Source organism: Rutidosis leptorrhynchoides, chromosome 4 (genome assembly GCF_046630445.1).
Source record: "Rutidosis leptorrhynchoides isolate AG116_Rl617_1_P2 chromosome 4, CSIRO_AGI_Rlap_v1, whole genome shotgun sequence".
Classification (NCBI taxonomy): Eukaryota; Viridiplantae; Streptophyta; class Magnoliopsida; order Asterales; family Asteraceae; genus Rutidosis; species Rutidosis leptorrhynchoides.
The window spans coordinates 475,308,164-475,380,252 of NC_092336.1; the positions used below are offsets into that span (position 1 = coordinate 475,308,164).

The following is a 72,089-nucleotide window of genomic DNA, read 5'->3' on the forward strand; positions in this document are numbered from 1 at the left end:
TGAACAGCTTGACCACCTTAAACAATTTTCGATGTTATTTAATTTGTACAATCCAAACCCGCTTCCTATATTCACCTAGCCTTCCACAATAGTCTCACAAGACTTAATGCTAACAAAACCCTTGTTTAAACTTATATATATATATGCACACATTATCAAGTATACATAGATATATATATATATATATATATATATATATATATACACACACATATATATTCGTACATTTACGCATAAGCAAACGAGTTATAGACGTACAATTGATTAAGTAGGTACCTTTCGATACGTACGGGAAAATGGGGTGTTACAATATATGTATGTGGATATTTGTGTATAACAACCCATCTTATGCTAATGTACCCAAAATTGATAAGTCGTATTTTGTTGTTATTATGCATTCACATCTATTATTTAATTTAAACAAACAATTATCATTCCTAGTAACATATGATCATTTAGATCAATTGTTAGGGGTCAAACAGTAATTACAGAAATTCTAATAATTCAGTTGTAAAATTTTGTATCATTTAGGGTTTGAAACGTAAATAAAGAGTTCTGCCTATTTAGTTTAGTACATATGTTGAAAATCTAGGGACTAAAAATGAAATATATATGAATATCACTTCATCTTCTTTTAACTCGAATTCATAAGTCAGAAACATAGTATGTATATATATATATATATATATATATATATATATATATATATATATATATATATATATATATATATATATATATATATATATATATATTAATCTTTCTTTTATTCGATTTTCTTCCACTGATTAATACATCATAATTTCTACAAGTTTAATATATCCTGGAATCCATTTAGTATATACTCAATTTATTTTGAGATGCAAACTTCTTGATATTGTAACCAAAAATGATAGACTCGCTAATTGGTTTTGGTGTTTTACGATTATATATATGAACACGTTATGATTCATACAGTGTAATAAAACATTAAAATACAAGTTTTGATGATATATACCTTCAAAACAGAACCGATTTTGCACCACATAAGTTGATCAAAATATATTTTCATTTGTGGTGGTAATAATCGTGCACATATGTATTATCACATCTTTTTCTAACTTTAATCTTTTAGATATGTGATTTTGGGTTGTGAAAGAATGATTGTGATATAGACTATACATAAATGATATCGATTATGGAGTTAATATGTACCAAAAGTAACTGGATATTATCACTTATATTTGACCATATCTTTTGATAAAATAATAATAATATTGTTTCCTTGATTATTGCCTTCAATTACACGAGTATATGTACAACCAAAATGATGGCTATGTCAGACAAACATCCCACAAATTAAGGGGAATATCTACCCTTATTAATGAATTGATATCTATGCTATACATACATATCTTGACTAACTATTGTAAATTTACATTTGTCTATCATTGATGAGACATTATAAATACATCTGTTCAATCAATGGAATTGATATACAACTAATAGATAGAATAATATATAATATAATAATTATAATTATAATATAAACAATAATGAAACGTGTGGTAACATACAAGCAGCCTCTTAAATTATTTATTTCTACCGACAGTTTTCACGGAGTGCTATATCGTGCTCCGTGATTGATTAGTGGCGGATAAAAGTCTTTCAGAAAAATTCTAAATTTTTTAAATTAACTATATTTAATTATTTTGGTCATTATGGTATAAAATTCGAACATTAACTATTTAAAATTATTAAACAAAAATTAACTCACTGTCCACACTCTATCCCAGGTAAAATATATAAAAAAAATGTTAAAATTTAATAACTAAATCCTAAATACATTTTTAGTTAGCCTAAAATTAGAACTCATTTCGGATCACCGTTTATTTTAAAATCATATAAGTTTGAATTTAACTTGCTTAATATCAATGGGAACATCGAACGAGTATTACAATCATTTAATATTTATTTTTAATATACTTTATATATATATAGATTCATTTTAACTAACAACAACATATAATTCTTCAAATTATATTTCAAATTATTATTTATATATATACACACATATCTATTTACAATTAATTGTTCGTAAATCGTCGGAAGCGGTCGAAGGGTAATTGCATATATGAAATTAGTTCAAAAATTTTGAGACTCAACATTTTCGAATTTGCTTATCGTGTCGAAATCAAATAAAGATTAAGTTTAAATTTGGTCAGAAATTTTCTGGTCGTCACAGTATCTACCCGTTAAAGAAATTTCATCCCGAAATTTGATTGGGATGGTCATGGCTGACAATAAGTATGTTTTCGTGATTCATATGAGCTGATAAATAGAGTTTTATTACCATTGAGTAATAAGGATAAAATAATTCGATTATTCGAAGAGTACGAATGAAACTATCACAAAAGAGTGAAATGAGTAATTGAAGGTTCGTCATAACCGGTGACGTAGTCACGGTTGATTTCCAAAATTCAAGGGATTTACAGAAAATCTTCGTATTAAGATTTGATTCTTCGGTAATTAAGAAAATTAGAATCCTCGTTGGTTAAATGTGATAATCTGTTTCGATTGCTATGTCGAATATTTCACTATAAATCCACTACCTTCATTTCCTTTATATTATGGTGTTCCATCCTTTTGTTTTCTCTTCCTGACTTAAAGTAAACCGATCAAGACGTCTTGGTTTTGTAGGTATAAGTTCGGATGAATATGATTAAGATTTTAAGCAGTAATGAAAGGTAATAGCATGACTGGATTTGTAGATTATCGAAAATCACGGAAGATAGAACTATCAAGAAAATATGTTCTTGATGTGTTTATATATTAAATAGAATGTAAGAGTCGTGTAACATGGCACATGATGATGTTATGATCTGTGAATCATCACATTCCATTAGAAACTCAGCATGACTTACTGTAATATAATCACGTTGATCAAGTGTCATTATATTATACTAACTCATGCTTCAGTTCCCAATATTACTTCAAAATTCATTCATAGTTTATACTTAGATTTTACAGAAATTTTCAATATAATGTATTACAGATAGCACGAAGAGGTATATAATTTCGGACGAGAATATTTATGAAAATATCTTTAGAAGTATCGAAGATATTTATGATGATATTTTGGAATTTCTAAGTTCGAAAGTTGATAAGGAAAAATTTTTCCGCAGGATTTTAACATGACTTCGGAGCAGGATATTCTCTAAAGATTTTATCGGATCCAGAATTACCTGGATTCTTTGAATATAGGGTTTGGTCCTTGTATTTATTCTTGGTCTCCTTCATGGTTAGTTCAATCTATTTTTCAGCACCAAATTTTCTATCGCGCATTCCCAACATTCCATTCTTTATTATCAAACTTTTAGCATTTTAGACCATCTACGATTTTGATGTTTCCTCTGCATTTAATGCTACCATATCTAATTCATCGATTATCAATCCGATGTGATTTCAAGAGAATTGTGTTTTTAGATAATTAAACGCTGATGGTAATATGGTGGAATATAAAAGGTTTTCCGGTAACAATAATAATGGCAAACGTATATTTCAAAGTTATAATAAGGTTGATTCGAACGAAAAGTCGAAGTTGACTTGCTGAAGCTATGACAAAACTGACTATTGTGAAAAAGAATTGCAATGTTATTTTCTGTAATAACAATGTCAAAGGAGCTAGCACAGATACGTGTTAAACGTTTACTCAGGTTCCGAGAATTTTTCAAGTGCATAACTATATGCGCCAATCTTTTCTTTCGTAGATAAAGTACGGTTCGTTCATCCTCTCGATTGAGGTGTTTTCAAGAATCATGAAAAGTTTGAACGCAGATTGTAATCGTCAAGATACAAATGAAGTTTAAGACGAAATCAAGTGGCAAATTTGAAGAAATATTTAGTTTCATATGTTATAATCAATATTTTAATTCATTTTAATTGTCCAATGTTATTAGTCCACAATTAGTAGTTCAACAATTCATATATAGTTTAATATATAATATTCGAATTAAATAATTACGTATTCGTGACCCATTGTATACTTGTCTCGGACTCGATCACAACTCAAAGTATATATATTATTATAGAATCAACCTCAACCCTGTATAACTAACTCGATCATTACCGCATATAGAGTGTCTATGGTTATTCCAAATAATATATATAGATGACGTCGATATGATATGTCAAAACATTGTATATGTGTCCCGATGATATTTAAAGTGCGTAAAATAAATAACAGAAATTAAATGACAATAAATAAAATTGCGAGAATTAAAATTGCGATAAATAAATTGCGATAATAAAATTGCGATAATTAAATTGCGATAATTAAATTGCGATAATTAAAATTGCGTTAATTAAACTATAATAAGGAATTAGCAGTTAGCTAGGAACAGTTAGCTAGAATTTTGTTAGCGTGATTTCTTAACAGAATTTCTCATAGTTCATTTGTTTGTTTCTAACAAATTTTTTTTTTGTCCAATGTTTTCTTCATTATGCCACTAGTTGGATTCTGATAGACCAAAATCCAAATATGAAATTGAAAGAAAATGGTTATTCTGCGGTGAACGGATACGTATATCTGTGGATGTAAGTAGGATAGTAAATGACTGTTGAATCAAATTGGAAAAATGTACAGTGTAACTTATTAATGTGAAATCTAAATATTCCTCGGGTATTACCTACCCGTTAAAATATTTTCATCATTAACAGTTTGTACAAAAGAATTTTTAGTTACAATCTTTATGAAAACATATATACATATATATTTTCTTCAGATGTAATCATGGATTTAATGAGTCAATATGATATTAATCTCATTTGATTTATCGTTAGATCTAGAATACATAATCTCTAAGACATTAGAGATTACATAATCGCCATGAAGAACGAAGGTAGTTGATGTAGAACGATACGTAGAACGATGATTATACTCGAGGTACTGAATGAGATGTTAAGGTATGTGATGTTGAAACTTGGGTTGTTGGTGGTACTGTTGGTGCCGGTGATGTTGCTGAAGCTGGTAAGTTTTGCACCATATTCTCCAAATTAATTACTCGAGCGCGAAGTTCGTTGACTTATTCTATTACCCCGGAATGATTGACGGTTAGAACAAGCGGATGAATAAGGTTCAGAATTTGGGATATCATATAATCGTTGTGGGATATCCTGGCAATGAGGGTGAATATGGTGTTTCAGACAGGATTGCCGGTAAGTGCTTCAGATTCTTCACCAAGAGGTGAATTCTGTAGTGACCCGAACTTTTCCATGTTTATATATATATTAAATGAAATTGTAATTTACATGATTAAGTGTTTCCAACATGTTAAGCAATCAAACTTGTTAAGACTTGATTAATTGAAATAGGTTTCATATAGACAATTGACCACCCAAGTTGACCGGTGATTCACGAACGTTAAAACTTGTAAAAACTATACGATGACATATATATGGTTATATATATAGTTAACATGATTTTATTATAAGTATGCATCTCATTAGGTATTTTAACAATGAGTTATATACATAAAAATGAGACTATTAATTTAAGAAACTCGAAAACGATATATATAACGATTATCGTTATAACAACGTCTTACTAGGTACATATGAATCATATTAAGATATTGATACACTTGGTTAATTATGTTACATGATAAGTAAATATATTATTAAGTGTATTAATAATGAAATACATATGTAAAAATAAGACTACTAACTTAATGATTTCGAAACGAGACATATATGTAACGATTATCGTCGTAACGGCATTTAACTGTATATATATATCATACTAAGATATATTATATATCATAATATCATGATAATATAACAATTTAACATCTCATTTATTATAATAAACAATGGGTTAACAACATTCAACAAGATCGTTAACCTAAAGGTTTCAAAACAACATTTACATGTAACGACTAACGATGACTTAACGACTCAGTTAAAATGTATATACATGTAGTGTTTTAATATGTATTCATACACTTTTGAAAGACTTCAAGACACTTATCAAAATACTTCTACTTAACAAAAATGCTTACAATTACATCCTCGTTCAGTTTCATCAACAATTCTACTCTTATGCACCCGTATTCATACTCGTACAATATACAGCTTTTAGATGTATGTACTATTGGTATATACACTCCAATGATCAGCTTTTAGCAGCCCATGTGAGTCACCTAACACATGTGGGAACCATCATTTGGCAACTAGCATGAAATATCTCATAAAATTACAAAAATATGAGTAATCATTCATGACTTATTTACATGAAAACAAAATTACATATCCTTTATATCTAATCCATACACCAACGACCAAAAACACCTACAAACACTTTCATTCTTCAATTTTCTTCATCTAATTGATCTCTCTCAAGTTCTATCTTCAAGTTCTAAGTGTTCTTCATAAATTCCAAAAGTTCTAGTTTCATAAAATCAAGAATACTTCCAAGATTGCAAGTTTACTTCCAAGTTTTCTAAATCCATTCCAAGTAATCATCCAAGATCAAGAAACCTTTGTTAATTACAGTAGGTTATCTTTCTAATACAAGGTAATAATCATAGTCAAACTTTAATTCAATTTCTATAACTATAACAATCTTATTTCGAGTGAAAATCTTACTTGAAATTGTTTTCGTGTCATGATTCTGCTTCAAGAACTTTCAAGCCATCCAAGGATCCTTTGAAGCTAGATCTATTTTTCTCATTTCCAGTAGGTTTATTCAAGGAACTTGAGGTAGTAATGATGTTCATAACATCATTCAATTCATACATATAAAGCTATCTTATTCGAAGGTTTAAACTTGTAATCACTAGAACATAGTTTAGTTAATTCTAAACTTGTTCGCAAATAAAAGTTAATCCTTCTAACTTGACTTTTAAAATCAACTAAACACATGTTATATATCTATATGTTATACTAACTTAATGATTTAAAACCTGGAAACAAGAAAAACACCGTAAAACCGAATTTACGCCGTCGTAGTAACACCGCGGGCTGTTTTGGGTTAGTTAATTAAAAACTATGATAAACTTTGATTTAAAAGTTGTTATTCTGGGAAAATGATTTTTATTATGAACATGGAACTATATCCAAAAATTATGGTTAAACTCAAAGTGAAAGTATATTTTCTAAAATGGTCATCTAGACGTCGTTCTTTCGACTGAAATGACTACCTTTACCAAAACGACTTGTAACTTATTTTTCTGACTATAAACCTATACATTTTCTATTTAGATTCATAAAATAGAGTTCAATATGAAACCATAGCAATTTGATTCACTCAAAACGGATTTAAAATGAAGAAGTTATGGGTAAAACAAGATTGGATAATTTTTCTCATTTTAGCTACGTGAAAATTGGTAACAAATCTATTCCAACCATAACTTAATCAACTTGTATTGTATATTATGTAATCTTGAGATACCATAGACACGTATACAATATTTCGACCTATCATGTCGACACATCTATATATATTTCGGAACAACCATAGACACTCTATATGTGAATGTTGGAGTTAGCTATACAGGGTTGAGGTTGATTCCAATATATATATAGTTTGAGTTGTGATCAATACTGAGATACGTATACACTGGGTCGTGGATTGATTCAAGATAATATTTATCGATTTATTTCTGTACATCTAACTGTGGACAACTAGTTGTAGGTTACTAACGAGGACAACTGACTTAATAAACTTAAAACATCAAAATATATTAAAAGTGTTGTAAATATATTTTGAACATACTTTGATATATATGTATATATTGTTATAGGTTCGTGAATCAACCAGTGGCCAAGTCTTACTTCCCGACGAAGTAAAAATCTGTGAAAGTGAGTTATAGTCCCACTTTTAAAATCTAATATTTTTGGGATGAGAATACATGCAGGTTTTATAAATGATTTACAAAATAGACACAAGTACGTGAAACTACATTCTATGGTTGAATTATCAAAATCGAATATGCCCCTTGTTATTAAGTCTGGTAATCTAAGAATTAGGGAACAGACACCCTAATTGACGCGAATCCTAAAGATAGATCTATTGGGCCTAACAAACCCCATCCAAAGTACCGGATGCTTTAGTACTTCGAAATTTATATCATATCCGAAGGGTGTCCCGGAATGATGGGGATATTCTTATATATATGCATCTTGTTAATGTCGATTACCAGGTGTTCACCATATGAATGATTTTTATCTCTATGTATGGGATGTGTGTTGAAATATGAAATCTTGTGGTCTATTGTTACGATTTGATATATATAGGTTAAACCTATAACTCACCAACATTTTTGTTGACGTTTAAAGCATGTTTATTCTCAGGTGAATACTAAGAGCTTCCGCTGTTGCATACTAAAATAAGGACAAGATTTGGAGTCCATGTTTGTATGATATTGTGTAGAAACTGCATTCAAGAAACTGATTTCGATGTAACATATTTGTATTGTAAACCATTATGTAATGGTCGTGTGTAAACATGATATTTTAGATTATCATTATTTGATAATCTACGTTAAGCTTTTTAAACCTTTATTTATGAAATAAAGGTTATGGTTTGTTTTAGAAATGAATGCAGTCTTTGAAAAACGTCTCATATAGAGGTCAAAACCTCGCAACGAAATCAATTAATATGGAACGTTTTTAATCAATAAGAACGGGACATTTCAGTTGGTATCCGAGCGTTGGTCTTAGAGAACCAGAATTTTGCATTAGTGTGTCTTATCGAGTTTGTTAGGATGCATTAGTGAGTCTGGACTTCGACCGTGTTTACTTGAAAAATGATTGCTTAACAAATTTTGTTGGAAACTATATATTTTTAACATGTGAATATTATGTGATATATTAATATCTTAACGCGTTTGATATTATGTGATAGATGTCTACCTCTATAACAAGTCCCATTGACTCACCTAATAATAATGAAGAGTCAAATGTAAATTGGAATGATTCGTGGACTGATTCACAAGTTCCCGAAGAGGAACCGGAAGAAGAGTCGGAACCGGAAGAAGAATCAGAACCGGAAGAGGAGGAACCGGAGGAGGAAATAGAACCGGTGGGGGAAATAATAAAATGGTTAAGTAAAAGAAAATCCTCAACCAACCGACCAAGGTTAATTATGGTCAATGGTGTTTCCGCCAAGGAAGCAAAATATTGGGAGGATTACCAATTCTTCGATGAATCGGATTCCGACGAGAATTCCGATGATGTTATAGAAATTACCCCAACTGAATTTAAAAAGGCAAAACAAAATAATAAGGGAAAGGGCATAAAAATAGAGAAATCTAATTCCAACCCCGATGAACTTTATATGTATCGTCAACCCCCGAAGCCCTTAAGTTGTAACAATGACCCGAGAACCTCTAAACTACCAGGTTTTTCTAAACCAATGTGGAAAACGACGGCTCATATTAGGGGAACATCATATATCCCTAGAAACTTGGCAAAACGAACCAAAACCAAAGAAAAAGAAATGAGCGAGTCGGAATAAGATAGTTGTATTCGTGTGGTGTAATATATGTAATATAGTGTGCTTATGCTTTATGATATATGTAAAAATTGCTTGTATTAATAAGTAATTTTTTTTTATGAATCTAACTCTTGTCTATTTTACAGTTTAAAAACACAAAATGGATAGACAACCCAATATTTTAAGAGACCTACCCGGAGACATGATTGATGAAATCTTGTCTAGAGTCGGTCAGAATTCCTCGGCACAACTATTTAAGGCGAAATCAGTTTGTAAGACATTCGAAGAACGTTCCAAGAATGTCTTGATTTATAAGAGACTTTCGTTTGAAAGATGGGGGATATCACATTGGGAAACCCATAAGTGACGATGTGTTTACTTTGACGCATATATTGCGGGGAACCCAAATGCTATTTTACGCAACGGGTTAAGAAATTATTTTGACTCAATGTATCCGAATATAGGACTTCATGATTTAGAAAAAGCGACTAACATGCAACATAAAGAAGCATGCTATGCTTACGGGTTAGTAATGTTCGCTTCTCACCAAAGTGAGAACAAGAACATCGGGCTACAACTATTAAACAAAACGTTCCCACAAGTAACGGAGTCGGTAATTGGGGTAAGAAATGAGGTTTTTAGATTGTTACGGGACTGTTGGACATTACGTAACCCTCGTCCCTTTGACGACGTTACAACACGCTGTCTTATCAACGGCCATAACGGTTATGTTCCACAAGACCAAGGATGGGAAGTAGTCCTAGTAAAACCAGAATGCATGACTTGTTTCTGGACGTATGAATTACGTGTCTTTATTGCCTTTGCTGAACGACTTGTGTACTAGCTAGAATTATCTTCACAACTATCTTGTATCAAAGTTATTATGTGCTATATTTCATGCTTTATGTAAAATAAGCGGTATTGTAAGTTTGTAAAATATTGTATAAAAGTTTGAACGCGAAATATTATTATAATCAGTTTTTCATATAGAATTGTAATAGTTGAATTGTATATTAGCTACTAAGTATGAACTTAACGGGTAGGTACTACCCGAATTTAAACTTATAAAATGCTAATATGAAGAAAAAGCTTTTATAAATGAGTTCATATTATGCTACGAAATACTATTAACTACTCTTAATATTCTGTATGATTAACTTGTTCCATTTGAATATTTTGAAGGAAATGGCACTGACTACTCGACACACCGTGAATATGAATGAAGAGGAATTCCGTACTTTTCTAGCTTCAAACATAGCCGCAGTACAGGCTGCGCTACATACCAACAATAACCTTGGATCTAGCAGTACAGGAAATCGTGTAGGATGCACCTACAAAGAATTCACTGCCTGCAAACCTTTGGAATTTGATGGAACCGAAGGACTGATCGGATTGAAACGGTGGACCGAGAAGGTCGAATCGGTGTTTGCCATAAGTAAGTGTACTGAAGAGGACAAAGTGAAGTACGCTACGCATACCTTCACAGGTTCTGCGTTAACATGGTGGAATACCTATCTAGAGCAAGTGGGACAAGATGATGCGTACGCACTACCGTGGTCAGCATTCAAGCACTTGATGAATGAGAAGTACCGCCTCAGAACCGAGTTCAATAAGCTCAAGACAGAACTTAGAGGGTTACGAACCCAAGGATTTGATATTACCACGTACGAAAGACGATTTACAGAATTGTGCCTATTGTGTCCTGGAGCGTTCGAAGATGAGGAAGAGAAGATCGACGCGTTTGTGAAAGGATTACCGGAAAGAATCCAAGAAGATATAAGTTCACACGAGCCCGCCTCCATACAACAGGCATGTAGAATGGCTCACAAACTAGTGAACCAGATTGAGGAAAGAATTAAAGAACAGACGGCTGAAGAGGCCAATGTGAAGCAAGTCAAAAAAAAGTGGGAGGAAAACGGTGATAAGAATCACCAATACAACAACAGCAATTACAATAATAATCGCAACAATTATCCCAACAATCGCAACATCAATCGCAACTACAACAAACGGCTCAACAACAACAACAACAACAACAACAACAACAACAACAACAATAACAACAACAACAACAACAACAACAACAACAACAGCAACTACAACAATCATCCCAACAACAATAACAACCGCAACAACAACAACAATCAGAAGCAGCTATGCCAAAGGTGTGAAAAGTATCACTCGGGGTTCTACACCAAATTTTGCAACAAGTGTAAAAGAAATGGTCATAGCGCGGTGAAGTGTGAGGTCTACGGACCAGGGGTTAACAGAACGAAAGGAACAAATGGTGTCGGAACGAGTAATGGCGGAGCAAGTAGTGTCGGAGCAAGTTATGCCAATGTAGTTTGTTATAAATGTGGAAAACTGGGCCACATTATTAGAAATTGCCCGAACCAGGAGAACACGAATGGACAAGGCCGCGGAAGAGTTTTCAATATTAATGCGGCAGAGGCACAGGAAGACCCGGAGCTTGTTACGGGTACGTTTCTTATTGACAATAAATCTGCTTACGTTTTATTTGATTCGGGTGCGGATAGAAGCTATATGAGTAGAGATTTTTGTGCTAAATTAAGTTGTCCATTGACGCCACTGGATAGTAAATTTTTACTCGAATTAGCAAACGGTAAATTAATTTCAGCAGATAATATATGCCGGAATCGAGAAATTAAACTGGGTAGCGAAATATTTAAGATTGATTTGATACCAGTAGAGTTAGGGAGTTTTGATGTAATAGTTGGCATGGACTGGCTGAAGAAGGTGAAAGCAGAGATCGTATGTTATAAAAATGCAATTCGCATTGTACGAGAAGAAGGAGAACCCTTAATGGTGTACGGAGAAAAGGGCAACATGAAGCTACATCTTATTAGTAATTTGAAGGCACAAAAACTAATAAGAAAAGGTTGCTATGCTGTTCTAGCACACGTCGAGATAGTACAAACTGAAGAAAAGAGCATCAATGATGTAACACCCCAGCTTAACATGACCACAATATTGTCCGCTTTGCCCGCAGGCGCACGGCTTTTTCTTGGCGATCACACACGAGAAGCACTTTCCCAGGAGGTCACCCATCCTGGTAGTGCTCTCGCCCGAGCACGCTTAACTACAACGTACTCGCACTTCTACTCAGCTTGTGATCCCAAAATGCGTTGTGTCATTTAAGCGTGAGTATTACCTTATAATCCCATGATCACTCATGTCCGTGGGCGATGTGGGATTTGCCTAGGGTGTTACATTCACCCCCCCTTAGGGACTCATCGTCCTCGATGAGGTTTGCCCCACCACCCCCAACGACACATGAGTGACCACCCCCAACGACACATGAGTGGCTCTGATACCATTCTGTAACACCCCAGCTTAACATGACCACAATATTGTCCGCTTTGCCCGCAGGCGCACGGCTTTTTCTTGGCGATCACACACGAGAAGCACTTTCCCAGGAGGTCACCCATCCTAGTAGTGCTCTCGCCCGAGCACGCTTAACCACAACGTACTCGCACTTCTACTCAGCTTGTGATCCCAAAACGCGTTGTGTCATTTAAGCGTGAGTATTACCTTATAATCCCATGATCACTCATGTCCGTGGGCGATGTGGGATTTGCCTAGGGTGTTACAAATGATGTTCCCGTCGCAAAAGAATTTCCCGATGTATTTCCGAAAGAATTACCGGGACTACCTCCACATCGATCTGTTGAATTTCAAATAGATCTTGTACCAGGAGCTGCACCAATAGCTCGTGCTCCTTATAGACTCGCACCCAGCGAGATGAAAGAACTGCAAAGCCAACTGCAAGAACTATTAGAACGTGGTTTCATTCGACCAAGCACATCATCATGGGGAGCTCCTGTTTTGTTTGTCAAGAAGAAGGATGGTACATTTAGGTTATGTATTGACTACAGAGAGTTGAACAAACTTACCATCAAAAACCGTTATCCACTGTCGAGAATTGACGACTTATTTGATCAACTACAAGGCTCGTCAGTTTATTCAAAGATCGATTTATGTTCTGGATATCATCAAATGCGAGTAAAGGAGGATGATATTCCAAAAACTGCTTTTAGGACGCGTTATGGTCATTACGAGTTTATGGTTATGCCGTTTGGATTGACTAACGCACCAGCTGTGTTCATGGACCTTATGAACCGAGTGTGTGGGCCATATCTTGACAAGTTTGTCATTGTTTTCATCGATGACATACTTATTTACTCAAAGAATGATCAAGAGCACGAAGAACATTTGAGAAAAGTGCTAGAAGTATTAAGGAAAGAAAAACTGTACGCTAAGTTTTCAAAGTGTGCATTTTGGTTGGAAGAAGTTCAATTCCTCGATCACATAGTGAACAAAGAAGGTATCCAGGTGGACCCGGCAAAGATCAAAACCATTGAAAAGTGGGAAATCCCAAAAACTCCGAAGCATATACGTCAATTTTTAGGATTGGCTGGTTACTACAGAAGATTCATCCAAGATTTCTCCAAAATTGCAAAACCCTTGACTGCATTAACGCATAAAGGGAAGAAATTTGAATGGAAGGATGAACAAGAGAAGGCGTTTCAATTATTGAAGAAAAAGCTAACTACGGCACCTATATTGTCATTTCCTGAAGGGAATGATGATTTTGTGATTTATTGTGACGTATCAATGCAAGGTCTCGGTTGTGTATTAATGCAACGGACGAAGGTGATTGCTTATGCGTCTAGACAATTGAAGATTCACGAGCAAAATTATACGACGCATGATTTGGAATTAGGCGCGGTTGTTTTTGCATTAAAGACTTGGAGGCACTACTTATATGGGGTCAAAAGTATTATATATACCGACCACAAAAGTCTTCAACACATATTTAATCAAAAACAACTGAATATGAGGCAGCGTAGGTGGATTGAATTGTTGAATGATTACGACTTTGAGATTCGTTACCACCCGGGGAAGGCAAATGTGGTAGCCGACGCCTTGAGCAGAAAGGACAGAGAACCCATTCGAGTAAAATCTATGAATATAATGATTCACACTAACCTTACTACTCAAATAAAGGAGGCGCAACAAGGAGTTTTAAAAGAGGGAAATTTAAAGGATGAAATACCCAAAGGATCGGAGAAGCATCTTAATATTCAGGAAGACAGAACCCGGTATAGGGCTGAAAAAATTTGGGTACCAAAATTTGGAGATATGAGAGAAATGGTACTTAGAGAAGCTCATAAAACCAGATACTCAATACATCCTGGAACGGGGAAGATGTACAAGGATCTTAAGAAACATTTTTGGTGGCCAGGTATGAAAGCCGATATTGCTAAATATGTAGGAGAATGTTTGACGTGTTCTAAGGTCAAAGCTGAACATCAGAAACCGTCAGGTCTACTACAACAACCTGAAATCCCGGAATAGAAATGAGAAAACATTACCATGGATTTCATTACTAAATTGCCAAGGACTGCAAGTGGTTATGATACTATTTGGGTAATAGTTGATCGTCTCACCAAGTCAGCACACTTCCTGCTAATAAGAGAAGATGACAAGATGAAGAAGTTAGCACGACTGTATTTGAAGGAAGTCGTCTCCAGACATGGAATACCAATCTCTATTATCTCTGATAGGGATGGCAGATTTATTTCAAGATTCTGACAGACATTACAGCAAGCATTAGGAACTTGTCTAGACATGAGTACTGCCTATCATCCACAAACTGATGGACAGAGCGAAAGGATGATACAAACGCTTGAAGACATGCTACGAGCATGTGTTATTGATTTCGGAAACAGTTGGGATCGACATCTACCGTTAGCAGAATTTTCCTACAACAACAGCTACCATTCAAGCATTGAGATGATGCCGTTTGAAGCACTTTATGGTAGAAAGTGCAGGTATCCGATTTTTTGGAGTGAAGTGGGGGATAGACAGATTACGGGTCCGGAGATAATACAAGAAACTACCGAGAAAATCATCCAAATTCAATAAAGATTGAAAACCACCCAGAGTCGACAAAAGAGCTACGCGGACAGTAAAAGAAAAGATATAGAGTTTGAAATTGGAGAAATGGTCATGCTTAAGGTTTCACCTTGGAAAGGCGTTGTTCGATTTGGTAAACGGGGGAAACTAAATCCAAGGTACATTGGACTATTCAAGATTATAGATCGTGTCGGACCAGTAGCTTACCAACTGGAGCTACCTCAACAACTCGTGGCTGTACATAACACTTTCCACGTCTCAAATTTGAAGAAATGTTTTGCTAAAGAATATCTCACTATTCCGTTGGACGAAATCCAAATCAATGAAAAACTTCAATTCATTGAAGAACCCGTCGAAATAATGGATCGTGAGATTAAGAGACTTAAACAAAACAAGATACCGATTGTTAAGGTTCTATGGAATGCTCGTAGAGGACTCGAGCTCACCTGGGAGCGTGAAGATCAGATGAAGAAGAAATACCCGCATTTATTTCCAGAAGATACGTCAACACCTCCAACTGCTTAAAATTTCGGGACGAAATTTATTTAACGGGTAGGTACTGTAGTGACCCGAACTTTTTCATGTTTATATATATATTAAATGAAATTGTTATTTACATGATTAAGTGTTTCCAACATGTTAAGCAATCAAACTTGTTAAGACTTGATTAATTGAAATAGGTTTCATATAGACAATTGACCACCCAAGTTGACCGGTGATTCACGAACGTTAAAACTTGTAAAAACTATACGATGACATATATATGGTTATATATATAGTTAACATGATTTTATTATAAGTATGCATCTCATTAGGTATTTTAACAATGAGTTATATACATAAAAATGAGACTATTAATTTAAGAAACTCGAAAACGATATATATAACGATTATCGTTATAACAACGTCTTACTAGGTACATATGAATCATATTAAGATATTGATACACTTGGTTAATTATGTTACATGATAAGTAAATATATTATTAAGTGTATTAATAATGAAATACATATGTAAAAATAAGACTACTAACTTAATGATTTCGAAACGAGACATATATGTAACGATTATCGTCGTAACGGCATTTAACTGTATATATGTATCATACTAAGATATATTATATATCATAATATCATGATAATATAACAATTTAACATCTCATTTATTATAATAAACAATGGGTTAACAACATTCAACAAGATCGTTAACCTAAAGGTTTCAAAACAACATTTACATGTAACGACTAACGATGACTTAACGACTCAGTTAAAATGTATATACATGTAGTGTTTTAATATGTATTCATACACTTTTGAAAGACTTCAAGACACTTATCAAAATACTTCTACTTAACAAAAATGCTTACAATTACATCCTCGTTCAGTTTCATCAACAATTCTACTCTTATGCACCCGTATTCATACTCGTACAATATACAGCTTTTAGATGTATGTACTATTGGTATATACACTCCAATGATCAGCTTTTAGTAGCCCATGTGAGTCACCTAACACATGTGGGAACCATCATTTGGCAACTAGCATGAAATATCTCATAAAATTACAAAAATATGAGTAATCATTCATGACTTATTTACATGAAAACAAAATTACATATCCTTTATATCTAATCCATACACCAACGACCAAAAACACCTACAAACACTTTCATTCTTCAATTTTCTTCATCTAATTGATCTCTCTCAAGTTCTATCTTCAAGTTCTAAGTGTTCTTCATAAATTCCAAAAGTTCTAGTTTCATAAAATCAAGAATACTTCCAAGATTGCAAGTTTACTTCCAAGTTTTCTAAATCCATTCCAATTAATCATCCAAGATCAAAAAACCTTTGTTACTTACAGTAGGTTATCTTTATAATACAAGGTAATAATCATATTCAAACTTTAATTCAATTTCTATAACTATAACAATCTTATTTCGAGTGGAAATCTTACTTGAAATTGTTTTCGTGTCATGATTCTGCTTCAAGAACTTTCAAGCCATCCAAGGATCCTTTGAAGCTAGATATATTTTTCTCATTTCTAGTAGGTTTATCCAAGGAACTTGAGGTAGTAATGATGTTCATAAAATCATTCGATTCATACATATAAAGCTATCTTATTCGAAGGTTTAAACTTGTAATCACTAGAACATAGTTTAGTTAATTCTAAACTTGTTCGCAAATAAAAGTTAATCCTTCTAACTTGAATTTTAAAATCAACTAAACACATGTTCTATATCTATATGATATGCTAACTTAATGATTTAAAACCTGGAAACACGAAAAACACCGTAAAACCGGATTTACGCCGTCGTAGTAACACTGCGGGCTGTTTTGGGTTAGTTAATTAAAAACTATGATAAACTTTGATTTAAAAGTTGTTATTCTGGGAAAATGATTTTTATTATGAACATGAAACTATATCCAAAAATTATGGTTAAACTCAAAGTGGAAGTATGTTTTCTAAAATGGTCATCTAGACGTCGTTCTTTCGACTGAAATGACTACCTTTACAAAAATGACTTGTAACTTATTTTTCCGACTATAAACCTATACTTTTTCTGTTTAGATTCATAAAATAGAGTTCAATATGAAACCATAGCAATTTGATTCACTCAAAACGGATTTAAAATGAAGAAGTTATGGGTAAAACAAGATTGGATAATTTTTCTCATTTTAGCTACGTGAAAATTGGTAACAAATCTATTCCAACCATAACTTAATCAACTTGTATTGTATATTATGTAATCTTGAGATACCATAGACACGTATACAATGTTTCGACCTATCATGTCGACACATCTATATATATTTTGGAACAACCATAGACACTCTATATGTGAATGTTGGAGTTAGCTATACAGGGTTGAGGTTGATTCCAAAATATATATAGTTTGAGTTGTGATCAATACTGAGATACGTATACACTGGGTCGTGGATTGATTCAAGATAATATTTATCGATTTATTTCTGTACATCTAACTGTGGACAACTAGTTGTAGGTTACTAACGAGGACAACTGACTTAATAAACTTAAAACATCAAAATATATTAAAAGTGTTGTAAATATATTTTGAACATACTTTGATATATATGTATATATTGTTATAGGTTCGTGAATCAACCAGTGGCCAAGTCTTACTTCCCGACGAAGTAAAAATCTGTGAAAGTGAGTTATAGTCCCACTTTTAAAATCTAATATTTTTGGGATGAGAATACATGCAGGTTTTATAAATGATTTACAAAATAGACACAAGTACGTGAAACTACATTCTATGGTTGAATTATCGAAATCGAATATGCCCCTTGTTATTAAGTCTGGTAATCTAAGAATTAGGGAACAGACACCCTAATTGACGCGAATCCTAAAGATAGATCTATTGGGCCTAACAAACCCCATCCAAAGTACCGGATGCTTTAGTACTTCGAAATTTATATCATATCCGAAGGGTGTCCCGGAATGATGGGGATATTCTTATATATATGCATCTTGTTAATGTCGATTACCAGGTGTTCACCATATGAATGATTTTTATCTCTATGTATGGGATGTGTATTGAAATATGAAATCTTGTGGTCTATTGTTACGATTTGATATATATAGGTTAAACCTATAACTCACCAACATTTTTGTTGATGTTTAAAGCATGTTTATTCTCAGGTGAATACTAAGAGCTTCCGCTGTTGCATACTAAAATAAGGACAAGATTTGGAGTCCATGTTTGTATGATATTGTGTAGAAACTGCATTCAAGAAACTGATTTCGATGTAACATATTTGTATTGTAAACCATTATGTAATGGTCGTGTGTAAACATGATATTTTAGATTATCATTATTTGATAATCTACGTTAAGCTTTTTAAACCTTTATTTATGAAATAAAGGTTATGGTTTGTTTTAAAAATGAATGCAGTCTTTGAAAAACGTCTCATATAGAGGTCAAAACCTCGCAACGAAATCAATTAATATGGAACGTTTTTAATCAATAAGAACGGGACATTTCAAATTCGGTTGGTGGAAGGGATTGTCTTCTTCACGTCTCCATTGATTAAGTGGACTACGAACCCATCCTCAATTAATCCAGAATTGGTGATGACTGATTTGTTGATCCATTCCGATTATACTGCTTTCGGAGCTCAGGTGTGTTTCCATATCGGAATAGCTGTCAGAATCCGAGGGATTCGAACTGATTGCAGAATTCATCTTGCACGGTTAAATAAAGGATTTTCGATATGAAATGATTTTCAGATATCGGATGATATTCTAATTACATAGAATACCTAATAACTATATATAGTACAGAAGATTCTGTAGATTACAGAGGAATTTACGGAATATGTCAGGCAAAGTTTACAGTAATAGATACGCTAAGATATGAATTTTGTCTAGACACTATTCATGCAATCAATGCAATAAGATGTGTCTAGACTAAGAATGATAAGCAGGTAATTTTCGTCAAAAATGATAAGCAAAACTTTTGACATGCAGACACGATCGAAGTCCAGACTCACTAATGCATCATAACGACTATCAGTTAGACACACTAATGCATACCTGGTTCGCTAAGACCACTGCTCTGATACCAACTGAAATGCCCAGTTCATATACATTATAAATGATTCACAATAGTTGATTACTTCGCGAGGTATTTGACCTCTATATGATACATTTTACAAACATTGCATTCGTTTTTAGAAGACAAACTTTCATTTCATTGAAAGTTGACAGCATGCATACCATTTCATAATATATCCAACTAAAATTGACTTAATAATAATCTTGATGAACTCGATGACTCGAATGCAACGTCTTTTGAAATATGTCATGAATGACTCCAAGTAATATCTCTAAAATGAGCAAATGCACAGCGGAAGATTTCTTTCATACATGAGAATAAACATGTTTTAAAGTGTCAACTAAAAGGTTGGTGAGTTCATTAGTTTATCATAATCATTCATTTTCATCATTTTAATAGACCATAAGATTTCATATATTGACACGCGTAACTCGCGAAATTAAAATTCATTCATATGGATTGAACACCTGGTAACCGACCTTAACAGGATGCATATAGAATATCCCTATCATTCCGGGACTCACATCGGACATGATAAATCGAAGTCCTAAAGCAGTTCAAATTCTCTGACTGGGGATTATTAATGCCCATAGATCTATCTTTAGGATTCGCGTCAATTGGTGGCAATTATAATAAACACCAATTCTTAGGCTACCAAGCTAAAAAGGGGCATATTCGATTTAATAATCCAACCATAGAATGTAGTTTCGATTACTTGTGTCTATTTCGTAAAGCATTTATAAAAGCAGCGCATGTATTCTCAGTCCCAAAATTATATATTGCAAAAGCATTTAAAAAGGGAGCAAATGAAACTCACAATACGATATTTTGTAGTAAAAATATTCATACGGCGAAACTGAACAATGCAGGGTTGGCCTCAGATTCACGAACCTATATCATTTATATATATTAAAATATATATCATAATCGAACAAGTCATATATTAATATTAGTAATATATATATATTATTTCAAATGTTATGTATTAATGTATACTTTTATATATGTATGTGGATATTTGTGTATAACATCTCATCTTATGCTAATGTACCCAAAATTGATAAGTCGTATTTTGTTGTTATTATGCATTCACATATATTATTTAATTTAACCAAACAATTATCGTTCCTAGTAACATATGATCATTTAGATCAATTGTTAGGGGTCAAACAGTAATTACAGAAATTCTAATAATTCAGTTGTAAAATTTTGTATCATTTAGGGTTTGAAACGTAAATAAAGAGTTCTGCCTATTTAGTGTAGTACATATGTTGAAAATCTAGGGACTAAAAATGAAATATATATGAATATCACTTCATCTTCTTTTAACTCGAATTCATAAGTCAGAAACATAGTATGTATTATATATATATATATATATATATATATATATATATATATATATATATATATATATATATATATATATATATATATATATATATATTATATATATATATATATATATATATATATATATATATATTTAATCTTTCTTTTATTCGATTTTCTTCCACTGATTAATACATCATAATTTCTACAAGTTTAATATATCCCGGAATCCATTTAGTATATACTCGATTTATTTTGAGATGCAAACTTCTTGATATTGTAACCGAAAATGATAGACTCGCTAATTGGTTTTGGTGTTTTACGATTATATATATGAACACGATATGATTCATACAGTGTAATAAAACATTAAAATACAAGTTTTGATAATATATATACCTTCAAAATAGAACCGATTTTGCACCACATAAGTTGATCAAAATATATTTTCGTTTGTGGTCGTAATCCTCGTGCACATATATATTATCACATCTTTTTCTAACTTTAATCTTTTAGATATGTGATTTTGGGTTGTGAAAGAATGATTGTAATATAGATTATACATTAATGATATCTATTATGGAGTTAATATGTACCAAAAGTAACTGGATATTATCACTTATATTTGACCATATCTTTTGATAAAAAAAAATTAATATTGTTTCCTTGATTATTGCCTTCAATTACACGAGTATATGTACAACCAAAATGATGGCTATGTCAGACAAACATCCCACAAATTAAGGAGAATATCTACCCTTATTAATGAATTGATATCTATGCTATAGATACATATCTTGACTAAAGATTCTAAATTTACATTTGTCTATCATTGATGAGACATTATAAATACATCTGTTCAATCAATGGAATTGATATACAACTAATAGATAGAATAATATATAATATAATAATTATAATTATAATATAAACAATAATGAAACGTGTGGTAACATACAAGCAGCCTCTTAAATTCTTTATTTCTACCGACAGTTTTCACGGAGTGCTATATCGTGCTCCGTGATTGATTAGTGGCAGATAAAAGTCTTTCAGAAAAATTCTAAATTTTTTAAATTAACTATATTAATTATTTTGGTCATTATGGTATAAAATTCGAATATTAACTATTTTAAATTATTAAACAAAAATTAACTCACTGTCCACGCTCGATCCCAGGTAAAATATATAAAAAAAATGTTAAAATTTAATAACTAAATCCTAAATACATTTTTAGTAAGCCTAAAATTAGAACTCATTTTCGGATCACCGTTTATTTTAAAATCATATAAGTTTGAATTTAACTTGCTTAATATCAATGGGAACATCGAACGAGTATTACAATCATTTAATATTTATTTTCAATATACTTTATATATATATATATATATATATATATATATATATATATATATATATATATATATATATATATATATATATATATATATATAGATTCATTTTAACTAACAACAACATATAATTCTTCAAATTATATTTCAAATTATTATTTATATATATACACACTTATCTATTTACAATTAATTGTTCGTGAATCGTCGGAAGCGGTCGAAGGGTAATTGCATATATGAAATTAGTTCAAAAATTTTGAGACTCAACATTACAGACTTTGCTTATCGTGTCGAAATCAAATAAAGATTAAGTTTAAATTTGGTCGGAAATTTCCGGATCGTCACAACGGTGGTTGCATAGCATGGTCGAAGACAGGACATTGTGCCAGACCGAAAAATTATAGGGTGATCTTTACTATTTCTCCTACAAAGGATAGTAATTGCATCCGATACGTTGTGGACCATGACTATCTGCATGTCATTAGACAATGCCTTAACAGTTGCTTGTTCATCACTTTCCTTTACAATCAGACGGTAGTTTACCGAAGGTAATATACAGGACAAGTATACTGAACGTGTGGTTTCCTAATACAAGGTTAGCAAGTGGGTGACACAAAACCATAAGTTTTGGGCTAAAATTTTAAAATCTGAAACCCACTAAACCCACAAAAACATTTTGCAAACACCGGTGAAGGGTTATTCCGGAAAACTTATCTAGGGTAAAAGCTAGAATGAATTTTTAAAAGATCAAATATTTTCATAGAGATCCAATTTTCTAAAGGATCTAAATTTTTATAGTCATGTGGGACTCTAAACTACATCGTTACTATCATTGTTTATACCGCCGTATCAAAATCACTGATGTATAAAGTATGAGAATAAAAAAGTTATTCGAGTGAAGTGTGATTTAATTTCAAGTTCTGTATTGCTTGAGGACAAGCAACGTTCAAGTGTAGGGATATTTGATATTGCTCCAAACGAACATATATTTAGTAGCAATATCATTCCAATATGTAATATTTTTAGTTGTAATTGTTCTATTTTTAAGTTGTAATCGTTTAAATAAATAAGTGCGAAGACAAAAGGCGAAAACGAAGATTTGAAGACACAAATGTCCAAAATGCTCAAACGTACAAGTTAAACTCCAAGTGGTTCAATTTATTGATGATTATCGTCTAAATATTGATAAGAGTACAAGTTGTGGAACGCAAAGTACATGATATCTACGCGTACGAAAGGACGTTCGAAAATCCGGAACCGAGACATGAACCGAGCATCAACGCGCGAGACAACGGACCTAAAATTACAAGTCAACATTGCACAAGAATATAATATAATATATATATAATTATATAAAATTATATATATTATATTATATATTAAATAAATCGAGCAGCCGCCCACGTTTTGGAAGCAATTGGAGCTGGACAGGCTGGCCATGCGATCGCATGGCCAGGAAGCACTAAAACCATGCGATCGCATGGCTTAATGTAGCAGGCCAGGTTCTATAAAAGGCAACGTTTTCTGGCCGAATTACACACACCATATCAATCTCTCTCTCTGATATAATATATATATATATATATATATATATATATATATATATATATATAATATAAATTAGTTTAGTTTTATATTAGATTAGTTTAGTTTAGTTAATGTAACGGTTAATTACGAGTTTTATAGTCGGAGTTCTGTCCGTGAAACACTGCGCGATTAATAATCACTGTAAGCTATGTTCTTCCTTTTTAAATTAATGTCTCGTATTTAAGTTATTGTTATGCTTATTTGAGCCGAAGTAATCGTGATGTTGGACTAATTATTAAGACGGGGTTATTGAACTTTGGACCATAATTAGGATTTGGACAAAAGACCGACACTTGTGGAAATTGGACTATGGGTTATTAATGGGCTTTATATTAACTAAATGATATTTCGTTAATTTAATATAGAGATTTATAATTTGACGTATTTATATATAACCACATACGCTTGATCGGGTACGGTGAGCGAGATATTTATAAATACTAATAATTGTCCATTTGACCGGACACGGGAATGGATTAATAGTCAATGGACTCATTAAAATAGGGGTGGATTACATACAAGGGTAATTGGTGTAATTGTTAACAAAGTATTAAAACCTTGGATTACACGCAGTCGATAACCTGGTGTAATTATTAACAAAGTATTAAAACCTTGTTACAGTTCGAATCCCTAATTAGTTGGAATATTTGACTTCGAGAATAAGGTTAATTTGAGGAGCATTTTATAATTATGACCGATGGACTATTATGGGCAAAAACCAGATAGGTTTCAAATAATTCAGGACAAAGGACAATTAACCCAGGGTAATAAATTAAAATCAAAACTTCAAACATCATGATTACGGAAGTTTAAATAAGCATAATACTTTTATTTCATTTCTTATCGCAATTTTATATATCGTCATTTAAATATCATTATTTATTTTACGCACTTAATTATCATCATTTATCTTTACGCTTAAAATATAAAATCGACAAACTGGTCATTAAACGGTAAATCCCCCTTTTATTTATTATTACTATAAATAATTATATATATTTAGTGCAAATATAGTTGTTTAAAATATAGTGTAAAATAAGTTGTCTCCCTGTGGAACGAACCGGACTTACTAAAAACTATACTACTCTACGATTAGGTACACTGCCTATAGTGTTGTAGCAAGGTTTAGGTATATCCCATCTGTAAATAAACAAATAAAACTTGTGTAAATTTGTATCGTATTTAATAGTATTTCGTATACACCGCTGCACACATCACATGCACTTAATACATTTATTCAATTTCGTTCATTTTTAAAAACCCAATTTAAACAAGACATTAAATTTTTTCAATGTGACAACGGTGACGAATTTGATAATAAAGCATTTCATCACCTTCTCCAATCTAACAGAATGCAATTTCGTTTCTCGTGCCCTCACACCTCACAACAAAACGGAAAATCTGAAAGAATTCTTCACATTATTAACAACTTCATTCGAACCCTCCTATTCCAAGCACACCTACCACCTATCTACATGGCTGAAGCCCTACACATGGTTGCCCATCTTTTCAACATTCTTCCCTCATCTTCCATCAACAATGAAATACCTCATACTCGACTATACAAACGTAAACCATACTACTCCAACTTACGTGTTTTTGGCTACCTCTACTACCCGCACCTATAAACACTCCACAAACTTGCACCCCATTCCACTCCCTATATATTCCTTGGTTACCCATCCAACCATCGGGGCTACCGTTGTCTTGATCTCACCACCAACACTACCATCCTCTCCCATCATGTTACTTTCGATGAAACCTCCTTCTCATTTGGTTCTATGACACCCACACAACCTCCTTCCTACGATTTCCTGGACCCCATTCCTAATCTCTACTCTCGTACACTCTACATCTCTAAACCAACTATTCCTCACCCAGAGACACAACCTCCTCCTAATGAGGCTACTACTAACACTTTGGAGACACAGCCTCCTCCTTTTGAGGCTAACGCTAACCCTACTACCACAATTTCAGAGACACGACCTCCTCCTCATGAGGCTACCACCACTTCCACTCCTCAGTCTACCCATCCTATGATCACCCACACTCGGGATGGCACCACCAAACCTGTTCAACGCCTTAATCTTTATACATCCACCATATCCCCTATTCCTCGTACTTACCCTGAAGCCTTCCGCGACCCTAACTGGAAACAAGCTATGACTGACAAATTTAATTCTTTAATTAACAACGGTGCTTGGAAACTTGTGTCTCGCCCATCGAACACGAACATAGTTTGCTCCATGCGGCTATTTAGACGCAAGTTTAATGCTGATGGTAATTTGAGTAGGTATAAGGCTCGAATGGTTGCGAACGGCCGTAGGCAACATGTTGGCATTGATTGTGATGAGACTTTTAGTTCGGTTGTCAAACGGGCCATGATATGAACTGTTCTTAGCTTGGCTATTGTAGCAACCCTACTTTTTCCATTACAATCGTTACTTGTCCGTTAAATATTTAACGGTGATTACATAGAACCTTATGTGTTTAATTGAATTAAATGAATACATGATACTAGTGGATTACTTGAATTAATATGTTTATATTAATTGATGAACTTGTTTCGGATAATGAAATACTTAGAAAACGACACAATTACGATAATCGCCTAGAAAGCCTTTCAGTTTACAGAACTCAGAAAAACGATAAAATAATTATTTTTAATAATTATTGACTTTATGAAAAACCTAGTTAAATTTTTTATATATGATAAGTTAATCCCGGTGGATTGCGTTTCAACGACCGATTAACGTTCCAGAGACCCGGTATGGTTAACGGCACTCGAAACAGACCACGCGCGTACAAGCTTTTAGTCAAAATGAGCCCGAAAGCACACCACTTGGGCCATTTGGCCGAACCCATGCCCCACCCATTTATGTTTTGTTTTGGGCTTATGTTTGGTCACTAGTGGTCATTTAGAGTAATTAGGCCCTAATATAAAAGAGACTAGTATGCTAATTTTTGGCCATAATCCCTAAACCTAAATTTCTTGGCCGATTGCTCTCTTCCCTCCTCTCCTTGTCGTTGACTACAACCCACGCCACCACCATCCTCAAAACTCAAAACTAGACAAAAGCTTGAAGACTAAAGTTGTTCTACGCATCGTTCTCTACGCGCTAGTATAAATTAATTGGTGTTTAAAGGTATAATCACTAACCCTATTTTTTCTAGATCAGCTTTTTAGTTCAATTACATAGTGTATTGGTGTCTAGTGCTCAATTGATTGCAAATATAGTTGTTGTTAGTCGTTAATTTGCGCGATTGTTGTATGTTGTGTGAATCACGAATTTAATTGTTATGAATCTAATCAAATGAGTTTATGTAATGATATTGTAATGTATCTATATGGATAAATCTCGAAAAATTAATAAATTTGGACTTTGGATTTGCGTATTTTTGTTACCGTATGCGTAAGTTATGATCAATCGAAGTTTTCGTTAGAGTTTTGCATGCTATACGAATTTTATGGAATATATGCTTTATGAATTGGTCATTGAAATGATAACCATTGAATTCCTTGTTAAAAATCACCCAAGTTGGACCTTAGAATCATGTTAAAAGGTTTTGTATTGCTCTCGGTGTGATTAAATGAAAATTGATGATTCGTATTGAGCTGAAACTGTGATCGTATGAACGCTAAATGACCTCACATGAACTAGAAATTTTTTGAGGCTTTGATCTTCTGGTATGATGTTATCTAGATGTTCCTAAGAATATTACATTTGTACGATAACTTCTAAAAATGTTGTTTGCTATGTGTTAAATGCATCACCAAATGACATATCTGAATGTCTTCCAAAACAGAAGATCTGACTTTGATGAATAAACTTTACAAATTGGTTAAATAGAATGATTTTCTAATTTTATCACTGAAAATTTTGAGTGTCTAGAGTCATATTCAATTGGCCGTTCTTTAAAATCTATTTTCTAAATTAAATGAGAATTTTTCTAAAACTGTTGCGCCTGCAGAAACTGATTTGGTAAACCGTAACTAGACCCTTTCTGAAACCTGACTTGTAGACATTTTATGAGACCCTGGCTAGGGTTTTTGGAAATGTTTATGACTCTAATTGTGATCTGGAGTTTTTCATATTACCATGATTTATGTGCTATGAATTATGTGCGTTGTTTCAACTTGTGCATGAATTTGATGCTAAACGATAAACTGTAAACGCGTACTTGAAAAACTGTGAACTAAAACATGTTAGTTGACTTAGGATTGACACGTTGACTAGGATTGCATGACCTACTGGTATGTTTGACTTTAGTTGACCCTTTGACCAAGTTTTGACTTTTGGTTTGACTTTGGTTGACTTTTGTTGACTTGCTTGAACTTGTTGAATTTTGCTTACTTGTTGAGTCAGTCTGAGCACTAGGACTATGCGTACACTATGGGTTGACATAGTGTGACCTATATACTTACTTAAGGTATATTTTCTTAGGTTGCATTTTACGGTCGTGACTGTCCGACTACCGTACCATTTTACTAACGCTGCATTCTTGAGATTTTTTTTAAAGGGAAAGGAAAGGGGATCAAGGGATAGTGTTCTAAACAACCATTCTTGGGTTTTTTTTTTAGAAAAGAAAAGAAAGGATAGGAGAGGGTTTGAGGTGATAGTCCATATGCTTTTTATTCACATTACTATCCGCCCAATTTTGGGAGGGTTTGAGCTGATAACAATTCTTTTGTGTATATACGTACTAATTTATCCCATGTAACCTTATTATTTTTTGTATTTTATTCATGTTTTATGAAATCAATCTCCAAAACGTTTCCGGCATAGTTGCAGTAGGTGCTTTACAGCAGTTGCAGTAGGTGATTACATGTACTTAATCTTTTAAAAGTCAACAACATAAAGGCATGCATGAAATTTGTATTCAAAAACAATATATTTTGTACTCTTTGAAAGTACACAATCATGGAGTATATGCTCTACGGAGTAATATGATTTTTTACAAGTATATAATTTATCTTTATCTTGCACGCATCTCACTAATATACAGATACCGTAATTACTATCCCTTCTTTTCATTTACTTTCCTTTGTACTCGAGAATTCCTATAAAATATTTTATATCACAATCCTTTCCATCCTTATTCTCCCTTCTCTTTTCCATCCCATTCTTTTCTACTTAAAAAAAACTCGAGAACACATCGTAAGAGATTTACCGTGCTTTTGCAAAGGTGAGTCTACAGTCCCTACTACATTTTACATGGGATGAGATAACATGCTTTTTCAAATGTTTTACATATTAGGCACGAGTAACTAAACGATATACATATGAGTTCAGATCAAAAATTCCTTAGCTTGATTATATTAATTACTTTAAGTAAGCTCGACTTATAGGGACGATACCGTTAGGTTTGACAAACCTCACCTCAATGTACGGGGTGCTTATTCTGTTGTAACTTGTACACTTGATCGGTGTATGCTTAGAAAGGATAAAAGGAAGATGCGTAGCGGTTTAGCTATCTGCAGGGTTAAAGTCTTATAATCAAGTGCTCATGATAATGTATAATTTTTACGATGTTTTTCAGAAATCTCGTAGCCTAACTTACGATAAATGCTTTACTAAACCTGTAGATTCACTCAACGTTTTCGTTGACTTTTTGCATGTTTTTATCTCATGTCCTTAGAGGTAATGCTTCCGTTTACTGAAGTTGTTATGCTTGCTTGATGCTAGTACTGGAGTGAAGTCCAGCATGTTTTATCATTTCTATTTTCAAGAACTAACATTCGCGTTGAAAACTAATTACTTATCATAATGTTTTGGGATTATTTATGTTGGTCATTGATGTCAAACTATTTTCGGAATTATTTTACATTTAAGGACTTTGTCAGTTGAATTTAATGCGAATGCTTTTCGGAAAACGTCTCATATAGAGGGAGTGACCGTTAACTGTGGGATCAGAGTTAATATACCGTTAGTGGATTCTGACGGGGAATTACAGCTATCTCTCGATACTGGCCAGTTCATCAGCTAGATGTTAAGAATGCCTTTCTTCATGGGCAGTTTTCTGAGACTGTGTATATGCATCAGCCTCCTGGATTTCGGGTCCATAGATACCCTGATTATGTCTGCCTCTTGCAGAAATCTCTATACGGCCTAAAACAGGCCCCTCGTGCTTGGTTCCAGCACTTTGCCGGCTATGTTTGGCGAATTGGGTTTCATCACAGTCGGTGTGATACGTCTTTATTTATCTATCGCCAAGGGCCTCACACCACTTATCTACTTCTATATGTTAATGACATTATATTGACTGTTTCATCTACAGGTTTACTTCAACGGATCATTACATCCCTTCACTGGGAATTCTCCATGACGGATCTTGGGCCACTGGACTATTTTCTGGGTATCTCAGCTACTCGTACCAGCACAAGGTTATTCTTGTCTCAGAAACAGTATGCTACAAGGATTCTTGATCTTGCAGATATGACCACATGTCACCCATGTCAGACCCCGGTTGGGCCAGGGGCCAAGCTTACTACTCATGGTCCTCCTGTGAAGGACCCGAAATTATATCACAGTCTTGCCGGCACACTACAGTGTTTGACGTTCACACGACCAGATATTTCATATGCTATCCAAAAAATTTGTCTTTTATGCATGATCCTCGTGAGCAGCACCTTAACGCGCTCAAAAGGATTCTTTGATACATTCAGGGTACTACTCCCTCAGCTGGCATCTCTATGCATCCTCACTCACCTCATTAGTTGCCTACTCTGACGCAGAATCGGTTGGCTTCCCTACCACCCGACGTTCTACATCCATCTACTGTGTGTTTCTAGGCAACAATCTTCTCTCCTGGTCATGCAAGCGGCAACTCACACCATCATGGTCCAGTGCTGAAGCAGAGTATCGTGGTCGTGGCAGAGACATGCTAAATTCGTAATCTCCTTTGCGAGTTGCACTGTCCTCTTACTTCAGCTACTCTCGTTTGTTGCGACAACGTAAGCTCTGTCTACCTTTCGTCCAATCCAGTTCAACATCAACACACTAAGCACATTGAGATCGATATCCATTTTGTCAGAGACTTAGTTGCCAAGGGACAGGTCCGTGTGTGCTTCATGTACCATCTAGATAGCTGTTTGCGGTCATCTTCACCAAAGGTCTTCCGTACGCTCTATTTGACGAGTTCAGATTCGGTTTGAGCGTCCGAAGCACTCCCGCTCCAACTGATGGGGGATGTTAGCCCATTAGACTTATTGATCTTAGGTTCATTTATTGTAAGACCTTGAGCCCATTATCTAGAATACTCTTATTGTTACTGTATATTCTAGTGCCATGTAATAGAGATCAATTCAAATAATATGAAATATCCAATCATAATTAATTGTAATAATAACATACTCTCTCCGTCCTACTACAAGTGTTTCATGTTGACTTTAAAAAAAAAAAAGTTGTTAGACTTTTTAAAATCTTTCTTTCTCATATTTGATTATAAATATTTTTATTTAATATTTGATGAAAATTATATGAATGAAAACACATTAAAACTCAATTCATTCATATAATTTTTATCAAATATTACATAAAATAAATAAAAATATTTACAATCAAAATTAACAATTAAAAACTTTAAAAAGTCAATATAGGACACTTAGTGGGAAGGAGGGTACTAAAAAAACAAATAATGTAATTAAAATACACTTCGGGTGTTACAATATCTGTTAATAGCTATTCGATTACATAGATAATACAAGTACACGGCTAGCTTACGGCGGGTTTTTTTTTTTATAAATTAGCATGTCACGGAGCAGCTGTATTGAATAATGAAGATTTTTGTTTAAATAAAGTAGTATGGGCTATGCCCCATCTCCAAACAAATTTGGCTACGCTATGCAAACTTTTAGAAAGTTCTCCTACGCTCCAAAGCAGCCAATGCCTAACCTTTTGTTATCGAGTTCTGTAAAGAAAAAAAAAAGGTGAGAAAAGAGTACGAAAGAAATGAGATCTCAATTTCAGAATAAAGGTGGAAAAAAAATTACCATGTACTATAATATCATGTAGTTTTATAATCATAGCTTCAAGAACTACTTAAGAAAATAGTTACTCGTATTAATTTTGACATTGTAAGTTTGAGTTTTATTATGGACAAAAAGAGTGTATGTTTTTTGTTAGAAAAAAAAAATAATAATGTTACAAAAAGTTTAGTAAGGTAATTATTAGCTAGTAGAGGTTGTTAGAGCATTGAGAGTGGTGGCCCAGATCAATTACTATGTCACGGGTGACATGGTGTCCGGAAAAGTGGAGAGTGTGTAGGAGTGCGAGGTGTGTCAATTTTTTATTTTATTAATTTTACAGAAATTATATTATTCAGTTAATTAAAATAATTATAATTATAAAAATTATAATAAACTTAAAACTTCATTTAATAATTAAAAAGGATTACATTTTCTAAAAAAATATTAAAGATGATTACAATTCCTAGAAATAAAATTAAAGGCGATTACATTTCTTAGAAATATAAATAGATAAAATAATCAAACGTCCGGATGGTTCGTAACTCGAAGCGTCACGTCTCAGCGTGGCTAGAATTACTGCTTTCTTCATTTGGACTACCAACTTGTCTTCTTCATCCGGTCCTTCAGTCGAGATCGTGAGAATTTTTAAATCAAAATAATGTGTCATTGTTGATTCAAAAGTTTGGTGAGAACTTTTGTAACATCTTATCCCTGGGCCTAGAAGTAAGTTTACTATTTTGCTTTTGATTATATTCGTTATTTAAATTAATGAAATTTCAAGTTTATAATTCTATTAATTAAGTTGGTTAGTCGGATTCGCTTGTGACAAGGGTCACAAAATATATTTGGTTGACCTCCTTTGACCTCGTTTAGTTTATGTAAATGAGTGCATAGAAATTCAGATTTTAGTTAAATACTCGTGTGTTGTGAGGAGTGAGATTTAACCCATTAAATAGAAAATAAATATTCATGTATCCAGATCTTTCTCACTTTTTCCTCTCAATTGACGATCTCACACACACACACCTATTTCTTTCACTCTCTTCAAGAACACTCATTTTCTATTAAGAAGATTCATGCATACCCCTTACATTAGGAGGAATTGATTCAAATAGCTAGCATTTTAGGAATCCGTACGTCAAGAGCAATCCATCAAGGTAAGATTTGATCCCTTTTATACTTGTCTTTGGATTATGAAATAAGGGATCTTGTTCTAAATGAGATTTTGGTAAACTTTAGCTTAGATCATGGTGTTTATTAACACCAATGGATGTAAGTAATAGTAGCATTGCTTATTTAATCTCAACCATCAGATTATTATTTAAAAAACAAATCTAACCATTAATAGAGTATCTATTCTATCTATCTATCTATCTATAACTTGTAATAATTCGTATAGATATGACACGTGACATCACTACCTCCTCCCTACCCCCTTTTCCAAACTATTGCCCACATTCTGACATCTGTCCCAATCCCATTCGTCCGTTTTTGAAACCAATCCACAAAAACCGTCTCTTTCTCTTACTCTTTCTCTCAAACCCTAACTATCCACAATTATAAAAAATCAAAAGCAAATACACTCTAAATCTCGAAACATGTTCAAAATCGTAAAGCACACCATGATCGGCTTGATATTATCGCTTGATTCAGTCCATCTGCTACGCCCTTAATACATCAATTGATTAAATGTCTCAACAGATGGTTATATGAATTCCAATTAATCAGATGCGTTTGGCATAACAAAAAATGAAGCACCATTAGAGGGTTTCAGCATCTCTGTTCGATCACAAACTTCATTCATCAATCTTGCCAAAGAAAATATGTAAGTAAACATACGTTTTTAATATCATTATATTCACAAAGTTATTGATGAAATCACTTTGTGTTTTGTTGTGGATTCACAATATTAGGGATTTTGTTCAGATGAATTTTCTGATTTTTTTTTTGTCTGATCCATAAATAGAATTGCTACACCATATAAATTCATTATGTTAAAACACGTTTGTGTTTATGTAAATTCATTATCACTGAATGTTGTGTGCTATTAATCAATAAAATTCATTCGTCTGAAGTGTGAGATGCTATATTGAATGTTGCAGATGATCTATTATGGCTAGACTTTGATAAATTACAGCTCAACGTTATAAAAGGAGGGTTTCGAGATTCAGGAATGGACAAGTGATTTTTTAATTATGAAATTCCATAAAATCAAACTGCGATTATCTTTAATTATGAAATTCCTTTCTATGCATTAGTTGATTTCTACCATGCTGTCATTTTTTAATTTATGAATATTTTTTATTTTTATAATTTTTATTTACCTTTTAAAATGATTATTGCGTTATTGTGCAGACTTGCAGTTTTGTATGGTGCCAGCAACTCTAATGGAAGAGTATGGCTATGTTTGTACAAGTGCATTCAACAAATTATGAAATTTTGTGAATAAGACTTCAATTATGGTTTTGACGCTTTCCCTATATTCCATGTTGTTTACTCTCCTTTACTAACAAAGATAAATGTGATGATAACACCGTACACAATGGGTCATCAACTATATATGTCTCTGATGATCTAAGTAAACCAACTTAGATCTTAATGAGGGTTTAGATAGACCCATCAAGTCTTCTTTTGTCCCTTTTCTAACAATGTTTGATGAAAACACCGGTGCACTGTTCTTTTGCACTGTTTCCGATTGCTCTGTTATGTTTTAGAGTTTGTTATCATTAATTATTGACTTAAATGGTAATTACTAAATTGTTGCTTCATCGTAGAAGAATTTAGTTTATTTACGATTACTTAATGTATTTGAGTTTCAATATGTGTGACTTTTTTGGGTTGAGTGCAGTGTTTACTACCCGATAACCCATCGTCGTGGGAAAAAATGAACAGACATGGTCATACATCTACGTTGGCGCTTTGATGAGTTCAAAATGTCTATCACTATGGTAACACTGGTATGGTCTACATTTATACATTCATTATGTAGGTTTTTGTACCTTTTTATTTCATTTGATATTGAGTGAGTGGCTGTAGTCTCCTCCCAAGTGTCTATAATTATTGGTGTGCGCCATGGGCACAATTTTGAGTGAGTGGTTGTAGGACTTTTGGATGACTCCTACTTTTTCAAGTTTATTCAAGTGAAACAAGATACCATCATATCCAAATGTATCCAAATGGGCTAAAAGTATATAGCATGTATGTTTGTATGGGTTGGAGCGGGTTGTGTTGATTACAATTGGATATCCTGTTTCTTAATCGTATAGATGATAAAAGGTGTTGCTATGATTACAAAGGCCATATTTTGACAATAATGTATTATTTTAAATGATAAGATTTGATCAAATTTGTGTATATCTCAAGCTTTTGACCCAACCTGTCATATTTATTAAAACCAAAATTTCGATATTGTACACAGAACCATTTGAAAGCCTCATCACACTTATACATGTAATTGTTGGTTACTCACAAGAAGATATTGATTAAAAACACATATGCTGCATAAGAGTTTACGATATAAGTTGACATGTTGAAGGTTTGTATACTTAAAAAAGTCATAACTGATCTTTTGATTATTTATATGTTTGTGGATATGCTACAATGTCTATGTATATGTTTATGCTTTTGACTATGTATATGTTTATAGATATGAGTAGCTATATTTGTTGGTATTTGTTTATGTTAGTTTATGCATCACATGTTCATGTTTCAAATGCACTGCTACTGTTTTCCTTTAATCCTCACGGAATGCATACTGTTAGTTTGTACAGGTTATTAGCGATAGTTGATGGGCTATCTTGGCCCAAATGTACACAAATGTATATGTACCTGTTCTTTTAATTTAATCCAATTGCTGCTTTTCTAAAAAAAATATATGATATTATTAAACCCATTTGTAATTGGTTGTAATCAAGATCAGTGAATGATACAGATTTAGGTTTGTCTAGGGATATAATTGAAGTTTGTGTTAAGGATTTTTAGTTGTATGCTATAAATTTGCATGCATTTGAAATGGTGTTAAGATTCGGTACAGAAGACATACAAAAACCTAAGTGAGTTTCCTGAAGTACTGAAAATTTGGTCAGCCAAATGTTTCTTCGTCAAATTTAGAATACGTATCAACACATCTACGACATCAATTTAGGGTTTTTAATTTATTTCTCGTCATACAATGTCAAAAAGTCTTTGCTGCTTAACTGTCGATTATTTGAATGATTTCATATCCAAACGTTGACTAAGGTAATTTTCAGTAAATAATCTTTGTGTATGAATCAGTATTTTCATTGTAAAGCTAATCACATGAAAATTTTGGATCTTTTGGTCTATATAGAGATGGCATGATAGGCACTCAGATTTAGTGGCTATTATAAATATGATATTTAATTCCCAATGGCAATTGCAGCGTCATATGGTAGGTGTCACGGTCATTACATCTGGTGGTTCATTCATTTAATAATCAACATTCATGAGTTATGCGAAAACCACAAGAAAATGGAAGGCATTAGTTGCATTTAAAATCAATATGACATTCAACTTACACGATCAGCGATCTGACATTATGCAAATCATATTTTATGAATATGAAACATCATGCTATACGATCTGACACTATGAAAATTGTCATCTACAAAGAAGTCTTACGACGTATTTGATCGGGTACGGCCTTTTCTTTTCAATTATAGTATTCATTCATATTTTTGATCAAATGATACAATTTCAAGTCACTTGATATAAAGTACCATTATGACAATGGTTGTGAATGTCGTACAAAAGAAGCTATAATGAGCTCCTCAGATTTGGGGGCTCAAAATTATTTAATATGAAGTATCAGTATGACATAGGTTGACATGTGGTCTAATTGTAGTGGGTCATGAAAGATGGGACAACTTATTTTAGGTTTTTTTGATGTGGGTGTTCGAATTGTAGATGAAATTGTTTGCATTTGTTTTGTGTTGATCTGGTTAGAATGGGTATGATGTATTGTGTTGGGCAGGTTTAGCTTCTTCCTTTCTCGTGTATTGATTGGTTATTATTAATATAATCATTATCATTATATTTGCGATAAATAAAAGATGGGTGGTCAAAAGGACAAACTAAGGATTTAAAGCAGGTGTTTGTCTTAGCAAATTTTTTGGGTTATATTAGTTGTAAACTCAAGCTACCCTTATTATTAATTGAATTATTAGTTGTAAAGTTGTTTGTTTGATACAGGATGAGCATGGCCGAGTATGCGTTATTTCACCTGAAACTCTCTTACCTCAGCTTTGTTGAGGCCTACATTTACGACAAGAAAGGAGATCCAACAAAAAGAGGTGACCTACTGGCTGTTGCGCTGTCTCTATTTTTAGTTTTTAGTGATTTTGTTATCTTTGCAGCGGATTACACATAAAAACATGTGAGCTGCAAAATTACTAATATCTTATGTTTTCCGACTCTGTTGTGGCATACCTTTATCACAATGATGCCCACAAATACTATGTCATTAGCCTCATTCTCGGATGATATATATATTTGGGAACCAATGATTCATGTATTTATGAATATTTGAGCACATAATACCAAATGCCCAAAATTACAATTGATAATATTATCCATATGCTCAAATAGCTACACCCTGTTTACTTTTCAAATTGTCCAAAAGACGTTCAAATGCTTACTTATTGTATAACACGCATACAATCTGTAACAACATTAATGTATTAGTATACTAATTTTTTAAGCCACCGTGCAACGCACGGGATCTTAAAGCTAGTTATCTAATATTTCATTAGTTCCTCACATCTAAAAGATCTCACTATTCTTGCAACTCTATTAATTTTTCTTTTTTTTTTCTTTTTGAGATGCAACCAAAATTTTATTAATATAACGCAAGGTAGAGCTTAATATAAGCAACTACCCAAGTTCTCGACGATTACAATCACACAAGATGCCAAGATGACAACAAATATGTACAATTACACACAATTTATGATGAAATACTACAGGGATTATGTAACCAACTATTCCAATCGATAGCTTTCTCCTCGCATCTTCTCGCAACCCATTCAAAGCTTTTGACCTGAATTTCGCGGCACGTTCCAACATTTTTTTAAAACCTTCTCATTACTGCAACTCTATTAAATTTTTTTTTTGAAAAGCAACCAAAATTTTATTAATATAACGCAAGGTAAAGCTCAATATAAATAACGACCCAAGTTCTCCATGATTACAATCACATAAGATGCCAGGATGACAACAAATATGTACAATTACACACAATTTATAATGAAACATTACAAGGATCTACTATTATTATTACGTTATCCTACTACTACTTGGAGTATATAATATCATTACTGCAACTTTTTTATTTTTATTATTATTATTATTATTATTATTATATTATTATTATTATTATTATTATTATTATTATTATTATTATTATTATTATCACAAAAAATGATGAATAGTAACTAGGGGCATTTTCATCCTTTTATCTTTTTTTTTTAAATTCTAATTAAATTTCACTACACCAACAAAGACCCCCACACTTGTTTCAAATATTCAAATCGACCCCCTAAACAGGGGGTAAAGTGTCAAATAACCATTTTCATAAAAAATCTTAAATAAACTCCACCCAAATATTCAACGGGTCATATCTTCACGGGTTAAATTTTTTCGACACCATCGTTAAACTCGAAATAATTTTAGGAACACAATTTCACTAACTATACGCAAAATGGACGTTTTTTAAAAAACGCTAAATATTTGGGGTGCTTTTCATACACGTTAATTTTGCGTTAAATTCTTAAAAGTCGATAATTACATAGCTAAACGCGAAGATGGACATATATTGTTAATTTAAAATAACATTTAAATCTTTCACGGGTTATACCTTTTAGTTCGACTCGAGTTGCGCTTTAACGACATCATTCTTTTTAACCATGAAATAATTTTATAAACTAAACGCAATAAAATACATTGAAAACCGAACCCCCAGCGCGAAGCGAGGGTCCAACAACTAGTTATTACTACTTACTATTATTATTATTAATAGGAATATCAAATATCTAATCTAAATAATTCTAATCAAACAATTACACGGAGTATATAATATCAAATTCCATACTACTATTACTATTATATCAAACAAGAAATTTACACCGATGGTTGAAGAAGGGGTTGGAAATAGTTCAGTTAACTTGGATGAAGATGTTGAGGCCCCAAACAAAGAAATGTATGGTCATGATACAATACCCCGTCCACCGGGTAAACCGAGAAAGTCAAGGAAAAAGTCAAGTGATTCTACACCATCGGGATCTTCACGTGAGTCGTTGCATTTGTCGATCAAGGAAAATCATGATGAGGTCGCGGACCGGAATAAAAAAGTATTATGAATCAAAGCAAGTTGAAGTGAAAATGAGGATGCTAGCAATTGATATGACTGAGGAAGACAAGAAGATCATCGAGAAGCAGAAGGCGTTGATCAGACGCAACGCGTTGAAGAGGTTCGAGGAGGTCCAAGAGTTGTCTACGGGCACGGACGATGAGTAGTTTATTCGTATGTGTGTTTATTTGAATAAGCGTACTCGTAGTGTTTTTTAATTTGTATTTTAAGAATGTACGTTTTTTTATTAATGAATTATGTTTGTTTGATGTTTATTATTATTTGAGTATTTTTAACAATTAAATACAATATTTAAAAATCAATTAAAAAATTAAATAAAAAAATGAACATTGAAATTGACACTGAAATGGACACTGTAGACACATCCACCTTACACACTATCAATCAATTTCAGTGTCAAAAATTGACAATGAAATTGACACTGAAAAATAGACACGGACACCTCATGCTCTAACAGTTCTCATTTAAATAAAATAAAAAAACCAAATTTTATATTTAATATACCACATACCTTATTGGGAGTGCCCGTCGCCGGCTATATCGTAAGCAATATGGGGAAGCTTCATAACCCCATTTCATCAAGTCCAAAAGTTTAAATATAACCCTCTTTTTATCCAAAAAAAAATCACTAAAATTAGTGATTCATTTAATTATTTTTATGTTTTAAATAACAAAATTAGCTAGCAATAATACTTGGTTAGGTGGTAACAACGGAGGTGTTGGTGGTAGCAGCGGAGACGACGGCGGCGGTAGTAGCAGCGATGTTGGTTGTACCAGACACGGAGTTGTATGCTTGTAGCAGCGGTGACGTTGTTACCGGCGGTGGATGTGTTGTTCTCCGCGTAACTTTAGTTTGGTTGGATTATGGAAACTCAAAAATATAATAAAATAAGAGGATGATAGGATGAGGATTCAGAAAGAAAGATGGAGAAAGGAATGGGGAATTTGGGAAAGAGGTGGGAAAAAGAATATAGATATATATGAAGCATCAAATAAGAAACCCTAGAATTAGGAGATGAAGAAGGTGGAAGACATCGCTAGAAACATCCACAACGTCGGTGGTGAATCAGTGGTGAACAAATGAAAGCATGAGGTAATAAATATCTAGAATGTGAAAAGATCGTAATAACCTTTAGGATTAAATTAATCAAGTGAGTAGTAAATTTATACTTTCTATTGATATATATTTAACAAGCAGGTGGTCAACCGCGCGTTGCGGCGGCCACCTTGAAAGGCATTCATGCGCAATATATCGCATTGTTGTTTGCCACATATGTGCTACAAATGTGAGACATCTATCAAAAGTATCAAAACATTAAAAAAAAAAAAAAAAAAAAAAAAAAACTTATAAATTCTGCTATAAACAACTCGTAAAAGGATGTGAATCGGATTTAATAGATATGGCCACCTACCTTCCTTTCTATTACTACAAAACCACAACAAAAGTATAATCATACGAAATATCCCAGTCATCAATGCATATGTCGACGTACATAAAGTTCCTGAACTTTTAAAAAGCGCAAGCTATGATCATGAATAGAAAACAGTATGAGATGATCTTCAAACAGAATAAAACAGTCAATAAAGAGGAAAATATAGAATATAACGAACCTGAATTCGCTAATTTCTATGATTCGCTAATTTCTATGATTGCCAAGTTGTAATAAGAACAACATAAGCGCTTTTAGAATCATAATTCTACGTAACCGGATAAAATATACAAACATTTTGAAATTCCATATACCTGAATGTTGATGTAATCTTCTGTATCATGAATATGTTCACGCAACTGCATAATTTGATGGTGGTTAAGATACTCTCTAAATGTGTAAATAGTTTACACAAATTTGTATAGATATATCTAATATTTCATGCATCCAATCCCTCATTATAAAAAATTGTTGCTGCAAAATGGAGTCTTGTGATTAAAGATCATTTTATACTACCAATACTTGTGCATAGTTTACTACCAATACTTATGCATAGTTGACAATGGGTATAGCGATAATCAATGGTTAAAACTATGTCAAAGGGGAAATATTGTAATTATATAGAGGTGCATCAAAAAACAAAATTATTGAGTTAACTCTGGAAATTAGTTATATTAGTATGAATATATATCAAGACCCACCCAACCAATGATAATTACATATATGCACAAAACAGTTGCCTAACACATATTTATAACCCATATCCCCTGCAAGTCTATACCATAAATAATGTAAGCATCTTCGCTCATGAACAAACCAGTTTTTCTACAGCAACAACTAAACGTAAAACAGCCCCTACATTTATTTTATACATCAGAAATTAATTAAATAGAATAAATTGACAACAAACAAAAAAGACCTAACAAATGATAGTTAGCACAATAAGTAGTTAAATAACCTAATATGATGAAAATCAACAACTAATACAAAAGAGATATCGACTTATGAGAACACTTGCAACAACAATTTAAGTAGTTATCGACAAATTTCACAATCCATTTAAGGTACTAATAATTAGATGTTAGATACATGTATATACAAACACAATAACAATCAGTTAGCTTGAAGAAGCGAAAACAACAACACAGATTTGAAGCTCATATATAACTTTCAACAAAACCTGAAAAAAGGAAACACGAAGTGGGCTATAACTATTTGTATACATAAAGGTATAGATATTTAGCAAATACCAAAAAAGAGCAGCTACAGCATGTTGAATTCCACAAATACAGTAGTTTCACTTAACAGGAGGTGCAACATAGTAAATGATATCAAATTGAACAATGATAAATGGAAGGCGTCTGGTTGCTAAAACCTCACAAAAATTGCTAAAAGCTCACAAAAAAGACGACAAAAGGACGCATAACTATGTGTCCTCGAGGTTAGTGGCAAGTCCTTGTCAAATGGTTATGTTAACAGGTCCAATTGACCATAAAGAAAAAACATTTTCGATTAGTTACAGTAATCTCACCACTAACGTCTTTCAAATACATATGATTCTTTTTCTTATTGTTAACACTAATCTCACCACTAACCTCATAATCATAATCATAATCATAATCATAATCATAATCATAATCATAATCATAATCATAATCATAATCATCATTATCAGAATCAAATGACTTAGTATCAGTATTCTTAAGTGAAGGATCCTGATTTCTAACCTTAATTAACGCATGAAAAAACTCCAGATCATGCTTACTTGAATAAATAACAATATCTTCTTCATCTTCAATTGATTCATCATCATCATCATCATCTGAATCAATTACGCCTTTGTTTTTTTAGCTCCTCGAACCGATGTAAATCTTCGCATTTCATTATCGCCGGAACCGACGACTGAATCGGAGTCGCCGTCAGCGAGTAGGTTCGGTAGCATAGTGCCAATAACTGAGAGTGAGGGTTAGGGTTTTAGGGGGGTTAATTAAGCGATGTATTAACCTATACTCTTCGTTCCCAAATTGTACCAATTTAATTTAACAATTTGATGGTGAATTGGAGAAGGTGAGAAAATCGCCCAAAACAAATGTCGAGAAAGTTCTGGTGAGGCGAATGGGGAAGAAACAGTATGCAAGCAACAAAGATCTAAGGGGTTAAATGACGAAATTACCCTTTTTGAATATACTGTACTCCTACTAAATAACTCCATACTACTATTACTATTACTATACTATCAAATTGAAATTGAATATACTCCTACTATTACGTATATTCTACTATTATTTAAATTAGCAAATATAATTAAATTATATTAGGTTATTAAATAATTAAAATAATTATTAATTATGAACAAACTCAGATTAAACTAAAATTCACTTGCGTATTATTATTAGTTATTAGATAATTAACTTATATTTTTTTTTTAACGACGAATTTACATCAGCGGATCATTTATTTCAACGACCCTCATTATTTGCACCCACACACGCTAGAAGGAAACTCATACCCGGGTTGCTTGGCAACTAATCGCGGGACCTGAGTTGCTTGGTGAAACGACCTGTCCATATTACTATAAACACAGTACGTTATTCATTGGTCCCATAGCGAGGTATTTGACCTCTATATGATACATTTTAGAAAATATTGCATTCGTTTCATGAAAAGCACACCATTATTATACATAATGTATGTTTTAAACAAGTGGGCGATTATTTAAGAAATAATCCCCATGATACATCGGTTTCCAAATACTGCACACGTGACATAACAGTCGAATATAATACATGACAAAGGTTTTATTGAATGCAACACTTCATTTAAACAAAAGCATGAGACTCCATGCACAGCTTGCTCAGATAATGCAACAGCGGAAGACTTTCTTAAGGACCTGAGAATAAACATGCTTAAACAGTCAACACAAAGGTTGGTAAGATATATAGGTTTAAAGCTATCATCGATATAAATATAGACCACAAGATTTCATAGTTATAAACATTTCAATAAAGATATTCTATAAGTTGTTGAGCGCTTCGGTAACCATACTTAACCATTAATGTGGCATATTCCCTTTATTATGAAATCTCCCTACACTGTACCAAGTGTAGTAAAAACAAAGTACTATGCAACCGTTTACAATACTAGAGCGACTAGCCCGGTTGGGGTTGTCAAACCCGATAGATCTATCAATATGATTCGCGCTTACTGTAGTGACCCGAACTTTTCCATGTTTATTTATATTAAATGAAATTGATATTTACATGATTAAGTGTTTTCAACATATTAAGCAATCAAACTTGTTAAGACTTGATTAATTGAAATAGGTTTCATATAGACAATTGACCACCCAAGTTGACCGGCGATTCACGAACGTTAAAACTTGTAAAAACTATATGATGACATATATATGGATATATATATATATATATATATATATATATATATATATATATATATATATATATATATATATATATATATATATATAGTTAACATGATATTATGATAAGTATGTATCTCATTAAGTATATTAACAATGAACTGCATATGTAAAAACAAGACTACTAACTTAAGGATTTCGAAACGAGACATACATGTAACGATTATCGTTGTAAAACAATTTGAATGTATATATATCATATTAAGATATATTAATACATCATAATATCATGATAATGTAATGATTTAATATCTCATTAGATATAATAATCAATGAGTTAACAACATTTAACAAGATCGTTAACTTAAAGGTTTCAAAACAACATTTACATGTAACGACTAACGATGACTTAACGACTCAGTTAAAATGTATATACATGTAGTGTTTTAATATGTATTCATACACTTTTGAAAGACTTCAAGACACTTATCAAAGTACTTCTACTTAACAAAAATGCTTACAATTACATCCTCATTCATTTTCATCAACAATTCTACTCGTATGCACCCGTATTCGTACTCGTACAATACCCAGCTTCTAAATGTATTTACTATTGGTATATACACTTCAATGATCAGCTCTTAGCAGCCCATGTGAGTCACCTAACCATTTGGGAACCATCATTTAACATCTAGCATGAAATATCTCACAAAATTACAAACTAATGGAGCCTATATGGAACCCCTAATTCACGTGAACTAGAGTGCTCACAAACACATTTTCATTTCAATTTTCTTGAATTAAATTACTCTCTCTCAAGTGTTCTTCCTTTGTTCTAAGTGCTCTTCATCATCTTCAACAAAATCTAGCTCAATCTAGTTCATAAATCCATACATAATCCAAGTTATAAAACAACTACTCAAGAACACACCAACAACACTTCCAAATTTGCTAGCTTACTTCCAATCTTGCAAATCCACTTTGAGTGATCATCCAACCTCAAGAAATCTTTCTTATTTACAGTAAGATATCTTTCTAATATAAGGTAATACTCATATTCAAACTTTGATTCAATTTCTATAACTTTAACAATCTTATTTCGAGTAGAAATCTTACTTGAACTTGTTTTCGTGTCATGATTTTGCTTCAAGAACTTTCAAGCCATCCAAGGATCCTTTGAAGCTAGATCTATTTTTCTCATTTCCAGTAGGTTTATCCACAAAACCTGAGGTAGTAATGATGTTCATAACATCATTCGATTCATATATATAAAACTACCTTATTCGAAGGTTTAAACTTGTAATCAATAGAACATAGTTTAGTTAATTCTAAACTTGTTCACAAATAAAAGTTAATCATTCTAACTTGACTTTTAAAATCAACTAAACACATGTTCTATATCTATATGATATGCTAACTTAATGATTTAAAACCTGAAAACACGAAAAACACCGTAAAACCGGATATACGCCATCGTAGTAACACCGCGGGCTGTTTTGGGTTAGTTAATTAAAAACTATGATAAACTTTGATTTAAAAGTTGTTCTTCTAGGAAAATGATTTTTCTTATGAACATGAAACTATATCCAAAAATCATGGTTAAACTCAAAGTGAAAGTATGTTTTCCAAAATGGTCATCTAGACGTCGTTTTTTCGACTGAAATGACTACCTTTACAAAAACGACTTGTAACCTGTATTTTCGACTATAAAATTATACTTTTTTCTGTTTAGATTCATAAACTTAAGTTCAATATGAAACCATAGCAACTTGAATCACTCAAAACGGATTTAAAACGAAGAAGTTATGGGTAAAACAAGATTGGATATTTTTGCTTGTTGTAACTACGTGAAAATTGCTAACAAATCTATATTAATCATATCCTAGCTAACTCATATTGTATTATACATGTATTCTAATATATTATGTAATCTTGGGATACCATAGACACGTATGCAAATGTTTTGACATATCATATCGACCCATGTATATATATTATTTGGAACAACCATTGACACTCTATATGCAGTAATATTGGAGTTAGCTATACAGGGTTGAGGTTGATTCCAAAAATATATATACTTTGAGTTGTGATCTAGCCTGAGACATGTATACACTGGGTCGTAGATTGATTCAAGATAATATATATATATATCGATTTATTTCTGTACATCTAACTGTGGACAACTAGTTGTAGGTTACTAACGAGGACATCTGACTTAATAAACTTAAAACAGTAAAACGTATTAAAAATGTTGTAAATATATTTTGAACATACTTTGATATATATGTACATATTTGTTATAGGTTCGTGAATCGACCAGTGGCCAAGTCTTACTTCCCGACGAAGTAAAAATATGTGAAAGTGAGTTATAGTCCCATTTTTAAAATCTAATATTTTTGGGATGAGAATACATGCAGTTTTATAAATGTTTTACGAAATAGACACAAGTAATTGAAACTACATTATATGGGTGAATGATCGAAGTCGAATATGCCCCTTTTGCCTGGTAACCTAAGAATTAGTAAACCGATCTACTAATTGACGCGAATCCTAAAGATAGATCTATTGGGCCTAACGAACCCCATCCATGGTTGCGGATGCTTTAGTACTTCGATGTTGTTTTATCATGTCCGATAGATGTCTCGGAATGATAGGGGATATTCTTATATGCATCTTGTTAATGTCGGTTACCAGGTGTTCACCATATGAATGATTTTTATGCATGCATGCTGTTTACAAGAAATGGAAATATGAAATCTTGTGGTCTATTAATATGAATTGATAAATATATAGGCTAAACCTATAACTCACCAACATTTTTGTTGACGTTTTAAGCATATTTATTCTCAGGTAATTGTTAAGAGCTTCCGCTGTTGCATACTAAATTAAGGACAAGATTTGGAGTCCATGCTTGTATAATATTGTTTGAAAACTGCATTCGAAGACATATGTTGTTGTGTAATATTATTGTAAACCATTATGTAATGGTCGTGTGAATATGCTATACTTTTGATTATCATTTTTAAACCTTTAACGATAAATTAAAGGTTATGCTTTGTTTTAAAATCGAACGCAGTCTTTGAAAAACGTCTCATATAGAGGTCAAAACCTCCCAACGAAATTAATTAATATGGAACGTTTATAATCAATATGAACGGGACATTTCAGTTGGTATCAGAGCGTTGGTCTTAGAGAACCAGAAATTTGCATTAGTGTGTCTTATCGAGTTTGTTAGGATACATTAGTGAGTCTGGACTTCGACCGTGTCTTCTTTAAAAACGATTGCTTAACACTTTTGTTAGAAACTACAAATTGTAACATGTAAATATTATGTGATATATTAATCTCTTAGCATGTTTGATATTGTGTGATAGATGTCTACCTCTAGTACAAATCCCATCGACTCACCTAATAATAATGAAGAGTCGAATATATTTTGGAAAGATTCACAAATTCTCGAAGAGGAACCGGAAGAGGAAGAACCAGAAGAAGAGGAACCGAAAGAGGAGGAACCGGTAGAAGAGGAACCGGAAGAAGAAGAGGTTCCGGAGGAAGAAATTTTGATACCTACAGTAAATCGTTTAAATAAAAAAAATCCTCAACCAACGGACCAAAGTTAAAAATGGTCAATGGTGTTTCCGCCGAGGAAGCAAAATATTGGGAAGATTACCAATTTTCTGATGAATCGGATCCCGATAAGGATTTCGATGATGTTATAGAAATTACCTCGACCCAATTTAATAAAGCAAAAGAAAATAATAAGGGAAAAGGTGTAAAAATAGAGAAACCTGATTCCAACCCCGATGAACTTTATATGTATCGGCAACATTCGTATCTCCCAAATTGTAACAATAACCCGGGAACCTCTAAACCACCAGGTTTTTCTAACCCATTGTGGAAAACGATGGCTCGTATTAGAGGAGCACCATATATCCCTAGAAAATTAGGAAAACGAACCAAGTCCGAAGAAGAAGAAACCAGTGATTCAGATTAGAGAGTTGTAATCATGTTGTGTATTATATGTATTGTAGTGTGCTTGTACTTTTATGTTCTATGTAAAAATTTCTTGTATTGTTTGTTAATTATCTTTTATGAATCTAATCCTTGTCTATTTTACAGTATAAAAACACAAAATGGACGTTAAGGATAGACAACCAAAAATTTTAGAAGACCTACCAGGAGATATGATTGATGAAATCTTGTCTAGAGTCGGGCAGAATTCATCAGCACAATTAGTTACGGCAAAATTAGTTTGACAAACGTTTGAAAGACATTCCAGGCATGCCTTAGTATATAAAATGCTTTCCTTTGAAAGATGGGGTATATCACATTGGGGAGACTTTAAGTTACGCCAAGTTTTCTTTAAGGCATTTAGTGCGGGAAACCCAGATGCAATTTTACGCTACGGGTTACGAACCTATTTTGACTCTACATATCCCAACATATGACTCCGTTCTCTAGAAAGAGCTTCTAACATGCAACATAAAGAAGCATGTTATGCTTACGAGTTAATAATGTTCGCTTCTCATCAAATTGAGAAAAAGAACATTGGGTTGCAACTTTTAAATAAAACATTCCCACAAGTGACGGACTCGGTAGTTGAGGTGAGAAACAAGGTTTTTAGATTATTACGGGGCTGTTGGGCATTACGAAACCCTCGTCCTTTTGACGACGTTACAACATGCTGCCTAGCTAACGGTCATAATGGTTATCTGCTACATAACCAAGGATGGAAAATAATATTAGTACAACCAGAATGCATGACTTGTTTCTGGACTTATGAATTACGTGTCTTTATTTCTTTTGCTGAACAGCTTGCGTATTAACTAGAATTGCCTTTATAGCTGCCAAGTAACAAGTTATTATGTGCTATATTTCATCCTATATGTATAATAGTGGTATTGTATGTATGTAAAATATTGTATAAAAGTTTGGACGCGAAATATTATTGTAATAAGTTTTTCATATAGAATCGTAATAGTTATTTTTGTATAATAGCTGCTAAGTATGAATTTAACGGGTAGGTACTACCCGAATTAAAACTATAAAATGCTAATACACAGAAAAAGCTTTTATAAAAAAGTTCAAATTATGCTACCAAATACTATTGAGTACTCTTAAATTCTATATGATTAACTCAATTCTTTTGGCTATTTTTGAAGGAAATGGCACCCGACAACTCGTCAGAACTTGAACATGAGTGAGGAAGACTTCCGTGTTTTCCTTGCTGCGAACATAGCTGCAGTGCAGGCCGCAATGCAAAATAACAACAATAACTCTGGTTCTAGCAGTGGAACAAATTCCACAAGAAATCGTGTAGGATGTTCCTACAAAGAATTCACTGCCTGCAAACCTTTGGAATTTGATAGAACCGAGGGTCCAATTGGATTGAAATGGTGGACCTAGAAGGTTAAATCGGTGTTTGCCATAAGTAAATGTACTGAAGAAGACAAAGTAAAGTACGCTACGCATACCTTCACAGATACGGCGCTAACATGGTGGAATACCTATCTCGAGCAGGTAGGACAAGATGCTGCTTACGCACTACCGTGGTCAGTATTCAAGCAATTGATGAACGAGCAGTATCATCCCAGAAACGAGGTTAACAAGCTCAAGGTAGAGCTTAGAGGATTACTAACGCAAGGTTTCGATATCACCATGTACGAACGACGATCCACCGAATTGTGCTTATTGTGTCCCAGAACGTTTGAAGACGAAGAAGAGAAGATCGACGCATTTGTAAAAGGGTTACCGAAAAGGATTCAAGAAGATGGGAGTTCACACGAGCCCACCTCCATACAAAAGGCAAGTCGAATGGCTCACAAATTAGTGAACCAGATCGAATGAAGGATTAAAGAGCAGACGACTGAAGAGGCTAACATGAAATAAGTCAAGAGAAAGTGGGAAGAAACCAATGACAAGTGTCACCAATACAATCACAACAATCACAACCATAATCGCAATAACTATCCCAACAACCGCAACATCAATCGCAACAACAACTTCAACAAACATCCCAACAACAACTACAATAACCGTCCCAACAACAACAACAACAATAGCAACAATAACAATCCCAACAACAATCTCAATAACAACAATGGCAACAAAAACCAAAAACAGCCATGCCAAAGGTGTGAAGAGAATCACCAGGGGTTCTGCACGACATTTTGCACCAGGTGTAGAAGAAATGGTCATTGTGCGGCAAAGTGTGAGGCCTACGGATCAAAGTTTAACAGAATTAAAAGAACAAATAATGTCGGAACAGATAATGCCGCCATAGTTTGCTTTGCATGTGGAAAACCGGGCCACATTAGTAGAAATTGCCCGAATTAGGGGAATACTAGTGGGCAGGGCCGCGGAAGAGTTTTCAATATTAATACGGCAGAAGCACAGGAAGACCCGAAGCTTGTTACGGGTACGTTTCTTATTGACAATAAATCTGGTTATGTTTTATTTGATTCGGGTGCGGATAGAAGCTACATGAGTAGAAATTTTTGTGCTAAACTAAGTTGCTCACCGACGCCCTTGGATAATAAATTTTTACTCGAATTAGAAAACGGTAAATTAATTACAGCAGATAATATATGTCGGAATCGAGAAATTAAACTGGTTAGCGAAACATTTATGATTGACTTGATACCAGTAGAGTTAGGGAGTTTTGATGTGGTAATCGGTATGGACTGGTTGAAAGAAGTGAAAGCAGAGATCGTTTGTTACAAAAATGCAATTCGCATTATACGAGAAAAAGGAAAACCCTTAATGGTGTACGGAGAAAAGAGCAACGCGAAATTAAATCTTATTAGTAACCTGAAGGAGCAAAAACTAATAAGAAGAGGTTGCTATGCTGTGCTAGCACACGTCGAAAAAGTCAATTCCGAAGAAAAGAACATCAATGATGTTCCCGTCCTAAAAGAATTTCCCGATGTATTTCCGAAAGAATTACCAGAACTACCTCCACACCGATCCGTTGAATTTCAAATAGACCTTGTACCGGGAGCTGCACCAATAGCTCGTGCCCCATAGAGACTCGCACCCAGCGAAATGAAGGAACTTCAGAACCAATTACAAGAACTTTTAGAGGGTGGTTTCATTCGACCAAGCACATCACCGTGGGGAGCTCCTGTTTTGTTTGTTAAGAAGAAGGATGGTACATTTAGGTTGTGTATCAACTACCGAGAGTTGAACAAACTTACTATCAAGAACTGCTACCCACTACCAAGAATCGACGACTTATTTGATCAACTACAAGGCTCGTCGGTTTATTCGAAGATTGATTTACGTTCTGGGTATCATCAAATGCGGGTGAAGGAGGATGATATTTCAAAGACTACTTTTAGGACGCGTTACGGTCATTACGAGTTTATGGTTATGCCGTTTGAGTTGACTAATGCACCAGCTGTGTTCATGGACCTCATGAACCGAGTGTGTGGACCATACCTTGACAAGTTTGTCATTGTTTTCATCGATGACATACTTATTTACTCAAAAAATGACCAAGAGCACGAAGAACATTTGAGAAAAGTGCTAGAGTTGTTAAGGAAAGAAAAATTGTACGCTAAGTTTTCAAAGTGTGCATTTTGGTTGGAAGAAGTTCAATTTCTCGGACACATAGTGAACAAATAAGGTATTCAGGTGGATCCAGCAAAGATTGAAATCGCTGAAAAGTGGGAAACCCAGAAAACTCCGAAGCATATACGCCAATTTTTAGGACTGGCTGGTTACTGCAGAAGGTTCATCCAAGATTTTTCCAAAATAGCAAAACCTTTGACTGCATTAACGCATAAAGGGGAGAAATTTGAATGGAAGGATGAGCAGGAGAAAGCGTTTCAATTGTTGAAGAAAAAGTTAACTACGGCACCTATATTGTCATTGCCAGAAGGGAATGATGATTTTGTGATATATTGTGATGCCTCAAAGCAAGACCTCGGTTGTGTATTAATGCAACGAACAAAGGTAATTGCTTATGCGTCTAGACAATTGAAGATTCACGAGCAAAATTATACGACTCACGATTTGGAATTGGGCGCTGTTGTTTTTGCATTAAAGACTTGGAGGCACTACTTATATTGGGTCAAAAGTATTATATATACCGACCACAAAAGTCTCCAACACATATTTAATCAGAAACAACTGAACATGAGGCAGCGTAGGTGGATTGAATTGTTGAATAATTACGACTTTGAGATTCGTTACCACTCGAGGAAGGCGAATGTGGTAGCCGAAGCTTTGAGTAGAAAGGACAGAGAACCTATACGGGTAAAAGCTATGAATATAATTATTCGTACTAACCTTACTACTCAAATAAAGGAGGCGCAATAGGGAGTTGTAAAAGAAGGAAAGTTGAAGAATGAAATACCCAAAGGATCGGAGAAACATCTTAATATTTGGGAAGACGGAACCCGGTATAGGGCTGAAAGGATTTGGGTACCAAAGTTTGGAGATGTGAGGGAAAAGGTAATTAAGGAAGCACATAAAACCAGATATTCAATACATCCCGGAGCGGGGAAGATGTACAAAGATCTCAAGAAACACTTTTGGTGACCGGGTATGAAAGCCGATATTGCTAAATACGTAGGAGAATGTTTGACGTGTTCTAAGGTCAAAGCTGAACATCAAAAACCATCAGGTCTACTTCAACACCCTGAAATCCCGGAATGGAAATGGGAAAACGTTACCATGGATTTCATTACTAAATTACCAAGGACTGCAAGTGGTTATGATACAATTTGGGTAATAGTCGATCGTCTTACCAAGTCAGCACACTTTCTGCCAATGAGAGAAGATGATAAAATGGAGAAGTTGGCACGATTATACTTGAAGGAAGTTGTCTCCAGACATGGAATACCAGTCTCTATTATCTCAGATAGGGATGGCAGATTTGTTTCAAGATTCTGGCAGATATTACAGCAAGCATTAGGAACTCGTCTAGACATGAGTACTGCCTATCATCCACAAACTGATGGGCAGAGCGAAAGGACGATACAAATGCTTGAAGACATGCTACGAGCATGTGTTATTGATTTCGGAAACAGTTGGGATCGACACCTTTCGTTAGCAGAATTTTCCTACAACAACAGTTACCATTCAAGCATTGAGATGACGCCGTTTGAAGCACTTTATGGTAGAAAGTGCAGGTCTCCGATTTGTTGGAGTGAAGTGGGGGATAGACAGATTACGGGTTCGGAGATAATACAAGAAACTACCGAGAAGATCATCCAAATTCAACAATGGTTGAAAACCGCCCAAAGTCGACAAAAGAGCTACGCTGGCATTAAAAGAAAAGATATAGAATTTGAAATTGGAGAGATGGTCATGCTTAAAGTTGCACCTTGGAAAGGTGTTGTTCGATTTGGTAAACGAGGGAAATTAAATCCAAGGTATATTGGACCATTCAAGATTATTGATCGTGTCGGACCAGTAGCATACCGACTTGAGTTACCTCAACAACTCGCAGCTGTACATAACACTTTCCACGTCTCGAATTTGAAGAAATGTTTTGCTAAAAAAGATCTCACTATTCCGTTAGACGAAATCCAAATCAACAAAAAACTTCAATTCATCGAAGAACCCGTCGAAATAATGGATCGTGAGGTTAAAAGACTTAAGCAAAACAAGATACCAATTGTTAAGGTTCGATGGAATGCTCGTAGAGGACCCGAGTTCACCTGGGAATGAGAAGATCAGATAAAGAAGAAATACCCGCACTTATTTCCAGAAGATACGTCAACACCTCCTACTGCTTAAAATTTCGGGACGAAATTTATTTAACGGGTAGGTACTGTAGTGACCCGAACTTTTCCATGTTTATTTATATTAAATGAAATTGATATTTACATGATTAAGTATTTCCAACATGTTAAGCAATCAAACTTGTTAAGACTTGATTAATTGAAATAGGTTTCATATAGACAATTGACCACCCAAGTTGACCGGCGATTCACGAACGTTAAAACTTGTAAAAGTTATATAATATAGTTAACATGATATTATGATAAGTATGTATCTCATTAAGTATATTAACAATGAACTACATATGTAAAAACAAGACTACTAACTTAAGGATTTCGAAATGAGACATACATGTAACGATTATCGTTGTAACAACATTTAAATGTATATATATCATATTAAGATATATTAATACATCATAATATCATGATAATGTAATGATTTAATATCTCATTAGATATAATAATCAATGGGTTAACAACATTTAACAAGATCGTTAATTTAAAGGTTTCAAAATAACATTTACATGTAACGACTAACGATGACTTAACGACTCAGTTAAAATGTATATACATGTAGTGTTTTAATATGTATTCATACACTTTTTAAAGACTTCAAGACACTTATCAAAGTACTTCTACTTAACAAAAATGCTTACAATTACATCCTCATTCATTTCCATCAACAATTCTACTCGTATGCACCCGTATTCGTACTCGTACAATACCCAGCTTCTAAATGTATTTACTATTGGTATATACACTTCAATGATCAGCTCTTAGCAGCCCATGTGAGTCACCTAACCATTTGGGAACCATCATTTAACATCTAGCATGAAATATCTCACAAAATTACAAACTAATGGAGCCTATATGGAACCCCTAATTCACGTGAACTAGAGTGCTCACAAACACATTTTCATTTCAATTTTCTTGAATCAAATTACTCTCTCTCAAGTGTTCTTCCTTTATTCTAAGTGCTCTTCATCATCTTCAACAAAATCTAGCTCAATCTAGTTCATAAATCCATACATAATCCAAGTTATAAAACAACTACTCAAGAACACACCAACAACACTTCCAAATTTGCTAGCTTACTTCCAATCTTGCAAATCCACTTTGAGTGATCATCCAACCTCAAGAAATCTTTATTATTTACAGTAAGATATCTTTCTAATATAAGGTAATACTCATATTCAAACTTTGATTCAATTTCTATAACTTTAACAATCTTATTTCGAGTGGAAATCTTACTTGAACTTGTTTTCGTGTCATGATTTTGCTTCAAGAACTTTCAAGCCATCCAAGGATCCTTTGAAGCTAGATCTATTTTTCTCATTTCCAGTAGGTTTATCCACAAAACCTGAGGTAGTAATGATGTTCATAACATCATTCGATTCATATATATAAAACTACCTTATTCGAAGGTTTAAACTTGTAATCAATAGAACATAGTTTAGTTAATTCTAAACTTGTACGCAAACAAAAGTTAATCCTTCTAACTTGACTTTTAAAATCAACTAAACACATGTTCTATATCTATATGATATTCTAACTTAATGATTTAAAACCTGAAAATACGAAAAACACCGTAAAACCGGATATACGCCGTCGTAGTAACACCGCGGGCTGTTTTGGGTTAGTTAATTAAAAACTATGATAAAATTTGATTTAAAAGTTGTTCTTCTGGGAAAATGATTTTTCTTATGAACATGAAACTATATCCAAAAATCATGGTTAAACTCAAAGTGGAAGTATGTTTTCCAAAATGGTCATCTAGACGTCGTTCTTTCGACTGAAATGACTACCTTTACAAAAATGACTTGTAACATATATTTCCGATTATAAACTTATACTTTTTCTGTTTAGATTCATAAACTTAAGTTCAATATGAAACCATAGCAACTTGAATCACTCAAAACGGATTTAAAACGAAGAAGTTATGGGTAAAACAAGATTGGATATTTTTGCTTGTTGTAACTACGTGAAAATTGGTAACAAATCTATATTAATCATATTCTAGCTAACTCATATTGTATTATACATGTATTCTAATATATTATGTAATCTTGGGATACCATAGACACGTATGCAAATGTTTTGACATATCATATCGACCCATGTATATATATTATTTGGAACAACCATAGACACTATATATGCAGTAATGTTGGAGTTAGCTATACAGGGTTGAGGTTGATTCCAAAAATATATATACTTTGAGTTGTGATCTAGCCTGAGACGTGTATACACTGGGTCGTGGATTGATTCAAGATAATATATATATCGATTTATTTCTGTACATCTAACTGTGGACAACTAATTGTAGGTTACTAACGAGGACAGCTGACTTAATAAACTTAAAACAGTAAAACGTATTAAAAATGTTATAAATATATTTTGAACATACTTTGATATATATGTACATATTTGTTATAGGTTCGTGAATCGACCAGTGGCCAAGTCTTATGTGACGACCCGGAAATTTCTGACCAAATTTAAACTTAATCTGTAAATGAATTTGATACGATAAGCAAAGTCTATAATGTTGAGTCTCAAACTCTTGAACTGTTTATATGGAATCGTTTAACCTGAGTCTATTCCCGACGATTCACGAACCATTGCGTGTAAGTAAGTATGTAAATAAATATATATAAAAGATTTAATAAATTATATAATTGTTAGATAGGATATAATAAATGATAATATAGTATATCTAATTACAAGTTAAAAATTTAAAGTTTGCTATAATAATATTATTATCATTTTATAATTACTCTTAGTCTTATTAATATTAATAGTATAACTTTGATAAAATTATTATTTACATTATTATTATTATATTTCTATTTCTATTATTACTATTATTAGTAGCAGTACTCTTATTACAATTAATAATATTTTCAGATATGTTAACAGAGTTATATTATTTAGTAATAATACAAAATTTAATACAGAACTTAATAGGATATATACAAACGAGTATTTATACAGATATACAACAAGTACATATAAATAAAGTAAATAAATAAATACGGATATATAAATGAATTCAGCAAATTACAATTACAGTTTAATATCACTATCATCTGTGCAATCGGTCCACTTGATTGAGGATTATGTCAATATCAAAAATCGCAGAGTACGAATCTAAATTATCTTTAATTTTGTTTTTATTATTATTTTTTTTGTTTTTTTTCAACTTTTGTTTCTGTCGAGTTAATTGGTAAAATCTGTTAGATATCATAATCTGTGTATTTCTTTATTTCCTAATTGATATTCCTTTCTGACTTCTTGTTACACATCCATATCGCTCGTACGAATCTGTTAGCCATCCACATCATTTTTTTTATTTCTTCTTCTTGTTCCTGTCTAGTTTTGTTAGCTGTCGACTTCAAAGCTCAATACAAAACAAATCTTCCACTGCTATCAATTGGATATCAATTGAATGATTAATCAAGTCTCTATGTTTTCTATTTTAAATCCCATTCACAACCACTTATCTTCTTCAACAAACATCCAACGACCAACATTAACCCACCGCACTACCTTGTTCGAGTTAATTTATATTCCTATCATAATCATCCTCAAACCGTCACCCATGTTATTCAATCATGCCAAAACCCACCACTAATTACATCTATCATATTCTATATTTATATATTATACACATTCACTTACACATGAAACCACCAAATTTGACCACCTTAGGATAATCATGAATCGCCATGACCTCGAGTCACCTTCGAAAATTATATTGTTTTTCTGCTGCAACCACGTTAGATTGGCTTCTATTTTGGTATACTTCTGTTTGTTGTAATCGACACCTAAACATCCACACTTACAATCTTGCCTTGAACAACCTTCATAACCATCACTTTCTTTATTTTATTTTCCTTCTTCTTTGCTCTTCTCTTAGTTGTCGCTGCTACGTATATTATATTTTTTTCTCATCTTCCCATGTTTCGTTAATTGTAAACCGCAACCATTTTTCTTTTTTCTTGTTTTGCTACCACTGCATCCTTGCTTTTGTTCGAATCAAAAACCAAGCCACACGCCACTTATCTATGTTCTATCTCAATCAAAAGGGATGAAAAATATATATATTGAAGATGGGTCACGGTTAAATTAAATAGAAATTTGGTTATTGGATTCCAATTGCTTTAGCGTAATATAATAGGGCTTGTGGGATAAAGGGAAGATAATGGCAGACAAATGGTATTAAGATATCTCACCTAATCACTTTTAAAGCTTGTATTTTTGTTGTTGTTGTTGCCGAACAGCTAATGCTGTTGAGACCACCAACAAATCTGGAAAATTATATTTAAAGGTAGTGGATTCATCTTAGCATATTCCTTGCGGCCAACATCGACTAAAGGGGTGGTCCTACGAGGCTCGAGTGCAGACAACAAATTATAGAGACGTTTGCTAAATGGGAGTTTTATTGAGCTGAGTAAAAACCAAATAAAATGGTTGAATTGGATGGGCCGTAAGTTTACTTTATTATTTTGGGAGTCCCACTCATTTTATTTTAAGGGATAGTAGGTGATGAAAATAAATATCAAATGGAGATGTAGGCAAGGTTTGACAAGTTTAGTGATGATAAATGATGATGATAAATGAAACTATGATGATGAATATGGTAACAATTAGCATGATGATTAGAAAATTTATGATGTTAGATGAAGTTATGATCATGATTTTATGTGATACTATGAAGATACCAAATGGGTTTTAGTTTAAGAAAAAGGCAAACGGTTTTGTACGTATTAAATGTTTAAAAGGGCAGAGTATAACAAGAAGTAACAGACAGAGCAAATGGTTAAGGAGTGTTATCGGGAGGCCGCGGGTTCAAATCCGGACTTGGGCATTTTATTTAGGGCTACTCCTTTGAGGTAGTCACTTATCTATTCATTTATTTATTAATATTATTATCTTATTATTATTATTATTACCTTATCATTATTATTATTATTATTATTATTATTATTAAAATGATAAGGTTAGGTTAAAAATAAAATTTGATTTAAAATAGGTTAATGATATAATTATGATTATTAAGAAAAAGTATAATTAAGATTATGTTAAATACCTATTATTATTTTTTTGAAAATTATTAATAATATTATTATTAAAACTATTATTATTATCAAGTATCATTATTATTATTAGAATTATCATTATTTTTATCATTATTATTTTATTATTCCAATCATTATTATTTTTAATATTAATATTAGTATTTTTACATTATTAATATTATTATCATTTTTAGTGTTACTAGTATCATTATTATTTTTATAACAACCATATTATTATTATTATTATTATTATTAGTATCAATATTACTACTAATATTATTATCATTAGTCATATAGAAGTATACTTAACTAAACTATATTAACATTTTTATTTATTTAAAGTATATAAAATAAATACATTTAATTAGGTTATTAATGAAGCACATAAGTTATTAAAATAACAAGTATATCACTAATAATATATAAATTCGTTCGATTACAATTATATGTGTTAATATATATATAAATGATATAGGATCGTGAATCCGAGGCCAACCCTACACTTGTTCAATGTCGTCACATATATTTTTACTATAAAATACAGTATGATGAGTTTCATTACTCCCCTTTTAAATGCTTTTGCAATATATATTTTTGAGACTAAGAATACATGCGCTTTTATAAATATTTTATGAAATAGACACAAGTAAATGAAACTACATTATATGGGTGAATGATCGAAGCCGAATATGCCCCTTTTTGCTTGGTAACCTAAGAATTAGTAAACTGATCTACTAATTGACGTGAATCCTAAAGATGGATCTATTAGGCCTAACGAACCCCATCCAAAGTACCGGATGCTTTAGTACTTCGATGTTGTTTTTATCATGTCCGAAGGATTTCACGAAATGATAGGGGATATTCTTATATGCATCTTGTTAATGTCGGTTACCAGGTGTTCACCATATGAATGATTATTTTTGTCTCTATGCATGGGACGTATATTTATGAGAACTGAAAATGAAAATCTTGTGGTCTATTAAAATGATGGAAATGATTATTTATGTTAAACTAATGAACTCACCAACCTTTTGGTTGACACTTTAAAGCATGTTTATTCTCAGGTATTAAAGAAATCTTCCGCTGTGCATTAGCTCATTTTAGGGATATTACTTGGAGTCATTCATGGCATATTGTGAAAGACGTTGCATTCGAGTCATTGAATTCAACAAGATTATTATTAAGTCAATTATAGTTTGATGTATTATGAAATGGTATGCATGCCGTCAACTTTCGATGTAATGAAAGTTTGTCTTTTAAAAATGAATGCAATGTTTGTAAAATTGTATCATATAGAGGTCAAGTACCTCGCGATGTAACCAACTATTGTGAATCGTTTGTAATCAATATGGACCTCGTCCGGATGGATTAGGACGGGTCGCTTCATCTTACTTCCTGACGAAGTAAAAATCTGTGAAAGTGAGTTATAGTCCCATTTTTAAAATCTAATATTTTTGGGATGAGAATACATGCAGTTTTATATATGTTTTACGAAATAGACACAAGTAATTGAAACTACATTATACGGGTGAATGATCGAAGCCGAATATGCCCCTTTTGCTTGGTAACCTAAGAATTAGTAAACCGATCTACTAATTGACGCAAATCCTAAAGATAGATCTATTGGGCCTAACGAACCCCATCCATCGTTGCGGATGCTTTAGTACTTCGATGTTGTTTTATCATGTCCGATGGATGTCCCGGAATGATAGGGGATATTCTTATATGCATCTTGTTAATGTCGGTTACCAGGTGTTCACCATATGAATGATTTTTATGCATGCATGCTGTTTACAAGAAATGAAAATATGAAATCTTGTGGTCTATTAATACGAATTGATAAATATATAGGCTAAACCTATAACTCATCAACATTTTTGTTGACGTTTTAAGCATGTTTATTCTCAGGTAATTGTTAAGAGCTTCCGCTGTTGCATACTAAATTAAGGACAAGATTTGGAGTCCATGCTTGTATAATATTGTTTGAAAACTACATTCGAAGACATATGTTGTTGTGTAATATTATTGTAGACCATTACGTAATGGTCGTGTGAAGATGCTATACTTTTGATTATCATTTTTAAACCTTTAACGATAAAATAAAGGTTATGCTTTGTTTTAAAATCGAATGCAGTCTTTGAAAAACGTCTCATATAGAGGTCAAAACCTTGCAACGAAATCAATTAATATGGAACGTTCATAATCAATATGTATGGGACATTTCACTTACATGTTCTTACAACATGTAAATATTAGTTACCAAGCTATTAGGAAAGATATGCAAGGTGGTACAACTCAACGTAGAATATATTTTAATTACTTGTGTCCATAGCGTAAAATATAAAATGCATGTATTCTCATCCCAAAATATTTTTAGAGTTTAAAGATGGGACTATATACTCACGGTAGTAAAAGTATATTAATAATAAGTTTTCAACTTATTAAAATATGGCCGTCGTCCTTGGATTCACGAACCTGTAACAAATATATATGTATATCAAAATGTAATACAAATATTATTCATATCATATCTTCAATCACATGTGATTGTTTAAGTTCATATTTTCAATCACGTGTGATTGTTTAAGTTTATATTTTCAATCACGTGTGATTGTTTAAGTTGTCAAGTTAGCAGTTCAACGTTAGTAGTCCACAATTAGTAGTCCACAGTTAGTAGTCCACAGTTAGTAGTCCACAATTAGTAGAACATAGTATACACGTGTTGTATAAGACTCAATCATGACCCACAATACCGCTATTGTAGTTACACGTATTGTGTATGTGGTGTCTTTTGAATTATCCGATGTATTGTGTAACCATGACATGTTAGAATACACGTATAATACAAGAAAAGTTAGCTAGAATATGGTTAGTATAGATTTTAATGAATTAATCCCGTAATCAAATTATCCATTTCTAACCAATATTGTTTTGCCCATAATTTCTTCGTTATAAATCCGTTTTGAGTGAATCAAATTGCTATGGTTTCATAACGAACTGTAATTTGTGAAACTAAACTGAAAAATGGTGGTTTAATGTTGGAGTTGCAAGTTATAATCCATATTTTAAAAAGGTAGCCATTTCCGTCGAAAGAACGACATCTTGATGACCATTTTGAAAAACATACTTCAATTTTGAGTTTAACCATGATTTTTGGATATAGTATCATGTTCATATAAAATATAATTTTCTCAGAAGAACAACTTTTAATCAAAGATTATGATAGTTTTTAATTATCCAACCCAAAACAGCCCCCGGTTTTACTACGACGGCGTATGTCCGGTTTTACGGTGTTCTTCGTGTTTCCAAGTTTTAACTCATTAAGTTAGTATATCATATAGATATAAAACATGTGTTAAGTTGTTTTTAAAAGTCAAGTTAGAAGGATTAACTTTGTTTGCGAACAAGTTTAGAATTAACTAAACTATGTTCTAGTTTATAAACTCTTATATAGATAGCTATAGACATATGAATTGAACAAGAGTTGAAGTAGAGTTTTTACCTCAGGTTTAGAATGTAAAGTTGCTGGAAAGAAGTAGTAGAACAAAACTTGAGAGAGTTCTTGCAAGTGTGTGTGAAAATTGGAAGTAAAATTTGGAAAATGAATGTGTAAAAATGATTTAGAAATGGTGCTTATTTATAGACTTGAAAATTTGGTTTTTAGTAAAAATATCTAAGATAAGTTAAAATGTATTAAGTCATGGATGACATATTAAATTGATTAGGTCATGGATGATATATTACACAAATAATTGCAGATTTTTATTGGTATATATCAATAGTAAATACTTCTAGAAGCTGTGTATAATACGGGTAAAAATGCCGTATGAATGCGAGTAGAATTCTTGAGGAAATTGAACGAAAATACGAGTATAGCTATCCTCTATATGTATTGGTATATTATAAAGTGTATTTAATACTTGTAAGGATGTATTTATACTCGTAATTCATTATATGTAAATACATTTTAACATAAGTTAATTACGTCGTTTAAATAGTAACATATATATTGTTCAAAAACTCTTTAAATTAGTAGTATGAAATATATATATATATATATATATATATATATATATATATATATATATATATATATATATATATAATACTTTGTTAATATACTTAATAAAATATTTAATTATCATATTTTCAAGTTAAATCTATATATATATATATATATATATATATATATATATATACACACACACACATATATATAATTAATACAAGTTATGACGTTCGTGAATCGTAAGAATAAAAGGGTGGTCAACTGCTTATGTAAAATTCTTTCCGGTGGTTCAAGACTTATTAAAATTAATTACTTATCAAGTCAAAATTATTAAATCATGTAAATAGTATAATCAAATAGTCAAAAAAATCCGAGTCATCACAGTACCTACCCGTTAAAGAAATTTCGTCCCGAAATTTGAAGTAGTACCTATTCAATGGGCGGTGTTTGTAAACAGATGTGGATGCTTCTGTTTCATCTGGTCCTCTCTTTCCTAAGTGAACTCGGGACCTCTTCGAGCATTTCAACGAACCCTAACTATAGGTATGTTGCTTTGCTTGAGCTTTTTGACTTCACGATCCATGATTTCGACAGACTCTTCTATAAAATGCAGTTTCTCGTCGATTTGGATTTCTTCAAGAGGAACAGTGAGGTCTTCTTTTGCAAGGCATTTCCTTAGGTTCGAGACGTGAAAAGTATTGTGTACTCCAGCAAGTTGTTGTGGTAGCTTAAGTCGATAAGCCACCGGTCCAATACTATCGATGATCTCGAATGGTCCTACGTATCTTGGGTTCAATTTACCCCTCTTACCAAAGCGTATCACACCTTTCCAAGGTGACACCTTTAACATAACCATGTCATCAACCTGAAATTCTAACGGCTTCCTTCGAACATCAGCATAGCTCTTTTGACGACTTTGGGCTGTCTTCAATCTCTCCTTGATTTGTACAATCTTTTCAGTAGTCTCCTGTATGATCTTGGGACCAGTCAGTTTTCTGTCAACTACTTTGTTCCAACAGATAGGGGATCTACACTTTCTTCCATAAAGTGCTTCAAATGGTGCAGCATTAATACTCGTATGATAACTGTTGTTATATGAGAATTCTGCCAATGGTAAATATTTATCCCATCCGTTTCCGAAATCGATCACACATGCTCTAAGCATTTCTTCAAGAGTCTGAATGGTCCTTTCACTTTGTCCATCGGTCTGAGGATGATATGCAGTGCTCATATCCAGACGAGTCCCTAGAGCTTCATGTAGTGATTGCCAAAACCTTGACGTAAACCTACTATCTCGATCGGATATAATGAAGATAGGTACTCCATGTCTTGAAACAACTTCCTTCATGTATAGTCGTACCAATTTCTCCATCTTATCCATTTCCTTCATAGGTAGGAAATGTGCAGATTTGGTGAGACGATCTACAATTACCCAAATGGTGTCGTAACCCCATGCAGTCTTTGGTAGCTTCGTGATGAAATCCATGGTAATACATTCCCATTTCCATTCTGGGATTTCTGGTTGTTGAAGCAGACCTGGCGGTTTCTGATGTTTCCCCTTGACTTTGGAGCAAGTCAAACATTCTCCGATGTACGTTGCAATATTAGCTTTCAAATTTGGCCACCAAAGGTGTGCCTTAAGATCTTGATACATCTTTCTAGCTCCGGGATGTATCGAGTATCTCGTCTTATGTGCCTCATCCAAAACCAATTTTCTTAACCCTTTAAACTTCGGTACCCAAATGCGTCCATTAAAATACCGGGTTCTGTCTTCTCGTATCTCAAGTTGCTTGTCTAAACTCTTGAGCATCTCATTTCCAAAGTTTTCTTCAGTAAGAGCTTCTCGTTGAGCCTCCTTTATTTATGTAGTGAGGTTTGTACGAATCTTCATATTCATTGCTCGTACTCGAATCGGCTCTCTTTCCTTCCTGCTTAAAGCATCTTCTACTACATTTGCTTTCCCGGGATGATAGCGAATTTCACAATCATAGTCATTTATCAGCTCGACCCACCTATGTTGCCTCATGTTCAGTTGTTTTTGGTTGAAGATATGTTGAAGGCTTTTATGGTCGGTATGCAAAGTACATTTAACCCCGTACAAGTAGTGTCTCCAAATCTTTAATGCAAACACCACTGCTCCCAATTCTAGATCATGAGTCATATAATTTTGTTCATGAATCTTCAGTTGTCGGGATGCATATGCAATAACCTTCTTTTGTTGCATGAGAACATAACCAAAACCTTATCGCGAAGCGTCACAATAAATTACAAAATCATCGTTTCCTTCAGGTAACGATAGAATAGGCGATGTAGTCAACTTCTTTTTCAATAATTGAAATGCGGCTTCCTGCTCAGAAGTCCATTCGTACTTCTTCCCTTTGTGTGTTAATGCTGTCAATGGTTTGGCTATCCGAGAAAAATCTTGAATAAACCTTCTGTAATAGCCAGCAAGACCCAAAAATTGGCGTATTTGCGTTGGAATCTTTGGGGTCTCCCACTTTTCAATGGCTTCAATCTTGGCTGGATCAACCTGAATTCCTTCACTGCTGACAATGTGACCAAGGAACTGTACTTCCTACAGCCAAAAGGTGCACTTAGAAAACTTTGCGTATAACTGTTCTTTCTTTAACAGTTCCAGCACCAACCTTAAATGTTGTTCATGTTCTGCTTCATTCTTAGAATAAATAAGAATGTCATCAATAAAGACGATAACAAACTTATCTAAGTATGGACTGCATACCCTATTCATGAGGTCCATGAATACAGCTGGTGCGTTTGTCAGCCCGAACGGCATGACTAAAAATTCATAATGACCGTAGCGTGTCCGAAATGCGATTTTCGGAATATCTTCGTCTGTGACTCGCAATTGATGATAACCCGATCTTAGATCGATCTTGGAGTAAACACGTGATCCTTGCAGCTGATCAAACAAGTCATCAATTCTCGGTAATGGGTACCGATTCTTGATAGTTAACTTGTTTAATTCACGGTAATCTATACACATTCGGAAGGATCCATCTTTCTTCTTGAAGAATAAAATCGGAGCTCTCCACGGTGAAGTACTCGGTCGAATAAATCCACGATTTAGAAATTCTTGCAACTGGCTTTGTAGTTCTTTCATTTCCGACGGTGCGAGTCTATACGGAGCACGAGCCACCGGTGTAGCTCTTGGTACTAAATCTATTTGAAATTCTACAGATCTAAATGGAGGTAATCCCGGCAACTCTTCCGGAAAGACTTTAGGAAAATCTCTTGCCACAGGCACATCGTTGATGCTTTTCTCTTTCTCCTTCATTTTGACTTTATTAACATGTGCTAAGATAGCATAGCATCCTTTATTTAAGCACTTTTGGGTTTTCAAGCAGCTAACGAGTTTTAGCTTTGAGTTACCCTTCTCTCCGTATATCATTACTGCCATTTTATCCTTACGAGGAATGCAAATTTCCTTCTTGGCACACACAACCTCAGCTCCTATTTTGGACATCCAGTCCATGCCGACTATTACATCAAAACTTCCTAATTCTACGGGTATCAAATCAATTTAAATGTTTCTCCGGCTAACTTTATTTTACAATCACGGTAAATTTTATCGGCTTTAATTAGTTTACCATTAGCTAACTCAATCATGTACTTAGCATCTAGAGGTAATGATGAACAATTCAATTTAGCGTAAAAGTCTCTACACATGTAACTTCTATTGGCACCAGTATCAAATATAATAGATGCTGATAAGTCATTAATGGTAAACGTACCCGTAACAAGCTCCGGGTCTTCACACGCCTCTCTAGTATTAATATTAAACGCTCTTCCACGTGCAGGTCCGTTGTTCTTGTAACGACCCGGATTTTTCCGATCGTTTTATACATATGAGATTAATATTTACATAAATTAAACATTACCAACATGATAAGCAATCCAAATTGTTGAGTCTTGTATTTTTGAAAAGAGTTTTACACAACGTTTGACCGTCCAATTTGACCGATGATATCACGAACTATATAACATATGATAATTATACGATTGTGTACATATACATATTTATACATATTTAACATGATCTAAGGATGTTTTAACATATCATTGTGTACTAATAACAATGAGTTATAAGTATACTTTGAGACTACTAACTTAAGTTTTCAAAACGGTAACTATACGTAACGTTCTTTGACATATATACCTATAATCTATAATGCTTATACAAGTATCGTATAAATCCGTATTCAATTACTTTAAAGGACTTAAATACATAAAACAATATAAGTATATTCATAAAAGATAGTTATATTTGAATTCTCGTTCCGTTTCCTCAAGATTTTTACACGTATACCTAGGGTATATGTAACCGTATTGTACGCAGCTTCTAGATGTATTTACTATTGGTATATACACCTTTAATCATTCATTCTTAGTAGCCATCTTAGATTCAAAAATATGTGGAACCATTATTTATCAACTTTTATGACTAATGAGCTAAAAAACAAACTTAAGGATTTTTTTTTCTATATAACAAGTAAATTCGTTTTTATGATTTCACCCCATATTTCCATTCCATTTTCTCATACTTACACTCCAAATTCTCTCTCAAAATACTCCTAACATCATACTTGATCATCTCCAAGTATTTTCACCATCTTTTAGCTTCATAATCAAGGTAAAACTATGTTTAAACTTTGATTCAATTCATGTAAGTTATTTATCTTAAATCAAGATATAAACTTACTTACAACCTTTATTTCTTTTCATGATTTCACTTCTTAATCTTCCAAGTCATCAAGAACAAGTTGATATCTTGTTTATTCAGTAACTTTCTTCATCATACTTGAGGTATAACCTTGGTTCATCATCTTGTTCAATTCATATATGACTATCTTACTACGAATATATATAACAACAAGAACATAGTTTGAATGATTTCAAACTTGTTCGAAAACTAAATAGATCCTTCTAACTTGATTTTTAAAGTACTTCAAGACCTGTAATATATCATAATGATATGCTAACTTAACAATATACAACTTGATTTTACAAAGAACACCTTAAAACTAAATCTACGTCGTCAGAGTGCAACCGGGGGCTGTTTTGGGTTGGATAATTAAAAACCATCTTAAAATTTGAATTGAAAGTTTATATTCTGGAAAAATGATATTTCTTATGAATATGTTAATATATAAAAATCTCATGGTGTAACTCAAAGTGTAAGTATTTTTGTAAAAATGATCATCTAGATGTTGTTTTTACGACGGAAATGATCACTTTCATAAGATTCACCAAAGTTTGACCTATAATCTGTGATTTTGAATGTAAAATAAGGTATTTACAGTTCATATTCATAAATAATGATTCGATCCAAGGAAGTGGAAAGTTGAACCAACAAAAACGGAGTTATATTGAAGAAACTACGGCTAAAACAAAATTGGGTATCCGAAGCTAGTTTAGCTACGAAATTAATTGGAGTAAAACTAAACTAATCATATCTTTACTAATTAATATGATATTTTATATATATTTACTTATGATTTGATTTTATATATTTCAGGACCACCCGTAAACAACACGAGAAGATTAATCATAAGACCTCATGATTGTACGCAACACGTCATTTGACAACACGGTACTTTATTGTAATGACCCGGATTTTTCCGATCGTTCTATACTTATAAGATTAATATTTACATAAATTAAATCTTACCAACATGATAAGCAATCTAAATTGTTGAGACTTATGTTTTTGAAAAGAGTTTTACACAACGTTTGACCGTCCAATTTGACCGATGATATCACGAACAATATAACATACGATAATTATACGTTTGTGTATATATATGTATTTATATATATTTAACATGATCTAAGGATGGTTTAACATCTCATTGTGTACTAATAATAAAGAGATATAAGTATACTTTGAAACTACTAACTTAAGTTTTCAAAACGATAACTATACGTAACATTCTTTGACGTAAATACTTAAAACTTATAATGCTTATACATGTATCGTATAGATATGTATTTAATCACTTTTAAAGGGCTTTTATACATAAAACAATATAAGTATATTTACAAAAGATAGCTATATTTGAATCCTCTTTCCGTTTTCTCAAGATTTCTATACGTATATCAAGGGTATATGTACCCGTATCATACCCAGCTTCTATACATATTTACTATTGGTATATACACATCAAATCAACATCTAAATCAGCCATATTACTGCCCTAGATATGAGGTAATTAGAAATTGGAAGTAAGCATGACTAATTACACAAAATAACAAACTAAAATTTTGTTTTGTCTCCCCCATTTTCACGTTTTATATGGCCATCACCATACCATGTTTAGCTCACCATTCTTACTCCTAAATTACTCTCTAATTCACCTACTTCCAAGCCATAAGAAACCTACATCAATTCAGCAAGTTACCATGAACATCTAGCTTCAAAAACAAGCCTTAATCATCATAAGAAATTCCTTTCAAGAACACTTCAATAATCCTTCCAACTATACAAGTTTACTTCCAACCTTTTGATCCAACTCCACCACTCTTTTGGTTCTAGGATTTTTCTTATCCTTTGCAGTAACTTTGTCCAAGTAACTTGAGGTAGTAACCTTGCTCATAATTTTATTCGATTCATATTCATATAGCTATCTTATTTTGTGTTGTAAAATTTTAACAACAAGAACATAGTTTGAATGATTTCAAACTTGTTCGCAAACTAAATAGATCCTTCTAACTTAACTTTTAAAACACTTCATGACCTGTAATATATTATAATGATATGCTAACTTAACAAGATACAACTTGTTTTTACAAAGAACACCTTAAAACTGAATCTACGTCGTCGGAGTGCAACCGGGGGCTGTTTTGGGTTGGATAATTAAAAACCATTTTAAACATTGAATTGGAAGTTCATATCTTGGAAAAATGATATTTCTTATGAATATGTTAACACATAAAAATTTCATGGTTTAACTCAAAGTGTAAATATTTTTATCTAAATATTGTTTTTATGACAAAAATGATTACTTTCATAAGATTCACCTAAAGTTTGAACTATAACCTGTGATTCTGAATGTAAACCAAGGTATTTATAGTTCATATTCTTAAAATTTGACTCGATCCAAGGAAGTGGCAAGTTGAACCAACAAAAATGGAGTTGTAATGAAGAAACTACGACTAAAACAAGATTGAATATCCGAAGCTAGTTTAGCTACGAAAATATTTGGAGAAAAAGTAAATTAATCATATCTTTTCCAATTAATATGATATTTTATATATAATTACTTATGATTTAATTTTATATATTTCAGGACCACCCGTAAACAACACGAGAAGATTAATCATAAGACCTCATGATTGTACGCAACACGTCATTTGACAACACGGTAATTTATGTACGCAACACGTCATTTGACAACATGGTACCATGGGTCGAGATTAATTCTGATCAATACGAATACGATGAGGTCTTTACTTATTTTATTGAGCAACTAATTGTGGACCATTAACAACAGACTGCTAACTACGGACTAAGAAAATATTAAAAGTATTATAAGTATATATATATGTAACGATTACTTGAAAAGAAAATATGTTGATATATTATATATATGGTTAGGTTCGTGATATCTATCGGAGACCAAGTCGTGTTAAATACCTTCAAGGCAAAAGTAAGTATATAGTCCTACTTTTAAACTCTAAATATTTCGGGATGAGAATACATGCATTTTATGATTTACGTTATGGACACAAGTGATTAAAAATATATATTCTACATTGAGTTGTACCACTGGCATACTTCCCTGTAACTTGGTAACTACTATTTACATGAGGTATTGTAAACGCGAATCCTGTTGATAGATCTATCGGGCCTGAAAACCCCAACTGGACTGGACGACCAGTATTCAATGGTTGTACAGTACTTCGTATCGGTGACTACACTTGGTACGGTGTAGTAAGATTTCATAATAAAGGGAATATGCGACGTTGATTAAATGTTAAGTATGGTTATCAAGTGCTCAACAACTTAGAATATTTTTATTAAAACGTTTATATATGAAATCTTGTGGTCTATATTTATAACGTTTCCGGCATTAAACCTATATCTCACCAACTTTATGTTGACGTTTTAAGCATGTTTATTCTCAGGTGATAACTAAAAGCTTCTGCTGCATCATGTTGAATTTAAACAAGATCTGGAGTATACATATTTGTGACAAAAATAAAACTGCATATCGGAGGATTTGTAATGTAAAATATGTTGGAAATCGTATTGTTATCATCACATGTAAAGTTTGTAAGGCCAAGATTATCGCTAAACGATAATCATTATTATGCTGTTTAAACCTTGTATTCTAAATAAAAGTTGGGGTTTGTATTGTAAAAACGAATGCAGTTTTCTTTGAAAAATGTCGCATATAGAGGTCAATACATCGCGATGAAATCATATGTTATTATATTTGTCCTTATGGTTTAGGACGAGTTATGACATGTGGTATCAGAGCGTTGGTCTTAGAGAACTAGAAAATTTGCATTAGTGTGTCTTATCGAGTTTGTTAGGATGCATTAGTGAGTCTGGACTTTGACCGTGTTTGATTTAGAAAACTATTGCTTATCCTTGTTGGTTAAAAATTAATATGTAAATATTATGTCGTACTAACGTGCTAGTTGTTATGTGATAGATGTCTGGCTTAGAACTTGTTATCACATTCAGCGACTCCGAACCAGAATCTTCAGATGGTGTTCCAGTCATTAACCTATCCGATGATGAAAACGACACCTTTGGAGAAGACTCACAATTTTCGGATGAATCAATTGAAGAGGAACCGGAAAGTGATCCTGAAGA

General features: G+C 33.0%; 1 long non-coding RNA gene across 3 annotated transcripts; it reads left to right on the plus strand.

Annotated features, from left to right (window-relative positions):
• Window positions 1-33,351: 33,351 nt before the first annotated feature.
• On the plus strand, window positions 33,352-37,789 carry LOC139844529 (uncharacterized). Of its 3 annotated transcripts, none has more exons than XR_011757995.1 (4): window positions 33,352-33,384; window positions 33,929-34,052; window positions 34,330-34,408; window positions 34,583-37,789. It is a non-coding gene; the product is annotated as an uncharacterized lncRNA (long non-coding RNA). The 3 variants fall into 3 exon arrangements; XR_011757996.1 differs by lacking the exon at window positions 33,352-33,384 and having other exon boundaries at window positions 33,676-34,052; window positions 34,583-36,883; window positions 37,439-37,789; XR_011757994.1 differs by lacking the exon at window positions 33,352-33,384 and having other exon boundaries at window positions 33,676-34,052.
• Window positions 37,790-72,089: the final 34,300 nt, after the last annotated feature.